The sequence below is a fragment of the Chionomys nivalis genome, chromosome 8, assembly GCF_950005125.1.
Source record: "Chionomys nivalis chromosome 8, mChiNiv1.1, whole genome shotgun sequence".
Taxonomy (NCBI): Eukaryota; Metazoa; Chordata; class Mammalia; order Rodentia; family Cricetidae; genus Chionomys; species Chionomys nivalis.
The window spans coordinates 87,173,744-87,226,120 of record NC_080093.1 but is presented as its reverse complement, the minus strand read 5'-3'; the positions used below and the strand labels follow the sequence as shown (position 1 = coordinate 87,226,120).

Sequence of the window (52,377 nt, the reverse complement as noted above, 5' to 3'; positions counted from 1 at the left end):
GCTTTTTGTTGAAGGTCAGAACTGTTAACACGGAGAAGCCCTGTCTCCACCCCCCTTCCCCGCCCCCCGCCGCTCTCCCCCCAAAACGTGCACGTTCTTGCAGAGGACCTGCGTTAACCCACCACTCCAGGGTGGCTCACAACCGTCCCTCATTCCAGTCTCAGGGTGACTAATGTTGTCTTCTGTCCTACTGTGAACCGCAATATACTACAAGGTAGAGTATTGGTCACCCTTGGTATAATATGATATATACTCTGCTTTATACACAAATTACAAGAACTGGGTCTCTGAAAAAGGTTAAGTATATTGGCTGCTTTTCCACAGGACTCAGACAGGTTCAATTCTCAGAAGCCACATGACTCACAAGCACCTTAACTCCAGTTCCAGGGTATCTGGCTCCCTCTTCTGGCCCCATTGGGCACTGCATGCACTTGGCAAAAACACATGTACACCTCAAATAGAAATTTACAAGGAATATACTTTTGCAGGGCTTGGAGACACAGGTGTTTAATGCCCTACTAGGGAGGCATAGAGTTCAAGGCCAGCCTGTAAGCCAGGAAGCAAGGGTTACACAGAGACCCTGTCTCAAAAAAAATACCCACCAATGATTTTAAATGATGGGGTGATCACCTAGAAATTTAAAATCACTTGAACACTATTTAAATAATTGTACATCCTAACAAATTAAAAACTTATAAGTGGAGATTATATTATAAAAAAGATAGGGGTTTTTTTTTTTGGTTTTAGAAGCAATCTCTTAAATTTTTATGATTTACTTGTATGTGTGTAACTATGTATCCAGTGAGGACAGTGAGAGGTGTACCTGCTCCCAAATAATGAACAAACTATAAAGGTTGGCCTCAGTTTATACCTTTCACTAGCTTTTATAACTTATTTTCTGTTGTGCTGCCCATGCTGTGTTTTCCACCTTTCTTCCTCTCTGTCTCTCTCTTCCTAGCTGTTGTCCATTTGGCTCTTTATTAAGCCAGTCAGTGATACGTCATCACACAGCATAAAGGAATATACCACAAGTGTCAGCTCCCTGATGTAGTTGCCAGGAATCAAATTCTGACTCCCTGAAAGAACAATTTGTGTTTTTACCAACTAAGCCATTTCTCTCGCCTCAGATTTTCTTAAATTTGTGGGGCGTTTGGCTATATATATATATACACATATACATATATATATATATGTCTATGCCCCTCCTACACAATGCCCAAAGAGATGAGAAGAGGGTGTTAAATCTTCAATAACTCGGCCGGGCGGTGGTGGCGCACGCCTTTAATCCCAGCACTCGGGAGGCAGAGGCAGGTGGACTTCTGTTCAAGACCAGCCTGGTCTACAAGAGTTCCAGGACAGGAACGAAAAACTACGGAGAAACCCTGTCTCGAAAAATTAAAAAAAAAAAATCTTCAGGAACTTAATTGACAATGTGGGTGCTGAGAATCGAAGCCAGCTTTTAACCTGATCCAGCTGCAGAACATAGGTTCATAAATTCTTAAATAACTGATAAAAGTAATTTAGTGACACAAGGAGCTCCTTACATTTCAGTGCAGTATGGTATGTGAACAAGGCAGCTTCATATTCATACACTGAATAAATCATGTGATGAGGTGTATTTTAAAAGACCAGAATTTACTCTCGTATCGCCATGTCAAAAGATGTCAACCAGGATTTTTTAAAGATTGGGTTCTCTTAAACCAAGCAAACTGGGAAAAAACTTCCTATACCTGTTAATACTACAATGTACTCCAAGTTGATCTACACACACTCCTGATACAACCTTAAATTCATTTTTTGCCCCCCACGAAGAACTGACAGATTTATTCAGTTTGAGTACACAAAAATCAGAATAAAAAGATTTTTTTTTAAAAATATTTATTATGTATACAATATTCTGTCTGTGTGTATGCCTGCAGGCCAGAAGAGGGCACCAGACCCCTTTACAGATGGTTGTGAGCCACCATGTGGTTGCTGGGAATTGAACTCAGGACCTTTGGAAGAGCAGGCAATGCTCTTAACCTCTGAGCCATATCTCCAGCCCTAAAAAGATTTATTAATGACAGTATAGTGGTACTGGTTTTGGTCAAAGAACAGAGCCCCAAAAGAAACCGTATATGACCATTTAATAAGAATAAACAGCCATGATGCAAATACTTATATGCAAAGGTCTCTCAGCTCACATATCCCAAAATTAAACGAATCAAAGATCTCTAATCTCTAGAGATAATTTTAGACTAGACAAAGCAGAAACAATTAGACAATTAAAATTTTATGGGTTTGCCAGTCATGTTATATATGTACAAGATTATAAGTCTGGCACAGCCTTAGCTGCTTAGCAAGTTTTTTTGTCTTAATTTTATTCCTTAGAGAATTTTGTCCTTATAGTACCAGTAAGTCTGATTACCAACATTATCTTGAAAAGTTAACCAAGAATATACTGGTACATCACAAACCTGATGGGCTCCAAAACAGGAAAACTCTGATGAGAGGCTCTAAATGTAATCTAGCATCGCCCAATCTTTACCAGTACAAGCCAGTTTTAAACAGGCAAGCCGTGCACTTGCCTGGTGTATCTGTGTACACAGATCTGATCTCTAGTATCACGTGGATGCACAAGGAGTTAAAATGGACAGTTGTTTATATTAGTATAGACTCACCATTCTTAGCAGGTTTTTTTGGTGAGTAACCTGGAGTATAGAATTCACTAAACTTCATGTTCAGAAAGATTTGATTCAAAAAAATCATACAATCTGTGGGTACAGAAAGTATATTTTTTAGTACAGGACTGAAAAATCTAATAGACTTAAATAAGGTAGCCTAATCCAGTGTCATGTCCCATTTTTCTCAAGGGCTAAAGAGTAATCACAACTTGGTTCTCAACCTGTGGGCCGTGACCCCTCGTGACAATTCACGACTAGCATAATTACAGTTATGAAGTAGTAACGAGAATCATTTTATGGTTGGGGTCACTACAACATAAACTATTAAAGGACTGCAGCGTTAGGAAGGTTGAGCACCGCTGCTGTAAAGAATATTGTTCAGAACCAAGGATGATGACACATGCCTATAATTCCGTTATTGGCCAGATATGGAGGTAGAAAGACCCTGTTTAAGGACAAAAAAGGTGACATACACCTATCATGCCTGGTGGATCATTCTTTCAGGGTCGCTATCGGCCATTACATAGCAAATCTGAGCCACAAGACCTCTCGAGTCAAAAAAGAAAAGTTATGTTTAAAAGCTCCAAGTTCTATTCCCTTTCAAATGGCATTTGCGTTTCAATTATGTCATTATGCCTACCTAACTGAAACGACTTATACCCAAGTGGAATGATGTCGGGTCTCGTGGCACAGACTTGTACTCCTAGTACTCTTGGAGGCTGAAGCAGGATGACCAAGTTCATAAAATGGACTATACCGCAGAGCTCAGTCTCAAAAAACGGGGTGAGGTAAGAGTAGTAACACTCAAGTTTCAACTAGACTCAATTACAAATGCAAATAATTTCTACTTGTCTTTAACATATTTTTACTTATTCTTTTATCTATTCCATCCTTACCTGAATTGCAACAAACTGAATAAAATCTGCTACTGCTGGTTATCCTCCCTATCCTATTGGAATAAAAACTTCCGCCTCGATTTAACTGCGTACTATGCAGCTCACGTCATCTTTACCGAATACAGCCTGAAATTCCTCATATTTAAAATGGTTTTTAAAAGGACTGGGTCGAGAGCACCAATAAACATCATACCACATACGCCACAACTAATGTCTCAATAGACTTAGAGCACGACGGATGCTTTCTCTATCCTTCAGTTCGGACACAACAGGGACGCCGAGTCGGCCGACAAGTTCACGGACACAGTCTCCCAGCGGAAGCGCGGCTCCGCCGGAATTGCAGAAGCAGCAGAAAGCGCAAACTTCCCCCGCACGGCCGCGCCCTGGGACGGAGAAAGGGCAGGCAGGCTCGGAGCCCGGTGCCGCCATCGGCGACAGGGACAGAAGAGCCCCAGAGCGAAGGCCTCGGCCAGCCCAGAGCCCCAGGGGAGCGCGTGGGCCCCGCCGCCCTCCGTCCCGACGGAGTCACAGTCGCCAGTCGCACGGCGAGGCGCATCCGGCCTCCCAGCGAGCGCCGTAAGCCCACGGGATCCACAGCCGCCACCTCCGTCCTGTAGGGAAAATGGCGCCCATCACCCCATTTCCCTCCCGGGCAATCAGAAGGACCGGCCTCCCTCCCTCGCTACAAGATGGCGCCTCCCGCTGGGGCCCCGGACTCGGCATAACTCCCTCGTCGGCCGGGTGGAGTGGTCGGGGACGGGCGGTTCCCCCAGCCACTCAGACACGGAAGCTCTGCCGCTGCCCTCGGCGGCAGCCACTCCGGCGCGGGACGGAAGACCGGGCTGCGATGACGCACGGAGCGTGGGCGTGGTCGGTGGCGCCTTCCTGCCCGTCACGACGTTTGGGCCAATAGAGAGCAAGAGTCTCCCGGTGAGTGACGTAATGACAGCCCAATGGAGGCTAGGGGCGGGCTCCAGAATTGCTATGCGGGTTGCGGGGCCTGGGGGCCGGGCGGCTGTTTCCTGTCCTGGTGCATGGTGGTCGGACGAAGGAATTGTTGGAAAATTTTCTCGGAGGTTCGTATATAAATGTGTTTTTACCCAGTGTGCATTATTCTCCGCCCGGCCGCCGCCCTCAGCGCGACGGCGCGGGCCCACTCGGGCCCCGGCTCTCCCTCCAGCTCTGCTCCCGCCGGGCCTGAGGCCTGGCCGAGCCCACGGCCGCCTTCGGAGCGCAGCCTGGGCAAAAGCGGAGTTTATTAATAACCCAAGGCCGCCACTCTGGGGCGGCGGAGCTCGTCTCGCTGAGGACGCCACCTCCCCCCCCTCACGCCGCGCCACGCCTGCTCCCCTCCGGGGGCCACTAAGGGGAGGGAGAGCGAGAGGGGAGGGTGGAGCTCTCGGGAGCCGGGCGGCTTAGCTCGGTCTGACCTTCCGAGCGGAGTGCGTCCCCAGGCGCGCCGTGGCGGAGCTCGTCTGGCTGGGCCTCCGGGCCTCAGTTCACCGCAAGGACCAGCAGGGACGCGGGCCCCGCGGCTGGGGACACCGCCCGCACATCGTACCCGGGTTTCTTCCTTTTCTGATCGTGGGCATAGTTGTTCTTTTTCACAATTTTTCTTTAAAGGCGTCTGAGACCTAACATCGAATATTCAAAAATAGCCATTTGTCATTTCCGTTTGCTTTCCTTTTGGCCAAAGAAAAAAATGGTTTATAGTAGGACTTTTGTTCACTCTTTTATTAATTTTTTTCCCTTTCATTACACGTAATGAATAGAAAAGAATACCACTGCCCACCTATTATTTGTTTAGAATCAAGCTTTGCCTTCCCTTTTGAAATATCCAAATCAGCTGGCATAGTCCGTTGGAAATGCTAAAAATTGCAAGTTTCATTGTATTCAGTTTGGTTCTTAATTTTCCTAGGAATGATGTGTTCTGTAGTAGGCAAAAACCTGTGTAACACTTTCTTTATTCTAAGTATATGTTAAATTCATTGCGAAATGTTGAGACTACAAATCATCAAGAAGCATAAATTTAATCCTGACGTTTTGACTGTTTGGAGGTTTAATCAACTCTACAAATACTCTTTCCTTTTATTTTGAATAATTTTATCTGGACTTAGTGGCTTTGTATATAATCCCAACATTCAGGGAGTCTTGAGACTGGAGTAGTACCCTAATTCAAGGCTACCCATTATGGCATAGTTACAGCTAAGTACACACTGTAAGGTACTATCTCAAATGAATTATGAAGTTTTTGACAGAATTCACATACCTTCAAATTCACCTTCCAAAATATAATCAAAACTGGCCTAGAAGTTAAACTTTGTAATCTTCACTCCCAAAACTCAGATAGGAAAAATTACAAATTCAAGGCCTTCCTTGACTACAGATTGAGTTTAAGGCCAACCTGAGCAGCCTAGCCCTATCTCAAAAAAGTAAAAAGCGGGTTGGGATTGTAGCACAGTGGTGGAATACTTAACCTGCGAGGTAGAAGGCCTTAACCTTAGCCCCTGAGACTGCAGATGAAGTCACCATGCCAATACTTGAGAGTAGAGACAGGATGGTCAGGAGTTTGAGGTCATTCTTGGCTACATATTGAGTTCAAGTATAGCCAGCCATGGTTACACTAGAGCTTGTCTCAGGGAGGAAAAAAGAAAAAACAAAAAGCCAACTGCTAGCCTTGAAAGGTGGTGCATTCCTTTACCCAGCAGCACTCAGGAGGCAGATGGATCTCTGAGTTCAAAGTCAGGGCTACTCAGAGAAACCCTGTGTCAGAAAGAAAATTATTATAAATAACTTGTCTGGCCTGAAGGACAAGGAGGCCAGAAGAAGGTGTCAGGTCCCCTGGAGCTGGAGTTACAGTAATCGTCTGCCTCCACATGGACGCTGGGCGCCAAACCCAGGTCCTCTGGAATACCAGCCAATGATCTTAACCACAAAGCCATCTTTCCAGCCCTCTAAATAGACATTTCTATTTTCTCTGTGCATGTGTGTGTGCCACACTGTACATGTGGAGGTTAGAGGACATTTGGATGGAGTCTGTTCTCTCCCTCCATCAATTGGGTCCCAGGGAGTTAACTCTCTGAGGCTTGGCAGCAGGCACCTTTCCCATAAGCCATTGTGCTGGCCCTCCAGTCACAGGGTTTTATGGCTCAGGTGTAATGTCCTAGTCATGGAACTGTGTCCACAGCTAGGTGGTACCCATATATAATCTCAGCAAGTGGGCAACAGAAGAATGCTGCAGGTTCAAGGCCAGCCTGGGCTTTATAATGAGTTCCAGGCTAGTTAGCAGGGCTGCATAGAAAAACCCTTACTCCAGAAAGGGGGAAAGAATGAGGTTGCTTGTACCATTTGCACATTTACACTGCTAACTGCAGGTATAGGGGTTCTGAGTTCTTCATCTTTGCAACTTTTTTTTTTTCTTTTTTGATTTTCGAGACAGGGTTTCTCCATAGCTCTTTTAGTTCCTGTCCTGGAACTAGCTCTTGTAGACCAGGCTGGCCTCGAACTCACAGAGTTCTTGGGAGCTTCTGCCTCCCAAGTGCTGGGATTAAAGGCGTGCACCACCACAGCCGGACTTATCTTTGCAACTTTTGTTTTGGGGCTTTTTGTTTTTGAGATGTTTCATTTAGTCCTAGCTATTCTGTTTTGTAGGCTAGGCAGATATCCTCCTGCCTCTGCCTCCCAAGTGCTAGGATTAATGCCCAGCCTTCTTTGCCCGTTCTTATTACTACAGTCTTTTGTTATGTTCTCTTCTGAGACAAATCATGCTATGTGGTCCATGGTGCACTTAAACTTAGCGTCTGCCTGACCATCTGTATGCCACCACACGCACAATGACATTCTGTTTTATCACCACCAACCTATTGAGTATGGAGTAGTGACATCTCTGTGGGTTTGGTTTGAATTTCTCCAATTGCTAGTGAAGTTGATCATTTGTTGATCTTAGAAGAAATGTCTGTATCCTTTCCCTATTTAAAAATTGGGTTAGGGCTAGAGAGATGGCTCAGAAATTAAAGGCTAAGGCTCACAACCAAGAAGTTAGATTATGTGGTGAGTTATGAAGCTTGATTATGTACTTTTTTTAAAGTTTATTATGTGTGTGTGTGTGAGAGAGAGAGAGAAAGAGAGAGAGAGAATGAATTTGGGTGCTCATGTTTGTTAAAGGACAATGTGATAATCAGTTTTCTCCCCACTGCGTGAGGCCTGGACTTGAACTCAGGTTGTTAGACTTGGCTACAGCTCAATGGTAGAGCACTTATGTGCTTATCCTGGACGGATCCTCTGCAGTGGAGTGGGGGGGACAGTGGTGATGGGATGGAATATTGAAAGTCTCTTCTCCTACATTATCTTAGTCCTTACTATTCCTGGGAAGAAATTTTGATTTTATACACATGCTTGCTTTCTTATTACATACCAGGCATACTCTGCAGCCACTTGCTTTTTTCTTCTATTTACTTTGGACACATTTCTCACCATTTTATGAAGATCTCGCTTTTTAACTGCTGGCTAGAGATCAAGCCCGCAGTCCTGCAGATGGTAGCCAGGAGCTCTAGAGCAGAGCTGTGCCATGAGAGGTGGTTTCCTTTTACTCTCTCATACTTCATTATTGGTAGCATATTTAACATGTCTTTTTGATGAACTTTTAGATTGTTGATAAATAGGTATGGGATCATTTAACTAATATATATATATATATATATATATATATATATATCTGTCTATTGCTGAGTTCCCTCTCTGGAATGTATGTCAATTCCATAGGAGCAATAATCTTAACTGCTTTCAACACTACCTTTCATGAAAGAATTCTCAAAATGTAAATATGTTCTGTTGAGTGTTATTTGAGGAAGGTCATGCATTTGTTGCAGTGCCTGGGTGGACGTCAGAGGAAAACTTGAGGGGATCTTTCTCCGTCCCCTTTGTAGGTCCCAGAGATCCGATTCAGGTCATCAGGTCATTAGTGGTTGGATATCTTTGTGTTTGTTTATTCTGTGGTTGGATGTGATATCGCATGCCTTTAGTTCTGACACTTGAGAGACGGAGGGGGATATCTGAGTTCAGGCCAGCCGGGGTTGCATAGTGAGGCTGTATCTCAAAAAAGCGGAACAAACAAAAAGATTCGTTGTTTTAATTGTGTGTATATCTATGGGTCTGTGTATGAGTGTTGTCCAGGACTGCCCGTGGAGGCCAGAGGCGTCAGATCCTCTGGAGCTATAATCACAAGCAGTTGTGAGCTGCCTGATGTGGGTGCTGACAATTGAACTTGGGTCTTTTCCAAGAGCAGTTTGTACTTTTCTTAATGGCTGAGCCTTCTCTTTGGCCTTCATATATCTTTTTAATAATTAGTACCAAGTTGTCCGATTACAGTGTGAATTTTTTAAACCTCCACACTGTAATTCAATGTCCAGTTTTCATCATGTCTAGCTCTGAAATGAGCCCCCCCCTCTTTTTTTTTTAATGTTTTTTTTTGAGACAGGATTTCTCTGTAGCTTTGGAGCCTGTCCTGGAACTAGCTTTTGTAGACCAGGCTGGCCTTAAACTCACAGAGATCCACCTGCCTCTGCCTCTTTAGTGCTGGGATTAAAGGCGTGCACCATCACCGTCCGGCCCCCCTTTATTTTAAAGACAGGATTTTCCTGGAACCAGCTCTGTCTACAGGGCTGACTTTGAACTCACAGAGTTCCACCTGCCTCTGACTCCCCCTAGTGCTGAGATTAAAAGTGTATGCCACCACCACCTAGCTAAGAATGGTTTTTTGTTTGTTTGTTTGTTTGTTTGTTTTTGGTTTTTCAAGACAGGGTTTCTCTGTAGCTTTGGTGCCTGTCCTGGAACTAGCTCTTGTAGACCAGGCTGGCCTCGAACTCCCAGAGATCCACCTACCTCTGCCTCCCGAGTGCCTAAGAATGTTGTTTTTATTTTGTTTTTGTTTTTTTTTTTTGTTTGTTTTTTTTTTTGGTTTTTCGAGACAGGGTTTCTCTGTGGTTTTGGAGCCTGTCCTGGAACTAGCTCTGTAGACCAGGCTGGTCTCGAACTCACAGAGATCCGCCTGCCTCTGCCTCCCGAGTGCTGGGATTAAAGACGTGCGCCACCATCGCCCGGCTCTAAGAATGTTTTTTTAAAGATTTATTTTTATGTGCATTGGTGCTTTGCATGTATGTATATGTCTGTGTTTGAACTAAGTTACAGACAGTTGTGAACTGCCACGTGGTTGCTGGGAGCTTAGCCTGGGTTCTCTGGAAGAACAACCAGTGCTCTCTTAGTCCACTGAGCCATCTTTCCAGCTCCCCCTAGAATATTTTTAAGGAATCTTTTTAACTTTTTCTTTTTAACTTTTTTTTTTTCTGAGTTAATAGAGTGTTTGCCTAACATGGATGAGGCCCTGGTTTTATTTATCCAATATGGTGTTGCATACCTGTAATTCCAGCACTGAAGAGGTAGAAGCCTGTGAACCAGAAGTTCAGTCAAGGTCATTGGCTGTGTAACAAGCTCAAGACCAGCATAGGCTCTATGAGATACTGTCTAAAGAAAACATGGGGTAGGGGACAGGATGCAGGACAGACTATAGTCTCAGCTCTTGGAAGTCAGGCAAGGACTATACAACCAGGAGTGTCTTCTTGGATCCTGACAGCACGGGGTAGCTATGAAATGTTGTACAGGCTGATCTCTGTGAGCCAGGGCTGCTACACAGAGAAACCTTTGTACTTTTTTGTTCAACAGTTTTAATCCTGGAAACTTTATTTATTTATTTTTTGTTTGTTTTTTGAAACAGTGTGTGTGTGTGTGTGTGTGTGTGAGAGAGAGAGAGAGAGAGAGAGAGAGAGAGAGAGAGAGGCAGGCCATAGCACTTATGTGAAGGTCAGGGGAATTGATTCTCTCCTGTCTATCTATCATACGGGTCTTAGGAATTAAACTCAAGTTGTGGGGTTGGATGGCAGATACCCAATAGTGATCATACTGGTCCTTGATTTTTTGTTTGTTTTGTTTTTGTTTTTTGAGACAGGTTTCTCTGTGTAACAGCTGTGACTGTCCTGGAACTCTGTAGACCAGGCTGGCTTTGAACTCACCTGCCTCTGCCTCCTGAGTGCTGAATTAAAGGTGTGCACCCCCATCCCTGCCTGGCCTCAGTGATTGTTTTAATGAGAAAACAATATATGCCTGGTACATAATAAGAAATGATAAATGGTGTGGAAGCAAAGGATTTGTCTTGTTTGGTGCTAGGAATTGAACCCAAAGTAGTGTGGATAGTAAGCACTTAGTCATGTGAACGCAATACCCTGTGCTCTTTGCTAGAAAAGTAACAGCCCACCTCCCCAAACTTTTATGTCAGTGAAGAATAGTTGTTATGAGTAAATTTTGGCCTAATAAAAATTTACAGAAGTGAAAAATGCTGTAGAGTATAATTTTAGAGATCATTTCAGTAGTTTATTAGAAACTGGGCCGGTTATGCTGCAGGTGAGTGCACTCTCCCACTGATCCATCGTCTCTCTAGCTCAGCTTCAAGGCAGTGGTGGCGCACCCCTTTAATCCCAGCCTCCGGAGACAGAGGCAGGTGGATGTTTGAAATCAAGACCAGGCTGGTCTATAAAGTAGTTCCAGGACAGTCAGGGGCTACACAGAGGAATTCTCCCTGTCTCAGAGAAGCAAAAAAGAAAGAAAAGTGGGCTAGGGAATCTAGCTCAATGGAAGAGCAGTTGTCTTAGCATGTCTAAGACCTGGAAAAGCTTCAGCACCATACACACAAAAAAGATGCCTTGATATAGTTTACTCAGAAAAAAAAAGAAAGAAAAACCTCAGTGAATACAGTGTTATCTCTAATAACACCACTAAAATATAAATGTGAAAATGGACAACAAGCAGTAGAGACTAAAAAGAGAAGGGATTTGCTGGGCGGTGGTGGTGCAAACCTTTAATCCCACCACTTGGGAGGCAGGGGCAGGGGCAGGCGGATCTCTGTGAGTTCGAGGCACGCCTGGTCTACATGAGCTAGTTCCAGGACAGGCTCCAAAGCCACAGAAGAAAAAGGAAGAGAGAAGGGATTTGATTTGTTAAGTGATTGAGAATCATCTTTCTCTCTTCCTCTCTTCCTCCTTCCTTCCCTCTTTTCCTCTCTCCCTTCCTCCCTTCTTTTTTCTTTAAGACAGTTTCTCTGTAGCTCTGGTTGTCCTAGAACTTGCTCTGTAGACCAGGCTGGCCTCAAACTCAGAGATCTACCTGCCTCTGCCTTCTGGGTGCTGGGGAAAATTAAGCACTCTTAATGGATGAGCCACCTCTATAGCCCTGAAAAAGAAATTTTTTTTGTTTGTTTGGTTGGTTTTTTGAGACAGGGTTTCTTTGTGCCTGCCCCTGGCACTAGGTCTATAGACCATCCTGGCCTCAAAGTCACAGAGATCTTTTTGCCTTTGTCTCCCAAGGGATTAAAGGTGTGTACCACCACACCCAACTTTGAAAAAGAAAAGTTTAGAAGGGTAAAAATCATGGCAGTTCATGACTACACTGTTGTAGTTATAAGAAAACAGTTTAGTCACAGGGGCCTTGAGTGGTTTTACCGTGACTATCTGTGCTGGAAATAGACAAGTGCAGATGACAAACCTGTCAGAGCATAAAGAGGAATTGGCAGCCTTAGTGGGGTGTGTGTAATGGGAGGTGTTTATTCTGAGAATAAATGAAATCAAAGAAATGCAAGATAATCTACTCCCAGGAGACTGCCCAGCTGTTATTCGGGCTTTTTCTTGAATCTTAGGCTGAGGGACAGGGCTGGGGTTGTGCTCTTGCCTAGCATTTTGTATAAGATTCTTCACCAGCACCACAAAAGGCTTCATTAAAAAGACAAGGGAGGGGGCTGGAGAGATGGATCAGCAGTTAAGAGCACTGCATGCTCTTCCAGAGGTCCTGAGTTCAATTCCCAGCAACCACATGGTGGCTCACAACCATCTGTAATGGGGTCTGGTGCCCTCTTCTGGCCTGCAGGCATACATACAGACAGAATATTGTATACATAATAAATAAATAAAAATTTAAAAAAAAAAAGACAAGGGATAGTCTAATTTATTCTCCCCCCCCCCCTTTTGTGGTTTTACTTAAGCATGAAGAATTCAATTTAACATGTGAATTGTCTGTTCGTTTCTTCTGCTGTTCAGCCTGTTAAAACTGGTGACCAGCCCAGCCACTCTTTGCAGGATGGCTTTGAGGAGGGAACGGTGTCAGAGGTTTCAGCACAGTAAAGTTGGTTGCATATCAGGAACCAGCACGTGCTTGTGGCTCCCACAACCAGTGTTGGGCATCAGGGTTCGGGCCTTGAATCTTCAACACATGCTCCCACCAGTAACCTCTGGGGCTTTTGACCTATGGATCTGACTGGTGCTGGATAAAATTCATCTTGGGCTTCATCAGAATTCATTCAAAATAGGGAGTAAGAGATAGCAGCCACCTCTAGAGGCAAAGTCTCATTATGTAGGCCAGGCTGATCTTTAGCTTGCAGTGATTCCCCTACCTCTGCCTTTTTTTTTTTTTTTTTTTTTGGCTTTCTTTTTTAAAAACTTTTTTTTTTTAATATTTATTTTATTGTGCTTTTGGTATTTTGCCTGTATGAGGGTGTCAGATCTTTGTGAGCTGCCATGTGGGCGCTGGGAATTGAATCAGAGTCCCCTGGAATAGCAACCAATGCTCTTAACTGCTGAGCCATCTTTCCAACCCTGATGACTTCCTTCTTTATTCTCTGTTCTCTCGTGTTCTTTCTATGTTCTTTCTGCTGTATATTTTGTCAATAGCTCATATATTCCAAGTTTTTCAGGCAATATAGGAATTACAACATGGTTACATTCGGTTTTTCAAGTGAATGAGTACAATGAATAGAAGACAAACAGTAAAGACAGCATGTCTTCCATCTCCCTTGCATGGTTAAGCATTTTACTTACTACAGGTGAAAAACAAATTAACCCAAGATACCTCTGCCTCTTAATGGCTAGGATTGCAGGCTTCATCAGTGTTTTTGCATATATAGTAGGTCTTTCCTTGTTGCTGTGTAGTTTTCTTTCCGGGATTCATTGTCTCTTGTTTACCCACTCTTTTATGAATGGACGTTTAAATCCTTTCTAAATCTCTCCAGCCTCCATATAAATATTCTTATAGAAGTCTTTTATGGGGCTGGAGAGTTGGCTCAGCAGTTAAGAGCACTGGCTGCTCTTCCAGAGGACCCAGATTCAATTCCAGCACCCATGTGACAGTTCACAGCTGTCTGTAACTCTAGTTCCAGGGAATCTGACATCCTCACACTGATATACATACAGGCAAAACAACAATGCATATGAAATAAATAAATCTTTTAAAAAGGAAGTCTTTGGTAGGTAGTTTTTATTTCTTTTGGGTAGATTCTAGGAATAATTTCAGTTTCATTTTAAAGATCACTGTATCTACAGAGGATTTACAAAAAATTAAGGGTACACACTAGCAAATAATGAGAAATCATTAAGTATGCTTCCTCACCGTGTGTGTGTGTGTGTGTGTGTGTGTGTGTGTGTTTAGTGGGCCCTGAACAATGAGTTACACCCTCAGTCTTCAGGAAGTGTTCTTGGCTTGAAAACGAACAGTAGTTGTGACAAGGAGAGTGTAATAGCTGGGATAGGCGTGGTATTCGGCTTGCTTTGTTTACACTTTCTGGGATACAGGTAAATGGATGGATGCTGATGCTAAGGAATTGAGGTAGTTATAGCATTCTCACAAGGCCCCTGAGCTACTTGAGGAGGAGAGGTTGAGAAGTGTAGCAAACGGGAGAAATGAAGTGCAATCTGGCACTGTAATTTTTTTTTTATTTTTTTTTATTTTTCGAGACAGGGTTTCTCTGTAACTTTTTGGTTCCTGTCCTGGAACTAGCTCTTCTAGACCAGGCTGGCCTCGAACTCACAGAGATCCGCCTGCCTCTGCCTCCCGAGTGCTGGGATTAAAGGCGTGCGCCACCACCACCCGGCTGGCACTGTAATTTTGAGGTGGTGTGGTTTATGTTATTGTTTTGAGATAGGGTCTCACTGTGTAGCCCTTGCTGGCCTAGAACTGTATAGATCAGACTAGCCTCAGATTCCCAGAGACCCTACCTCTGGAGTGCTGTGGTTAAAGGTGTGCACTTAACATCTACTGATAAGTTTCTCAGAACTGCAGAAAACAAGTCTGGGCATATTTGCCAAACTGTGCTATGTAGATGTTCCCTTTAGCTATGCCATTAGTATGTCTTGCTGGAGTTTTAAGAGACGTTAGTTTTAATAGCCCTACCCTGCATATTAAGTGAAATTTTATCTTCTGTTAAGCACCATTCATATCTTTAACTTTTGTGTGTGTGTGTGATTCACAAGGATTATTTGCAGCTTTTTTTCAAATAAAGGGTTTTTTTGTTTTTTTCGCTTTTTGAGATAGGGTCTCACTACGTGGCTCTGGCTGTTGTAGAATTCACTGTGTGCCAGGCTGCCTCTGCCTTCTGAGTGTTGGAATTACAGACGTGTTGCCATGTCCGGCCAAGGTTTTACATTTGAATATTTAGTGTGCTCACTGGTGTGTGTGTGTAGGTGACCTATAGAAGCCAGCTCTCTCTTTCCTCTAAGGGAACTCTGGGAATGCAACTCAGGTCATCAAACTTGAAAGTGAGTGCCTTTACCATCTTAGATTTATTTTATGTGCATCTTTTCTTGTTCTCAAATGTTCATATTTTTCTTCAAGGTAGAAAATGTTGTTAGCGCAAATAAATCGGGATTCTCAGGGAATGACAGAATTTCCTGGAGGAGGAATGGAGGCTCAGCATGTTACCCTATGTCTGACAGAGGCAGTAACCGTGGCAGGTAAGCAGTCTTGCTAGAAAGGATCAGGGAAGTATGGAAGTTGCAATTAATGAACTTTTTTTTAATTTTTGAAAAGAATCCCATGCATGTATCCAGTGTGTCTTGATGATACCTAGACCCCCTCACTCGCTGACATCTTCATTTGGCCAGATCATTTTTTTGTAAATTCTATAAAAAGATTCTACTTGAGTCTCTTTTAAGAATTAAGCGGGGGCTGGAGAGATGGCTCAGTGGATAAGAGCATTGTCTGCTCTTCCAAAGGTCCTGAGTTCGGTTCCCAGCAGCCACATGGGAACCATCTGTAAGGAGGTCTAGTGCCCTCTTCTGGCCTGTAGGCAAACACACAGACAGAATACTGTATACATAATAAAAAAAAAATTAAAAAAAAAAAGAATTAAGCAACTTGCTTTTTGCCTTGTTTTTCATTTTATAGAAAATAATTTAATGTCATTAGCATGCATATGTGTTGCTCTCTGAAAAATAATTTTGTTTTTTCATAGATGGTGACAATTTAGAGAATATGGAAGGTGTGAGTTTGCAAGCTGTGACACTTGCAGACGGCTCTACTGCTTACATACAGCACAGCTCTAAAGGTGTGTGCGTCCTGTGTGGCCGGTTAACGCTGATGACTCGGAGCCCTCACCCACTAGACTTCCATCCCAGCCTCCTAAGGATGCTGCATTGCATATGATGCTAGAAGTTGGTCCAGCCTAACTGAAGTTTGGCTTTGATCATTTTGGGCTACCCTTTGAGATAGCTGAAAAATATTTGGGGGAACTAAAAGGGAAGGGGATGAAGAGTAAGACATTTTTTACTTTTTAGTCTAGGTTGTAAAGAATATATTTGGTTTTCTTTTCTTTTTTTTTTTTTTTTTCTTTTTTCTTTTTGGTTTTTCGAGACAGGGTTTCTCTGTGGCTTTGGAGCCTGTCCTGGAACTAGCTCTTATAGACCAGGCTGGTCTCGAACTCACAGAGATCCGCCTGCCTCTGCCTTCCGAGTGCTGGGATTAAAGGCGTGCGCCACCACCGCCCTGCTTATATTTGGTTTTCTTAAAATGACATTGTCTCTGAATTGACATTTAGTTTGCTTCAGGAAATAACCCAGTTCTAAAACTCCTTTTTTGTATGGAAAACTGCCATGTGTACGTGACAAAGGTATACACAGCTCCCAGGGGTGAGAGTGTCAACTGAATTCACATACACTGACGTGTCTGTTCAGCTTCTCCGTGCTCAGGGTCTTTGGTACTAAACGGCTCTGAGAAGAACACAGAGGTTTAATGCATGTAGCTTACTGTGATGAGCCACTCTTCCTCTTGAATTTATCTGATTGGAAATTGGAGGGAGGAAGGATGGCTGAGGGAGGATTTTCTGCTTTCTGTAGGATCACTGGATGTGATATTGAATTGCCTCAGAACATTGAGGGAAGAACCAAGATGAACATGAGCTTAAGTAGTGTATGTTTTTATAGTTGATATCATTTTGAAATTGTATAAAGTTTTAATTTTTTTGCTGCTAATCTATGGGCTTGAATATTTTATTCTAGATGGGAGACTCATTGATGGCCAGGTCATTCAGTTGGAAGATGGTTCTGCTGCCTATGTTCAACATGTTCCTATACCTAAAAGTAGTAAGTATTTAAGACACAACAACCAGGCATGGTAGCACATGCTTTTAATTCCAGCACTCAGAGTGGGCGGGCAGGTCTATGTAGTACAGGGTATCCAGGGTTACACAATGAGACCATTTCTTAAATAAATAAACAAATAAATAAATAAGCAAGCACACAAAAACCTGCCCTGACTCTCAGACTTCAGAATTTGCTGCCTCCAGCTTGTCTTACTACCTAAATTTGGTCTGATGTCTAGTCTTTTTCAGAAGAAAGGTCAATAGATACCAGACTGAGGATCAAACTTAACCAAGACTCCACTAAAAGATAATGACAGAGACATTGCTGTGCTGAACCCGGGAGATTGGTAGACAACAATCCTAAGGAAATATGGCTATGTTGGAGCCGAATCCCACGTCACTCATTTTCTTTTATTCTCCTTCTTTCAATTCTCCTCATCCCTGGAGTATATTCTTAAAACAAGTCTCAAAATGCCCTTTTCCTTGAAATAGTTTCTCAAAGCAGTTTTACTGAGATTACTAAATGTCCAGTGACTCCTAGAGCAGGTAGATGTGTTGGTCTGACTCTGTTGCTGCTGTGTGAGTTAGCTGGAACACGCTGAAAATGGGGGGCTAAATGTAAGCATTGCTCTTGAGCAGGGGACAGTTTGCGGCTGGAGGATGGGCAAGCCGTGCAGCTAGAAGACGGAACGACTGCGTTTATCCACCATACTTCTAAAGGTACGATAGTTCCATGGGTGCGTGGGGAACAGAACTATCTTTGACTGTGAGTGTTGTCCTTGGGAAACAACTGTTTATTCCTTTAAGTACAAAGCAGCTGGTCGGGGTGTTATTTAAGGAAGAACCGTGTGGCAGTTTGAGCTGTCCAGGAACAGCTTATCACAGCAGAGAGCAGACTGGAGCCAGCTGTTTGACTACCAGGAACTGACATGAGTCCAAAGTTTGGTTTCTCTATTTGTGCTCAAAATGAGTATGTTATTCTTTTAGGTAAATATTGAGCCCCTCCCCCTGTTTTTAAATGTTCCTAAGGAAAGTGACTTTAATGTCCCAAACCTCAGGTTCCTATCTATACAGTAGAGGTGGTGAATTCTGCCTCACAATACTTCTGTACTGATTAAATGAGTATAAGACATATAGTCAATATAGATACGGGAGCCTATGCCTGTAATCCGAGCATTTGGGAAACAGCAACAGGAAGATCACTGTACCTTTAAACATAGTGTTGCTTCCATAGTGGGTACCAGGACAGCCTAGGCTACAGACAAAACAAAAGTAAATAAATTGCATAGTACAGTGCTCATCGTAACTACTCAAACAAACAAAAATAAAGTTCATTTCTCTTTTGCTTTAAATATAAAATGATCCTTCTGTGTGTGTCTGTATGTGTGTCACAATCTAGTCCCTTGATTTGAAGAGTCTTTCACTTCAGCTCTGCTCCTTTGCCCTTTGTAAACCACATTTCTTTCTGATGGAGAAGACTTTGAGAACTCTCCCTTTTTTTTTTTTTTTATTCTTTTTTAATTAAAATTTCCAACTGCTCCCCGTTTCCCATTTCCCTCCCCCTCCTCCCACATATTGCCCCCTCCCCCCGCTCCCCTCCACCTATCCCCACTCCACTTCTCCTCCCCCTAGTCCACTCCCCCTCCCTCTCGATACTGAAGAGCAGTCCAAATTCCCTGCTCTACAGGAAGACCAAGGTCCTCCCACTTCTCTCCCATTTTTTATGTAGGCACTTAGTGCTGTGAACTTGCTCTTTAGAATCACCTTCACTGTGTCCCATAAGTTTGGATATGTTGTGTTTTCATTCTCATTCAGTTCTAAAAAGTTTTTCATTTTCTTCTTGATATGTCTTGACCCGTTTTTCATTCAGTAGTGAGTTGCTCGATTTTCATAAATTTATATACTTTCTACTGTTTCTGTTGTTGATAATCCAACTTTAATCCATGATTGTCAGATAGAACGCAGGGAGTTATTTCAATTTTCTTATGTGTGTTGAGACTTGCTTGTGTTCAAGTGTGTGATCAATTTTGCAGAAAGTTTCATGGCTGCTGTGAAGAAAGTGTATTCGTAAGTGTTTCAGTAGAATGAATGTTCTGTTCGGTCTGTTTGACTTAGAACATTTAACGCCAGCATTTCTCTGTGGGTTCAATATGTGTCATAGTGTTTCTTTTATGAACTTAGGTACCTGTGTGTTTGGTGCAGAAGTGTTTACAATTGCAATATCGTCTTGATGGATTTTTCCTTTATGAGTATGTGTCCTTCTATACTTCCCTATCTTTTCCGGTTAGTTTTGGTTTAGAGTCTACTTTGTTATTAAATGACGGCTACACCTGCTTGCTTTTTAGTCTAATTGCTTGGAATATCCATCCATCCATCCATTTACCCTGAGATAATGTTTGTTTGACTTTGATGGTGAAGTATATTTCTTGGATGTAGTGGAAAGATGGATCCTGTTTTCTTTCTTTCTCTTTCTTTCTTTCTTGCTTTCTTTTTCTTTCTTCCTTTCCTGGTTTAGTTTTGAATTTTTTTGAGACAAGATTTCTCTCTGTAGCTCTGGCTGTCCTGGGAAACTTAGAGACCAACCTGCCTCTGCCTTCTACATCACTAAGCCCAGCTTGGGGTTTTTTTGTTTGTCTGTTTGTTTTTGTATTTTTTTCTTAATCCTGTTTTCTAATCTAGTCTGTTAATTGTGCCTTTTTATTGACTTGAGACCATAAATGCTGAGAATCATCAATGAGCAGTGTTAATTGGTTGCTATTATTTTGTTCTGGTGTGGGCTTCCCCCTTCTTTTCCTTCTCTCTTCTAAGGTTATTTATTTCTTGTGTTTTCTTTGGTGCGGTTAACCTTTTCTGGCTGACCTTTTCTTTCTTGTGCCTTCTGTAAAACTGGGTTGGTAGATGGATATTACTTTATTTTTATTTTATTGTGGATTTTTTTTTTCTCCAATTGTGATTGGTAGTGTTGCTGGGTATAGTAGTTCTGGGCACCTGTGGTCTCACAGAGTTTGTAGAGCATCTCCCCAGCCCTTCTGACTTCTAGAGTCTCCATTAGTTTGGGTGTTACTCTAATAGGCCTGTCTTTATATTTGACTTGGTCTTTTTCCCTTGCAGCTTTTAATATTCTTTGTTCTGTATGTTTAGTGTTTTATTATGTGACATAGGGAATTTCTTTTCTTGTCCTATTTGGTGTTCACTGCTTTTTTTTGTTTGTTTGTTTTGGTTTTTTGGAACAGGGTTTCTCTGTAGCTTTGGGGCCTATCCTGGAATTAGCTCTTTCTTATAGACCAGGCTGGCCTCCAACTAACAAAAATCCACCTGCCTCTACCTCCTGAGTGCTGGGATTAAAGGCGTGCACCACCACTGCCCGACATTCAGTGTGCTTCTTATACCTTTATAGGTACATCCTTCTTTAGATTGGGGAAGTTTTTTCTTTTTCTTTTTCTCCCTTTGAGACAGTTTCTCTGTGTAGCCCTGGCTGTCCTGAAACTGGCTCTGTAGACCAGGCTGGCCTTGAACTCAGAGATTAGCCTTCCTCTGCCTTCCAAGTGCTGGGATTAAAGGCTTTACCACCACTGCCCAACTCTATGATTTATTAAAAATAAATTCTATTTGTGTTTTCATATCTTGAACTGTTTTTATTATTTCATTCAGCTGTTTGTGTTTTCAGAGTCTTCATTAAGGCATTTATTCATATCTTCTTTAAGGTCCTTGAACACATTCATAATTGCTATTTTGATGTCTTTGGTTTTTTTGTTGTTTGTTTTTTTGTTTGTTTTTTTTTCTTTTTTTTTAAAGATTTATTTATTATGTATACAGTGTTCTGTCTGTATGTATGCTTGCTGGCCAGAGGGGCACCAGATCTCATTACAGATGGTTGTGAGCCACCATGTGGTTGCTGGGAATTGAACTCAGGACCTCTGGAAGAGCAGGCAGTGCTCTTAACCTCTGAGCCATCTCTCCAGCCCTGTTTGTTTGTTTTCAAGACATGATTTCTCTGTGTAACCCTGGCTGTCCTGGAATTCACTCTGTAGGCCAGGCTGGCTTTGAATTCACAGAGATCCTCCTGCCTCTGCCTCCCAAGTACTCTGATTAAAGGCATGTGCCACCATCTCTTAGCCAAAGTCTTTGTGTGTGCTTCAGTTAAATTGCATTTCTTGGGGTCTGTTGCAATAGGTGTTATTGGCTTCTGGCTGTTTGTATTTTTGTGCTGGATCTAGGCATCTGGAGCTATGATATTTGAGGTGTTTTTGGTATGGACATCTGGTCTTGTCTTTGTTAGGTGGGTGTTCCATTCTTTGGTAGCTGTTGTACTCTCTGGGTCCTATGCAAGTGTGGTAGCAATGGGGTCCTAGTGGAGAGTGCTTCTGTGGGTGGACCAGTGCCACAAAGGATTGGAGATAGGCTAGGAAGAAAGGCTGATACAGCCCTGAGAAAGAGCAATGGGGACTAGGGCCTGCACCAAGAGGCAGAGTTCCTAGAGAGTAAAGGTAGAGTGGGAGGAGGGGCTCCTGCACATAGGAGAAAGAATACGTCTAAAGTAATAAGAATGAAAGAGCTAGGGAGGCCTAGATCTGCACCAGGAGGCAGAATCCCCAGGGAAGGGAGATGGTGGGGAGGAGGGACTCCTGTAGGCAGTCTGCAGTAGGGGGAAGAGTAAGAGATCAGAATGGGGGACAGGAAGGACAGTAAAATCACCTACCTACATCTTAGCCCAGTCTTGGCCACTGTGGGTCCATGGTAGAAAGCATTTTTGTGGATTAGTGACTGACACAGGGAAAGCTGAGAGGTTGTTGGACTACTGTTTTTAATGTAATGCCTCTCTTTCCCATCCCCCAGATAGTTATGACCAGAGCTCACTTCAGGCAGTTCAACTGGAAGATGGCACAACAGCTTACATCCACCATGCAGTGCAAGTCCCACAGTCTGATACCATCTTGGCAATTCAGGCTGATGGGACAGTGGCAGGGCTGCACACTGGGGATGCCACAATTGATCCAGATACCATTAGTGCTTTGGAGCAGTATGCAGCAAAGGTATGGCATTTTGCAACTTCAGTACCATCCTGGCCACGGTGTATTTAGTTGTTGAGTGTTTGCTATGGCATGCACAAAACCCTAAGTCAGCACTAGCACTGGTGGCACTCACCTACAGTTCCAGCACTTGAAAGGTCGAGTGGAGGGTTATTGTCATCCTCAACTACCTAACAAGTTGAAGGCCAGCCTGGGATAGTGAGACCTTGTCTCAAACACAAAACAGACAATAAAACACCACCAAAAAGAAGAAGCAGTACTGGGGAGAAGACTCAGCAGTTAAGAGCACTGCCTGCTTTTCCAGGGGACCTGGGTTCAATTCCCAGCACCCACATGACAGCTAACTATCTGTAACTCCCAAGATCTGATACCCTCAAAGAGACATACTTTTAGGCAAAACACAATGCACATAAAATAAAAATAAATAAATTATTAAAAAAAGAAGCGGGCTAGAGAGATGGCTCAGAGGTTAAGAGCACTGTCTGCTCCTCCTGAGGTCCTGAGTTCAATTCCCAGCAACCACATGGTCGCTCACAACCATCTATGAAATCTGGTACCCTCTTCTGGCCTGCAGACATACAGACAGTATACTGTATACATAATAAATAAAATATTTTAAAATAAAATAAAGCAAAAGCAGCAGCTAGCAATTTAAAACAAAAAAATATGTGTCAGTACTAAAGAATTCAACATTTATTTTCAAATAAGTGAATGCCAGGAATATAGTGCATGCTTATAGATGATCACAGGTTCAAAGACAAACTTGGGCTACATAGTGAGATTCTGTCTCAACGACAGTTAAGTACAGGAAGAGGGCTGGTGAGATGGCTCAGGTAAGAACACTTGTGGCCAGGCAGTGGTGGCTCACGCCTTTAATCCCAGTACTCGGGAGGCAGAGGCAGGCAGATCTCTGTGAGTTCGAGGCCAGCCTGGTCTACAGAATGAGTTTCAGGACAAGCTCCAAAGCTACACAGAAAAACCATGTCTTGAAAAACTGAAAGAAAAAAAAAAGAAGACTTGTGCTAGGCAGTGATCATGCACGTCTTTAATCCCAGCACTTGGGAGGTAGAGGTAGGCAAGTTTGAGACCAGTGTGGTCTACACAGTAGGTTCCAGGATAGCCAGTGCTCCACAGAGGAACTTTGTCTCAAAAGTCAGCAACAAAAAACAAACAAACAAACAAACCAAAAACCATTTACTGCTCTTGGATGTGACTCCGGTTTGACTCCTAAAACCCATCCAAAATTCCAATTTTAGGGGCTCTAAAATCCTCTTCTGATCTCCACAAGCACCAGACACTGCAATTCAGTTGGTATACTAATACATGAAGGTAACATACCCATAAAATAACCTTTAATCCCAGCACTCGGGAGGCAGAGGCAGGCGGATCTCTGTGAGTTCGAGACCAGCCTGGTCTACAGAGCTAGTTCCAGGACAGGCTCCAAAGCCACAGAGAAACCCTGTCTCGAAAAAACCAAAATAAATAAATAAATAAATAAATAAATAAATAAATAAAAATTTAAAGAAAATAAATAATTGAGGAAGAGTAATAATGATGTAAGCTTTAAAAAATAAATAAATAGTTGATAATTCGCAGAAAAGAAGTCATGGAGGCCGGGCAGTGGTGGCGCACGCCTTTCATCCCAGCTCTTGGGAGACAGAGACAAGAGGATCTCTGTGAGTTTCGAGGGCAGCCTGGTCTACCAGAGCTAGTTCCAGGGCAGGCTCCAAAGCTACAGAGAAACCCTGTCTTGATACACACAAAAAAAAAAAGAAAAAAGAAAAAAGAAAAGGACATAATAGAGTAGAAATCAGAAGTGAAATTGTAGATTAGAGAAAAGTGAAGGAGGGCTGGACGGATGACTCAGCAGTTAAGAGCACTGACTGCTTTTCCAGAGGATCCGGTTCAATTCCCAGCACACACATAGTAACTCACAACTGCCTGTAGTTCCAGGGGACCCAAAACACCAGTGCACATAAAACATAAACAAGTTTAAGACAGGCTGTGGTGGGGCACACCTTTAATCCTAGCACTCAGGAGGCAGAGGCAGGCAGATCTCTGCGAGTTCAAGGCCAAGAGCTAGTTCCAGGACAGTTTAGGAGAAATCTCTGCTTGGGATCCAGCCTAAACCATTATCAAAATATAAAACCTGGGGCTGGAGGTATGACTCCTTTGTACATTGCTTGTCTAATGTGTGTGAGGTCTTAGGTTCAATCCCCAGCACTGCAAATAAATAAATTAAGCCTTTTAAAGCTTTCTTTCATTCTTTTAGGTGTCCCTTGATGGGAGTGAAAGTGTAACAAGTACAGGACTGATTGGAGAAAACGAGCAAGACAAAAAGATGCAGGTATGTAGAGCTGAGTCGTGTTAAAGGTTTTTTAATTATTATTTAAATTGGTTGTGTGTGTGCGCGCATGCGTGCATGCATGCATGCATGTACTTGCACATGTAGATGTCTGTGTGCAGGTACCTATGAGCACTAGTGCCTGTGTAGCTTAGGGGTATGTGGTTTCTTTGGAGTTGAAGTTAAAGGTGGTTATGAACTGCCTGACATGCTGGGAATTGAACTTGGCTCCTCTGGTCGTTATTTGCAATTTTTATGGTTTAGAATTTTGGGGGTTTGTTTTGTTTTGTTGGCAGTACCAAGAATTGGACTTAGGGCTCATACTTGCTAGGCAAGATCTAATCCTTGGTGTCATAATTTCTGAAATTATCATCTTTCAAAGAAATACCTTAAAGGAAGTGCTGTTGTTTAAATTTTTATGGTGTGGCATCCAGAAAAATGACTCTGCTGAATCTAAGTGGAGATTAGGATCACATGGATTCTCTCTCTTAAGAGGGATTTAAATGACCTGACACCCTTTGTCATTGCTTGACTTTGTCTTAAGATTCCATTTCCTTAAAAAAAAGAAAGTATGGTTGTTGAGATGGATCCCTTGAGTATGTCAGAAAACAGCAAGGTACAATGGAATGGAAGTTTTATTTACTTTGGGTATTTTGGGGTAGATTCTCACTATATAACTCAGCCTTTATCTCATGATCCTCCTGCCTCAGCGTCCTAAATTCTGGGATGTCAGGCATGTGTCACAACAGTGACATGCATCCTGGAGGTTTTCTAGGTGGAAATGGATCTTGAGCTCCAGCTGGGCCCTGAGAGGGCCCCTTTTGGCTGTTCCAGAGCACTGACTTCAGCCTTGGATGGAGTGAGTCTTTGGAGTTTGAAAGGCTAGGCGCTAGCAAAATGATACTAATGTATAGCTAGCAAACATGGTTTTACGGTTTTTATAATCGGATTTTTCTTTGAGTTGCCAGCTCACAAAATAAATACGACATCTACGTTCTACCACGTGGTGTTCCTTCTTCCATCTTGCACCTCCCATTTCTTCTCCGTGTCTTCCTGGAGAATCCATGAGTCTAGATTCTTCCTCCCAGTTTCTCTTTCTGTTTATTGTGAAAACAATAATTTCATCTACTGTATTTCTGTATAGGTACATAAGTTGTATTTTTTTTCTAGATTGTCTTACAAGGACATGCTACAAGAGTAACTCCTAAATCTCAACAGAGTGGAGAAAAGGCATTTCGGTGTAAATACGATGGATGTGGAAAACTCTATACAACGGCTCATCATCTCAAGGTACATGAGAGAGAAGTAGCTAGTCACAAGCACACTATGGCCTGCACTGACTAGTAGCATGTTAGACATCCCTGTTCTCTCGCATTCAAAAACTATTGACACACACTCACACTAAGACACACAAGAACATGGACAGACTCAGCAAATGTCTGTTCTCTGTATCCCTAATTCCCTCATATTTCCTGGCAGAAACTATATATTAAATTCAATATAATTAGTACATTTCATTTATGGAACTTACATAATTTTCTTTTCTTTCTTTCTTTCTTTCTTTCTTTCTTTCTTTCTTTCTTTCTTTCTTTCTTTCTTTCTTTCTTTCTTTCTTTCTTTCTTTTCATTTTTGAGATAGGGTTTCTCTATACAGCCCTGGCTGTCCTTGAACTCACCATGTAGATCAGGCTGGCCTCGAACTCACAGAGATCCGTCTACCTCTGCTTCCAGAGTCTGTTTCATCACTACAGTGGCAGTGATTCAGTGCAGTCTGGCAGCAGTTGGTGTTAACCTGCGGTTGGTGATGTGGCTCAGTGATAGAGCAGTTATCTGTTATGTCCAGGCTCTGGGTTCAGTCCTCAGCATGGAGGGAGGAAAAGACTATCCCACTTCACAAATATTGACCCAGCATTCTCATCCTTACTTATTTTTCTCTAAGAATTCAGCATCTTGCCTGTGGGAGTGCACCTTTATTCCCAACCCTTGTGTGGCAGAGGCAGGTGGATCTCTGTGAGTTCAAGGCTAGCAAGGTTTATATAGTGAGTTCCAGGATTGCTAGGCTTTTACACAGAGAAACCCTGTCCCCACAATGAAACAAAAAAAGAACCCAGGGTCTTACATTGCTAGGCCAGTGTTCTACCATTGTCCTATGTCTCCAGCCCCTGGTTTTTGAGACAGCGTCTCACTGTGTAGCTCAGATTGACCTTCGCTCTGTCCGTCCTCCTCCACCCTCTAGTTTCTGGGGCTGTAGGCATATTACACCACACCCAGCAATAGTAATTCGCTGGAGGGCTATTTTTAAGGTGTATGCTACTACTGTCAGGGCCCGTGAGAAGTCCCCTAAAAGACCACTAGTCACATTTGCAGTCAACAAGAGTGTTTATTAAAAAACCCAAACTGCCAACGTGTTGGGTGGCAAATGGCGGCGACAGGAGAGGCTCTTGGGCCCCTTTAAAGCTGGGTTAGGGGAATCCCAGTGAGGAGAGATTAGTCTGGGGGCTGATGGTGGGTGTCCCTAGTGGTTAAGGACTTTCCAGCAACAGGGTAGGAAAGTCTATCTTTAGCTACCAAGAGTCTATGGGGCATCTGCTGAGCTAGCAGAAGCCTGTGGGGTGCCTGCTGATTGGTTGCTCTTGAGTTGTGGTTTTCCTGAAAATTACTTGCTCAACTAAGGCCTAGTCTCTGGGAGGGCTGCTAGCAGAATCTGTCACGGTTCTGGTCTGGCTCCCTGGCCCTCTCATTACACCAAGCCTCAATATTTTTATTTATTTATTTATTTTGTTTTTTCGAGACAGGGTTTCCCTGTAGCTTTGGTGCTTGTCCTGGAACTAGCTCTTGTAGACCAGGCTGGCCTCGAACTCCCAGAGATCCGCCTGCCTCTGCCTCCTGAGTGCTGGGATTAAAGGCATACGCCACCACCGCCCGGCTTTATTTTAATTGCAACAAAACACAAAAAACTATGCCATGATTTTTAACAAACAGTTCAGATTTAGTGAGTAACTTACCTTGTATAAGGAAGTATATATTTGGAACAGTGGCCTTAGAGCAGTGATCTTGTACTTATTAATGTGACTTTAGCATGTAAAGTGACCTCTTGGTACCTAATTTTCCCTATCTGTAAAGCTGTTTGCCTGGCAATGGTGGCACATACCTTTAAACCCAGCACTCAGAAGGCAGAGCCAGGCAGACTTCTATGACTTTGAGGCCAACTTGGTCTATAAATAAAGTTCCAGGACAACCAGAACCCTGTCTTAAAAAACAAAAACAAAAACTGGTTATCTCAGGCTGGGAATGTCACTCGCTCACTAGAGTACTTGCTGGGTCCTGGGTTTATTCTCCAGCCCCACATAAACTGGTCATGGTGGCACATGCTCTTAGTCAATGCTCGAGGGGTGGAGACAGGTGCCTCAGAAGATTAAGGTCACCCTCACTGCAAATACAGGATGAGACTGATGAGACCCTGTCTATAACTTATCATTGTCTTACAGAAATGATGTGAAGCCGGGCGATGGTGGCGCACGCCTTTAATCCCAGCACTCGGGAGGCAGAGGCAGGCGGATCTCTGTGAGTTCGAGACCAGCCTGGTCTACAGAGCTAGTTCCAGGACAGGCTCCAAAGCCACAGAGAAACCCTGTCTCGAAAAACCAAAAAAAAAAAAAAAAAAAAAAGAAATGATGTGAAAACTGTTCATATAAGTCAGTAAAAAGAATGAGTCCATTAAAGTTTCGGTGCATGTTAGGCATTAGCATAAGTACTCACATAAGTACTCATATTTTATTTCACTTTACAGAGAGGATCTTGAAGCTTAGAAAGGCAGGCACAGAGTTGGAGATTGTAGCTCAGTTAATAGAGTGTAGCTAGAATTTTCTTTGGACTGCCAACCAGCTCACAAATAAAGGCACAGAGACTTATTAATTATGAATGCTCGCCTTAGCTTAGGCTTGTCCCACTAGCTCTTTTTTTTTTTTTTTTTTTTTTTTTTTTTTTTTTTTGGTTTTTCGAGACAGGGTTTCTCTGTGGTTTTGGAGCCTGTCCTGGAACTAGCTCTTGTAGACCAGGCTGGTCTCGAACTCACAGAGATCCACCTGCCTCTGCCTCCCAAGTGCTGGGATTAAAGTCCCACTAGCTCTTTTAACTTAGTTTAACCTGTTTCTATTCATCTATGTTTTGCCTTGGGGCTTTTTTTTTTTTTTTTTAAGATTTATTTATTCATTATATATACAGTGTTCTGCAGGTCTGAAGAGGGCACCAGATCTTACTACAGATGGGTGTGAGCCACCATGTGGTTGCTGAGAATTGAACGCAGGACCTCTGGAACAGCAGGCAGTGCTCTTAACCGCTGAGCCATCTCTCCAGCCCCTCCCTTGGGTTACCTTTCTTTTATGTCCTACTTTTCTGCTTCCTCTGTATCTGGCTACTCGCTGGCCCTGGAATCTTCCTGTTGTATCCTGTTTTTCTTCTTCAAGCCTCAATTTCTCTTCCTGTTTACTCTCCCTGCCTGGAAGTTCTGCCTATACCTCCTCCCTTGGTATTGGCCATTCACCTTTTAGTTAGACCAATCAGATGCCCTAAGCAGGCAAGGTAAAACAGCGACACACCTTTACATAATAAACAAGTATAGCACATCTTTGCACTCAACAGAAGGGTGCTTGGACTAGCATGAATAAGATCTATCTCTAGCACCCATAAACTGGGCATGGTGGTGCGTACCTTTGATCCCAGTACTCAGAAAGATCAAGAGCACAGGTCATCCTCGTATACTTAGAGTAGACAAGTAGAGTGAGACCATTGTGGAATGCATGAGACCCCAACTCAGATAGAGAGAATGGATACGTAAGTAGGTGGGGGGAGACAGAGACAGAGAGAAAAATGGGTACCCAAGACCACTCCTCTAGGCTGTAGTGTAGCCTTGCTTTCGATTTCAGATTCATGACTTTCTAGCACAGGTTACATTCCGCTGTTGCCTTTGAGAAGCCTGATGCTCTCTTCCTCATTCTCATCATGCATGTGTGTCATAGGAGTTCCTGTGACCACTCCAAAAGCACTCAAATGATACCGTTTCTCATTTAAGAGTCATTGTTTCTATGTAACATATGGGTGTGCATTGAAAATTACTGGGTATAGTTTTTGTGGAAAAGGCTTTTTTTATTTTTTTGTTTTGTTTTGTTTTTTAAAGTATACAATAGGAATAGTGATATAGCTCAGTGATAGCTGTTGCATCTCATATCCGAGGTCCAGAGTTCAGTGCCCACTACTGTAAAAGAGAAGGAGGGAAACGCATAAAACAAAGTAGAGGGAAAGTAAGATTGAACTTGAGAACATCTTACTCATAGAACACGTAAAGGGAACAGAATCTTGTTTGTGTTTTAATAACAGGTCCATGAGCGCTCACACACAGGAGACCGGCCTTATCAGTGTGAGCATTCAGGCTGTGGGAAAGCATTTGCGACAGGTAAAAACATAAATTTTCTTTGCTTCTTAGTTCAATGGGGCATTGCCCAGGGCAAGCCAGAGGCAGAACCCCTTCTGTTTTCTGAAACCACAGAAGCACATGATCAGTTTTTTACTTTTATGCTTTTTAAAATATTTGCGTATATGTGTTCCTGCATGAATTTATGTGTACCATGTATGTGCAGGTGTCTCTATAAGCCAAAAGAGGTGATTAGATCCCCTGGAACTGGAGTTAGAGGCAGTTGTGAGCCACATGATGCAGGTGCTGGGAACCCAAACCTCTGTCCTCTGCTCCAGCAGTATGTACGCAGTCTGAACTGCTGAGCCGTCTGTCCAACCCTCCATCGTCTTTCCTAACTGCCTCTTGTCCTGCTCGCTCTGGACCTCCTCTGTGTTACCATTTTTCTCCATAGATCTCGCTCTGACTACATATTTGCTGTTACTCATTCCATCCTCTATTTTCTTCTACCAGGAAAAATAAGAGCCGTGTGTTAAAAGCCAAATATGCCCGTAGACAATTTTAATCCCAGCACCGAGGAGGCAGAGGCAGGCAGATCTCTGAGTTTGAGCCCAGACTGGTCTATCTAATGTGTTCCAGGCCAGCCAAAGCTACATAGTAAGACCCTGCCCATCCCTCCCCCACCCCCACTCCACCATAAAATGCTGACTTAAGATGTAATTAGTACAGGTCTAGAGAGCCACAGAACTGAGCCGTCTGTCATGGAGGTGCTGGGACTCCAGCCCATATCTTCTACAAGAACAAGTGCCCTGAATCACTGAGCCGGCTCTCAAGCCCCATCCTTTTTTAACATTAGGGTTTTGTTGATTAGTTTATTAGCTTTTGTTCTTTAATTTGTTTGTTTGTTTGTTTGTTTGTTTATTATGCAGTGTCCTGTATGCCTACAGGCCAGAAGAGGGCAGCAGATCTCATTATAGATGATTGTGAGCCACCATGTGGTTGCTGAGAATTGAACTCAGGACCTCTGGGAGAGCAGCCAGTGCTCTTAACTGCTAAACGATCTTTCCAGCCCCTAGTTTGTCTGTGTTTTGAGGCGTCATCTCATGTGGTATCCCAGACTTGCCTCAGATTGATGACAGTCCTCCTGTGTCAGCTTCCCACATTCTGGGAATTACAGGTGTGAGCTACCACCCTAACTTGTCCCATGTATTTTTAATAGTCATATATATAGCTAGTATTTTTAATAGTCATAGTATATAGCTAGTATTTTATCCTGGTTATTTGCTGTATATTTCCGTAAGTTAATATCCTAATATTTGCTTAGAAGAGTATTGTATTGATAAATTTCTTTTTCTCTTCTTTTTTATTTTTTTGAGACCATATTTCTTTGAGTAACCCTGGTTGTCCAGGAACTCACTCTGTTGACCAGGCTGACCTAAAACTCACATAGATCCTCCTGCTTCTGCCTCCTGAGTGCTAGTATTAAAGGTGTGTGCCCCATTGCCTGGCACTAAATTTCTTTTAATTTTTTTTTTAAAGGTTATGGATTAAAAAGTCATTTCAGAACTCATACTGGAGAAAAGCCATATCGGTGTTCAGAAGATAATTGTACAAAATCTTTCAAAACTTCAGGAGATCTACAGAAGCACATCAGAACCCACACAGGTACCAGTACAAACAGAGTAGCACAGCTAGACCAGGAATTACTTTTTTGACTGTAGCACAGGCTGATGTTGGATTTGTGATGCTTCTGCATCAGTTTCTTCAGTTCTGGAATTACAAGCTAGTACTATTAGACTAAACCAGGTATTCTTAATCTGTGGGGATGAGGATGGTGTCTGTGAAAAAAATTGGAAACTCCTAAAATTCCATCCAGTTTGCTGTTTGTACATGTGTACCTCTTTCCAAGGTGGCGCCCCAGAAATGCGATGGTAGCCCTAGATCACAGCCCTTTCAGCTTTCAGAAATTATCTGAACAACAAGCTTATTTTCCTGGATTGCACATTTGATAAGTAGCTGAATTGAAAACAGACCCTAAGGTACAGAATTTCTCTCCTGCTGCTAAAGGAAATATCCGATGTCAAGTATGGTAGTTCCAGTAGGTGGAGGCAGAGGCAGGTGGGTCTCTGAGTTACAGAGTAGTCTGGTCTACAGAACTAGTTCCAGAATAGCCAGGGCTACACAGAGAAACCCTGCCTGGAAAAACCAAAAAAGAAAAAACAATTCTCTCTAATAAATAATATAAATAAATAAATATACATATGTAGATATTTTGATGTGTTTTGTGGGAGGTACTAGATTAAAGAAATAGCAAATTATTTTCTTTTAATTGCTATTAAACAAATATGGGAGCATCCACTATGCTGTGTACGTGGAGGTTAGAAGACAGCCTACAGAAGTTGGCTCTCACTTTCTGCTGTGTAGTTCTCAGGGATAGAAGTCAAGCTGTTAGTAAAGTTGGTAGCACGTGTTTTAGCTACCACCTACCGAGCCATCTCACTACCCCAGAAATTATTTTTCTTTGTGGTATTATAGAATAAATAAGAAATAAGCATTAGAAAATCCTATAATTTGAACTTAATTCTTTTTTTTAATTAAGTTGTATTATACTATATATATTATATATATATATGTATGTATGCACCATAGCACACGATGCGGGCTGAATCGTTTTCAGGAATTGATTATTCTTCTATCCTTTAGGTTCCAGGGATGCAACTCAGGCAGTTTGTTTTGGCAACAAGCATTTATACCCATGGAGACATCTTGCTGAACCTTAGTCCTTACTCTATCTTTCTTTTATCTTTTCTCTGACGTTTTGATCTATGCTTTCCTCAGCTCAGTTTTCAGTATGCCCACTTGATGGTTATAGCTTGGAAAGTCACAGTCACTGATGAGTGTTGCATGCCATTCAGTTTTCTTGGACAAGTTTGGAGTAGAAGAAGCATGCTCCAGAGACACAACAGAGCTTAGAAGGCAAATTCAGGGCAAGCAGACTGCGGCAAGGCACTGGGCAGAACCACATGATGAGACATTTCCATTCTCTGTGTATTTTATTTCCTGCACCGTTTAATTAATTTCCTTTTGTATTTTCAGGTGAAAGGCCCTTTAAGTGTCCTATTGAAGGCTGTGGTCGGTCCTTTACAACATCAAATATCAGAAAAGTGCACATCAGGACGCACACAGGAGAACGACCATACTACTGCACAGAACCAGGATGTGGGAGGGCATTTGCTAGCGCAACTAATTATAAAAACCATGTGAGGATACACACAGGTAATGATTGGTGATGTCTTGGCCCTATCTTTCAAGGCTTCCAACTAGTCTCTTCCTCCCATGATGTGTGCCGGTCGATCTATGAGCTAAAATTAACCCGACCAGCTCGATATAATAGATTTATAGTTTTAATAAACGGAAAACTAGGGGGTCCAGCGAACACCAGGAACACAGAGGAATGTGTCCTCAGGGGGACACATTCTAAAGAAAATGTGATTGGCGGAACTTCCCCATCACTCCCAGTTCACGTAGTGAGAAGAGATTAGCAGCTTCAAAATTTCTTTAATTAGCCAACATAGGTGGTGGTACATGCCTTTTTTCCCAGTACTGGGAAGGCAGAGCCAGAGGCAAGCATGTAACTGAACTGTCTCAGTGCTTGAGTGCTTGCATGTATAACGGTCTGTTTTTGATCCAGGCACTACACAAATAAGGAAGAAGGCTGATCAGGTAAGTCGGTACAGCCAACAGTAGGAACTCAGAAGCTTGTGAAGGAGGAATGCTGGTGCACACTCCAGCTCTTGATAGAGGGAGAGAGCAGGATCAGAAGTTCAGCGTCATCTTTGGCTATATAATGAGTGTGAGGCCAGCCTAAGCTACATGGACACTTAAAAACAAAGACACATACCCAACCCCCCCTGAAAAAAAGAAAAAGCTTCCAGCCCAGTCTGTTTTCTTTTTGACTGTTTGGTGCCACCTAGTGTTGGTGTTCCTGCTTCAGCCTAGACAGCTGGAAGCTGGACTGCTGCGCCAAGTGGTAATTGGCAGCCATTTCCTGTTAGGCGTCATCTGCCAGTGCTCTCAACCTCTGAGCCATCTCTCCAGTCTGTGAATATAATTTTTAAAAGCTTACAAAAATAGGCTGGAGAGATGGCTTAGTAATTAAAAGCACTGCTGCTTTCCAGAACCCACATGAGAGCTTAAAACCATCTATAATTCCACTTTTAAAGAAAATTATGCCCTCTCTGGTCACCTTGGGCACTGCACACAATTGGTACATGGACGTGTGTGTGTGTGTGTGTGTGTCTGTGTCTGTGTCTGTGTGTGTCTGTGTGTGTGTGTCTGTGTGTGTGTATGAAAAACACAATAGATGAGCAAGAAAAATAAAAATACCCATACACATAAAATTAAATAAATAGCTTGGCTTGGTGGTACATGCCTTTAATAACAACACTCAGGAGGCAGAGGCGGGTGGATCTCTGAATTAGAGGCTAGTCTGGTTCTAGCAAGTTCTAGCGACAGCCAGGGCTATATAGAAAGACCCTGTCTCACACAAACAAACAAAACCTTTGTTGTCTTTGTTTGTTTTTAATTTATAAAGGGCTGAAGATATGGCTCAGCAGTTAAGAGCTAGTACTGCTCCTGCAGAGGATCTGAGTTTGGTTTCTAGCACACATGGTGTCATGTCAGGTGGCTTACACCTGCCTGTAACTCTTATGTTTTGGGTTGTGAGCCTAACCTCTAAAGGCCGAGCCATCTCTCTAACCTGACAGCCTAGCACAAGGAGATCTGATGCCTCTCTTGACTGCTTTGGGTACCTGTGCGCACACACACACACAGACACATATATACACTTATTTTCTTAATTTATAAGAAGAGTTAAGGACTAGTTTGTAATCCTTCCTGGCACCTAGCCCAAAACCGAAAGCATCAGTCAAATGCTACAGTACAGATTCTGTAACGGGGTGCAGAAACACCTCACTTGAGCTGGGCAGTGGTGGCGCACGCCTTTAATCCCAGCACTCGGGAGGCAGAGGCAGGCAGATCTCTGTGAGTTCAAGACCAGCCTGGTCTACAAGAGCTAGTGCCAGGAAAGGCTCCAAAACCACAGAGAAACCCTGTCTCGAAAAACCAAAAAAAAAGAGAAAAACAAAAAAAAACACCTCACTTGATAAACACTTGCCATGCAAGCATGAGGATCTGAATCTGAGTTCTGATCCCCTGCACCCGCAGAAAAGCTGAACATCACAATATACCTGTATTAGACAAAGACAGAAGTTCAGCCAATCTGGTCAAATCATTGAGTTCCAGGTTCAGTAAGAAATGGAGTCAGGCCTGGTGGTACATATATCACACTGCACCCACACTGACTTGGAATTTGCTATATAGACCAGGCTGGCCTAGAACTCACAGAGATCCACCTGCCTCTGCCTCCTAAGTGCTGGGACTATGGTTGTGTGTGGGACTATGGCTGTTTTTGAGCTGAGTCAAACCATAGGGAATTTTTTTCTAGTGTGCTATTTCATTTCAAGATGAAATGGGACACCCCTCACAAATACCTCCCCGGTGCTGGGAATTGAACTCTGGGTCAAGTGCTCTAACAATGAGTTATAGTGACAGATAACTTGGCTGTTTATTTTAGAAGTCCCACTTTGCAGTTGTGGAGTAAGTATCTCTGTAAAAATGACCTTTTTGTGTATCTTCTTCTTCTCTTAGGAGAAAAGCCATATGTCTGTACAGTTCCTGGTTGTGACAAAAGGTTTACAGAATATTCCAGTTTGTATAAACACCATGTCGTTCATACTCACTCGAAACCATACAACTGTAACCACTGTGGGAAGACATACAAACAGATCTCCACACTGGCTATGCACAAACGGACAGCTCACAACGACACAGAGCCCATTGAGGAGGAGCAGGAAGCCTTCTTCGAGCCTCCCCCAGGTGAGAACTTTGACAGTTGTATGTTTTGAGTTTGAGAATCAGTTATGAGCATATGAGCCATGCTTCTGTTTGATTTGTGTGATCACACACCGGATTCACAGCTGTGGCGAGTGCTGCGGAAGGACATGGGGGCTCCAGGTTGTGGAAGGGGGACTTAGTATCTCCCAAGAGGAGAGAAGCTTCCTGAAGAAGTGTTCTTGGAAAGATTCTGAGGGTGCATGGGGTTAAGGGAGCAAAGAAGCAAGGCCTGGGGGAACGGGAAGGGAACAGATCTAAGGCAAGGGGACTTGCAGACAGATGGCAAAGGAAAAGGCTAAGTACTTGGTGAGAGGAAAGCAAGTTGGAGACTTTGGAAGAAGCCTGACCAGTATGGCAGTTCTGCCTGGGAAGAGCAGAGACTTCTTTTCTCATTCTCAACACTGGAGTGAAATGTTCAGAAACATTTAAGTTTAAAAAGTTATATGGGACTGGGCAGTGATGACGTACACCTTTAATCCCAGCACTCGGGAGACAGAGGCAGGCAGATCTCTTGAGTTCAAGGCCAGCCTGGTCTATAGCATGAGTTCCAGTGCAGCCAGAGATACACAGAGAAACCTTGTCTCAAAAAATAAAACAAAAGTTGTTGATAGAGAAACTTCATCACTTAAATGTCTCCATATTGCTTTCTAGCCAAAATCCCATGTACATAGTTCAGTATTTTGACACCCAGGGGTATGTACAATTTATTCCTCTCATTCCCTTCTTACACACACACACAAACACACGTCTAGCAGAGTTTTACTCTGTTACTAGGCTAGCCTGCTATAGCCTCCCACATGCTGGGCTTATATGCATGAGCCACCACTCCTAGCTAATGGGAGGATCAATGGAAGTTGTAAGTCTTGGAAACATTGTACAGCATGCTGACTAATGTTAATAATAACATACTTTATACTTGAAAGAAGCAAGAAAGATGTAACCGCTAATTCCTCTTAATTAAAAAAAAAAAAACAGGCCGGGCGGTGGTGGCGCACGCCTTTAATCCCAGCACTCGGGAGGCAGAGGCAGGCGGATCTCTGTGAGTTCAGGACCAGCCTGGTCTACAAGAGCTAGTTCCAGGATAGGCTCCAAAACCACAGAGAAACCCTGTCTCGAAAAACCAAAAAAAAAAAAAAAAACAGGCTTTGTGGGATGGGGAGATGACTCAGCTGTTGAAAGTGCTGTGCAGGTGTGAGGACCAGAGTTAGGGCCCAGAACCCACACACGTGCTGTGGAGTCCTGCCTGTGATTCCAGTGCCTAGAAGGTAGGACAGGCTCCCTGAGCTGCTGAGATGTATATACTATAGGTAGGTAGATAGAGACTAGCTATGTCAGTGAACTCTAGCTTCAATTGAGAGATTCTACCTTCATAAATAAAGTGGAGAGCTCTCAAGGAAGAGTTCATGTCAGCCTCCAGCCTCCATGCATGCACACCACCCACATACACCTGGGAAGAAAGCAAGCTTTAGTAATGTTAAATGTAGGACAAGTGGTGGTGGCACACGCCTTTAATCCCAGCACTTGGGAAGCAGAGGCAGGTGAATCTCTATGAGTTTGAGGCCTGCCTGATCTCCAGAGTGAGTTCCAGTACAACCAGGGCTATACAGAGAAACCCTGTCTCGGAACAAACAAACAAAAACAACTATGATTGCTTTTCTAAAAATACAGATTTGTGCTCCTTTTCCTCACATGATCCCCTGGGTAACACTTGGAATAAAATAATAAACAACTGAAAAGAAAAGGCGCAAAGTAATGTACGTGAGACCATTACACCTCAGTGTCGCCATCTGCACACACACTAGATAGATTTGCACACTAAAATCCTTCACATACTAGTATTCTTAGGTTAGTACTTCAGAGTATGCAGTTTCTCTTTGAAGAGGGACTTTCTTTTTTGCTCCATGAGAGCTGGCCAGTACTGAGAGAAGGGAAGGTCAGTAATCCTGATTGCCCAGTCTAGCAGTTCTGAATGTTAAATCATCCTTTGCTTTCTGATTCTTTTTGGGGAGTGGGGGGTGGTGGTTATTGAGACAGGATTTCTGCCTGGTTCTTTTGCTGATTCTTTGTGAAAAAAGAACTGGATTGGAGTTCCTGTTCTGTTACTTATTAAATGATTAACCTCAGCCGAGATAACATGCCATTGCATAGTCTTTACACAGTGATGTCATTGTGTACCAATAGCTTGCTGTCAATCACGTGTGTAAAAGACTAAGATAGTAGATTGTGTGTACAAGCCATTCTGGTTTTGTGGTTAAGGTTTATAGAGACTTTTATTACCTTCATGAATCTTAAGTGACTTCAGAAACTTGGTATAGACCTGCCCTTCTGGGAGCGGCAAGTCTATCTTTGTGTATAATTCCTCCCTTTGTGTCCCAGTATGCTGTGCACAGTGGCACATAATCATTCCATCTAAGTGTAAAGGAGAGGCTTCCTCAAATCAGAACACTTAAAGTTCATGGATAGGGCTCACTTTGACTTGGCCTCGCAGAAGTGAAGACAGAAGAATTAAGAAGAGGTCTTGGAAACTATTTTCATGGTTTAAAATATAAAAGTAGGCGTTGGTTTTTTGGGGTTTTTTTTGTTTTTTGTTTTTAGACAAAGTTTTATATGACCCGGATTGGCCTTGAACTATTTTTTTTTTTTTTTTTTTTGGTTTTTCGAGACAGGGTTTCTCTGTGGTTTTGGAGCCTGTCCTGGAACTAGCTCTTGTAGACCAGGCTGGTCTCGAACTCCCAGAGATCCGCCTGCCTCTGCCTCCCGAGTGCTGGGATTAGGGCGTGCCTTGAACTATCTTTTTTTTTTTTTTTTTTTTTTTTGGTTTTTCGAGACAGGGTTTCTCTGTGGTTTTGGAGCCTGTCCTGGAACTAGCTCTTGTAGACCAGGCTGGTCTCGAACTCACAGAGATCTGCCTGCCTCTGCCTCCCAAGTGCTGGGATTAAAGGCGTGCGCCACCACCGCCCGGCCCCTTGAACTATCTTGAATGACAGGCAGGGACTGCCATGCCTGGCTCTCTATTCGGTTTTTTTGTTTCATACATAGTTAGAATCTCTAATGTTGTCTAAATAAATTGGTTTGTTGGTCAAATAAATTATTCATTTATTTTCAACAGGTCAAGGTGATGATGTTCTTAAAGGGTCCCAGATCACATATGTTACAGGTGTAGAAGGAGAGGACATTGTATCTACACAGGTAGCCACAGTAACCCAGTCTGGGTTGAGTCAGCAAGTTACACTTATATCCCAGGATGGGACTCAACATGTAAGTATCTACTAAAAGCCAAGAAAGTTAAGTATTTCTCTGCACCTGGGATTGAAAGGCGGGCTGAGTCCCAGTGGAGGAAATCCTTAAGTAGGAAAGCATGAAGTTTGGATTTCTGCCTATAGGCCAGCGATTCTCAACCTTTTTAATGCTACGGCCCTTTAATGCAACTCCTCATGTTGTAGTGACCCCCAACTACACTTGTTTTTGTTGCTACTTCATAACTGTAATTTTGTTGTTGTTTTGAATCATAATGTAAGTATCTATGTTTTCTGGTGGTGTTAGGAGATCCCTGTAAGACGGTTATTTGATTGCCCAAGGAGTCAAGAACCACGACTCTAGGCATGGTAGATCTCCATAGTCTGCTGAAAAAGGTAGTATGAAGGGCTGGAGAGATGACTTAGTGGTTGAGAGCATTGCCTGCTCTTCCAAAGGTCCTAAGTTCAATTCCCAGCAACCACATGGTGGCTCATAACCATCTGTAATGAGATCTGGTGCCCTCTTCTGTCCTTCAGGCATACACAGAGACAGAACATTGTATCCATAATAAATAAATATTTTTTTAAAAAAAAAGGTAGTACATAATAATAATAGTATATGTAGAATCCAAATAGTGTTGGCTGCTGTGGCTCAAACTGAAATAGCAAAGATCAGAATCACAAGGAGACTGTGAGCTTCAAAACTAGTGGGTCTGAGCTGAAGAGATGGCTCAGAGCACTGGCTTCTCTTCCAGGGGTCCTAAATTCAGTTCTCAGAACGTACATGCAGACTCACAACTGCCTATACTGGAATCTGATGCTGTCTTCTGATGTGCAGACATATATATATAGACAAAGTACTCAAATATACAAAATGCATAAGTAAATAAATCCTTTTAAAAAAAAAGAGAGAAAAGTTCTGGGTGGATACAGTGCATGCCTTTAATCCCAACACCTAGGAACCCAGTGCTAGTTCCAAGACAGCCAGGGGGAAATATGAGTAATGAGATGGGTGTGCTCTGAGAGCCAAACCTGCCATGGTTTTGTGGGAGCCAATAGCCTAAAAGAATTATGCTTTGATGTGATTAGGGGCACTTTTTGGGGTGTGGGGGTGTTGAGGCAGGGTTTCTCTGTAGCTTTGGAGCCTGGCTGTCCTGGAACTCCATCACCGCCTGGCTTGATGTGATTTTTTTTTTTTAACCAAACAAGTCTTTTTTTTTTAATATTTATTTATTTATTATGTATACAATATTTTGTCTACATGTATTCCTGCAGGCCAGAAGAGGGCACCAGACCTTATTACAGATGGTTGTGAGCCACCATGTGGTTGCTGGGAATTGAACTCAGGACCTTTGGAATAGCAGGCAATGCTCTTAACCACTGAGCCATCTCTCCAGCCCCTTGATGTGATTTTTAAGCTCCTGCTAGAGTTGTCTTAGTTTGGTGAAAGAAAACACAAGCAGATGGACTATAGGGGCTCTTTATTCTCCTGTGTTCTGTCTTCTATGGAGAGCTCTCTTCCTGCCCTTCTGTATTAGAATTTGCCTCCTGCAGTCTGTATACCCTTTGCTTTTTGTTTTGTTTTGCTTATTTGTTTTGGGAAATGGTTTGGTTTGGTGGCTTGACACAGGGTTTCACTATGCAGCCCTCGCTGGCTTAGAACTCTGTATAGATCAGGACTTGAATTTACAGAAATCCCCCTATCTCACCCCCTGATCCAAGGTCTGAGGTTATAGTTGTGTGCCACCATGCCCCATCTTTCTTTGTTTTTGATAGCTTTTGTTTTTATTTATTTATTTTTATAACTTTTGTTTTTAAAACAGGGTTTCATGTAACTCAGGTTGGCCTGGAATTCTTTATGTAGGCTGACCTGGATCTGCCAGTCTTCCTGCTTTTCATCTTCCAAGTGTTGAGATTACAATTGTGCACACCACTCCTGTCCTGGTTTTATAACTGTTAACTTGTTGATACTAGCTAGGAGGCAGAACATTCAGGACTGAGAAATGCCAAAGCATTCATACCGTCCCATGCTCCCATGTCTCCTACCTTTGTTGTGTGGTTCCACAGAGGACTCTGTCCACTAACAGGCAAGATTGACCACATTTGCTTAACCCGGTATTTGTTTATCTTCTGTCCTGACACTTTCTAAAACAGGTAGTTAATCACATGCAGCGTCTGTCTGATGTTGTCTGACCTAGCTTTGCTCCTCTCAGGAGCAGGTTCTTCTACAGCAACTTCAAAACAGCCTCCAGTGAGGTATGATGATGTAAGTTTCTCTTTTGGACAGCCAGTAACAGTGTTGAGTAGCTCTAGGGTCTATAGGGCACCCACCTCTGTACTGTTCATTCATGGCTCTCTCAAATCCTTTAGAGTACGGCAATCTATCCCAAAACTGTCATCCTCATCCCAACGTTTTTCTCTCTAAACTTAGTCTCTCCATTTCTTTTTTTATTTTATTTTTATTTAGGAATTTTATTTCATTCTCTGAGTCATTCAGATATTTTTGGGTTTCTATTCCATGAAGACTTTTTTAGTTTTTCAAGACAGGTTTTCTGTGTGGGTCCTGGCTATCCTGGAACTTGGTTTGTAGACCAGGCTGGCCTTGAACTCACCGAGACTGGCCTGCCTCTGCCTTCTGAGTTCTGGGATTAAAGGTGTGCACCACTACCTCCTGGCCCATGAACACTTTTTTTTTTTTTAAGGTAATTTGACTAGCGCAAAAAGGTGATGGGTGTCACAGTCTAGAAAGAGAGGCCTTTCTAACGTAGTCAGTTGGTAATTTCTCATGATTGGGGTATATATGTGAAGGATATATGAACTACTTTGACAGCCTGGGAGAGAATAAATGATTGGCCCTCAAGAAATCTTAGAATGATCTTCTTATAGAAGGTCCTTCAGTGGGGATTGAAGGATTTTCATGAGTTTGCCAGGCAAAGCCATGAAAATGTGACAAGGTGTGCCCCCTTCTGGGGGCTACAGATGAGTGGCTTGGGTGTCAGATGCAGATTTGAGGTGATAGAAAATGGGGTTAAGAACATTTGTAAAGAAGTTGAAAAGTGGGGCTGGAGAGATGACTCAGTGGTTGAGAGCACTGACTGCTCTTTCCCAAAGATCCAGGTTCAATTCCTAGTACCCATATGGCAGCTCACAACTGTCTATAACTCCAGTTCCAGGGGACTCTGACACCCGCATACAGATATACATGCAGACAAAACACCAATGAGAATGAAATTTTTTTAAAAAAAAAAAAGAAAAGAAAAGAAAAAAGTCAAGAGGTAAAAGTGCGTGCAGGAATCCTAGACTCTAGGGAACAGAGGTTTGAGCAGGATGTCAGGTGTCAAGGTGGAGATGGCCGGAGCAGGAAGAGTTGGGCCGAATACCTGTAAGAATATTAGATTATGGCAGAAGTAAGGGTCTAAACTGGGCATAGTGGCTCATAAACATAATCCCAGTAAGCAGAAAGCTGAGGCAGGAGGATTACTGCAGTGTTCCAGGCAGTGGAACAAAACCTTGTCTAAAAAAACTAAACAAAAACAAACAAACAAAAAAACGTTGACTTGTCTGATGAGTTAAGGAGTTTATTTCATTGTAAAAAGTTTCTTTGCGCCGGGCGGTGGTGGCGCACGCCTTTAATCCCAGCACTTGGGAGGCAGAGGCAGGTGGATCTCTGTGAGTTCGAGACCAGCCTGGTCTACAAGAGCTAGTTCCAGGACAGGCTCCAAAACCACAGAGAAACCCTGTCTCGAAAAAAACCAAAAAAAAAAAAAAAAAGTTTCTTTGCTGGGGCTGGAGAGATGGCTCAGTGGTTAAGAGCATTGCCTGCTCTTCCAAAGGTCCTGAGTTCAATTCTCAGCAACCACATGGTGGCTCACAACCATCTGTAATGAGGTCTGGTGCCCTCTTCTGGCCTGCAGGCATACACAGAGACAGAACATTGTATATACATAGTAAATATTTAAAAAAAAAAAAAAGTTTCTTTGCTCCCACAGAGTAAGGATTAGGCTCTTTCCATAGTTAAGATTGCCAAATGTAACAAGAGATATTGACTGACTTGTAAAATACACTGTTTGCAGGTCAACATATCTCAAGCTGACATGCAGGCCATTGGCAACACCATCACCATGGTAACACAGGATGGCACACCCATCACGGTCCCTACTCATGATGCAGTCATCTCCTCAGCAGGAACACACTCTGTTGCTATGGTCACCGCCGAGGGCACAGAAGGGCAGCAGGTAACTACTTTTGTTCACTGTTAAGTCAACACATACATCACTGTCAAAACCTGCACAGAAGCTGTGCTGTGTGCTATTTAGGCATATGAACTTCAAGCTATTTCCCAGTTTTATAACATCTTTTAGTCAATTAGTCCTTGAAGCTGATTTTTTTTCTCTATCTGTAAAATAGTAGTGATATTTACATCAGCCTCATAAAGTTCACAGTAGGCTGAAAGAAATGAGGGACTGGAGAGAGAGCTCAGTGGTTAAAAGAGAGCGCCTACTACTCTTCCAGAGGACCCAAATTCAGTTCCCAGTTCCCATATTAGGCTTTTTTTTTTTCAAGACAGGGTTTCTCTGTGTAACCCAGGCTGTCTTGGAACTAGCTGTATAAACCAGGTTGGCTTCGAACTCACAGAGATCTGCCTGCCTTCTCTTCCCAAATGCTGGTATTAAAGGCGTGTGCCACCATCCCCAGCCACATTAAGGGTCTTACTACTGCCTGTAACTTCATCTGGCCTCCAAGGGTACCCCCCCACACACATAGCATATATACTTCCATAGACATAAACACATTAAAATTAAAATTTAAAAACACCCATGTTTTCACAATGCCAAGCCGTGATGGCACACGCCTTTAATCCCGGAACTTGGGAGGCAGAGACAGGTGGATCTCTGTGAGTTCAAGGCCAGCCTGGTCTACAGAGCAAGTTCTAGGACAGACTCTAAAGGTATTCAGAGAAACCCTGTCTCAAAAAAACAACAAGAAGACAAAACAAGCAAAAAAAAAAAAAAAAAAACACAACTAGGCATACAAGTGCATGCCTTTAGTCCTAGCATTTGGGAGGCAAAAGCAAGCAGATCTTTGAATTTGAGTCTTACCTGGTGTTCGGATCAGTTTCTAGGCCAGCCAAAGCTACATAGTGAAACTCTGTCTCAAAAATAAATAGCTGGGCCGGGCGGTGGTGGCGCACGCCTTTAATCCCAGCACTCGGGAGGCAGAGGCAGGCGGATCTCTGGGAGGTCGAGGCCAGCCTGGTCTACAAGAACTAGTTCCGGGACGGGCACCAAAGCTACAGAGAAACCCTGTCTCGAAAAACCAAAAAAAAAAAAAAAAAAGGAGCCGGGTGGTGGTGGCACCACCTTTAATCCCTTCACTTGTGAGGCAGAGGCAGGCGGATCTCTGTGAGTTTGATGCCAGCCTGGTCTATAAGAGCTAGTTCTGGGACAGCTAGGGCTGTTGTTACACAGAGATACCCTGTCTCAAAAAACCAAAAGGAAAAAAATAAAAAAGCAAACAAAAACATCACCAGAACAAAGCTAAAGAAGTGACTTGGTAGTTAAGAACACGGGCTGTTCTTCAAGAGAACATGGTTCAAGTCCAAACACCCACATGGCAGCTCATAAACATCTGTAACTCCAGTCCCAAGGGATCTGATGCCCTCTTCTGGCCTCTTCCAGCACCTGGCACACAAGTGGTACACAGATGTACATACAGGTAAAACACCCATACAAATAAATAAACAAGAGGCTTCAGGAGATACTGCAAGGGTCATGAGTCTCAGGTATCTAAGGAGATGTTGCTGTTGGTCGGTCATGTCACCAGTCCTTCCAGGTCCTCAGTTAAGTGGAAGTCTAATTGTAAATACAAAAGGAGAAAATAATCCAGTCCACACACTGGAATAAATAGACATCAGCATCCTTAGGACAGCAGAACCTAGGGACAGCCTCATCCCCCTCGCCAGTGAAGTTAGACATGGCAGACCCATTTCTCCAGTACTCTCTACCCGTTTGGCCATCGACTTACTTCACGGTCGTAGGTGAATCCCTTCTGAGGGAGACTTAATTCCCTCAAATGAAAGAGTCCATCCTAGGCAGTGCATAAAGTCTGTTCCAGCAGTAAGTGCTTACACATCTTTGGTCCTTCACACAAAGTAGACTTAACCTAATGAGTCATAGATAAATTTTTTTCATGTGTGTTTTATTCATTTTGTTTCACTTAAAAGGTTGCAATTGTGGCTCAAGATCTGGCAGCATTCCATACAGCCTCTTCAGAAATGGGACACCAACAACATAGCCATCATTTAGTAACTACAGAAACCAGACCTCTGACCTTAGTGGCAACATCCAATGGCACCCAGATTGCAGTTCAGGTGAGTGCAGGTATAGGTGGAGACTGCTCATTCATTTCCCAGCTGCCCAGACCCGAGTAATCACACAGAAACTATATTAACTATAACACTGCTTGGCCAATGGGGTAGATGTATTTCTTATATCTTAACCCATTTCTGTTAATCTGTATATTGCCATTAGATTGTGGGTTATCAGTAAAGTTCTGTCTTCTTTCTCCTTCAGCAGCTATATGGAGTCTCCTTGACTCTGCCTATTCTCTCTCTATATCTCTTTTTGGATTTCCTGCCTGGCTATATTCTGCCCTAAACTTATTTATTAGCCAATGGTAATAAAACATATTCACAGCGTATAGAGGGAAATCCCACATCATCTAGGTTAGGTAGACAGCAGCAGTACATAGTTCTCAGCCTGGGACTCTGGGTCTTATGTGTGACTTTTCTGTGTTTATGCTGTGCACAAAATCATCTGGGTGCCTAACTTGCTTTAAGACAATTAATATAATGGGGTAATCTGAAAATGACCAGAAACCACGCAATGGAGGCATGTACCTTTAGTCCCAGCACCCAAGAAGCATAGGCAAGCTGATCTCTGTGAGTTCAAGGCCAACTTGGTTTATATAGCTCCAGAACAACCAGGGCTATAGAGAGAGACCCTTTCTCAGACACCCTTACCCCCACCCCTGTGTGGCTTAATTGGTGGAGTGCTTGTTTGGAATTCATCTATCCCCAGGACCACATAAACTGGGCATGGTAGCCCAGGCCTGATCTGAGCACTCAAGAAGTGGAGGCAGGAAGATCAGAAGTTGAATGAAGGCCATTGGCCTAAGCTATATGAGACCTTAATCAAAACATAGACTAACAGTGTTCTTTACTACCTTCGCTTTGCATGTTCTTGGGGAATTCATAGCAAGAGAAAACTTGTCAGGCGTGTGTCCTTGTGTGTACCCAGATAGCCATGTTCATTGTTAAGATGGAATCTAGCAAGGTGGGGTTTTAATAAAACACGTTGGAGCTACTCCTTGGAGGTGAACTTGCTGTGAACAGACCCTCAGTGATTTCTCCAACAGTGCCCATACAGCCCCAACTGAGCATGTCACAAGATGTGAAAGGAGCATTCTTTTTGCAAGAGTCCCTGTTGCCAGCAGAGAGCACAAACCCTACATGCCAGGTGCACACACCCTCTAGATGGGGAGTGCTTTCTCCTTATGTTTACTTGATAAACAGGGAAATGCCAGCCATTGGTTAGTTTTCTTCAGCGCATGTATGCAGAAGCTAGCTGCTGAGCAAGCTTTCCATTAGCTGTGTGACTTGGCATTTGAAGAACTTAAAGTAAATAAGAACTAAATAAATAATTGTTCTCATGTGTAGAAGTTTTGATTTTATGCTTTAGTGATCAAGTTAACTAATATTTTAGCAACCCTAACCATCAGAATTACCGAGAGAAATTACATCTCTACCATTTAACAATTCTCTGGTGTTACCCAGATCAGGGCTTTGGATTATTGATGTCTGATGTATGTTCTGGTTTCAGCTTGGAGAACAGCCATCTCTGGAAGAAGCCATCAGGATAGCATCTAGGATCCAACAAGGAGAAACACCAGGGTTGGATGATTAATACGGGAACCACAGAGCAGTAAAGCAGGAGGACGGAGCCTTTCATCTTCTGGCTACAGAAATCCCTGAGGCCCGGCCCAGCAGAGCAGACGTTCCAATCCGGAAGCACTGTACACGTTTTTATGCAAGAGTGGAGAACATTTTCTTCTTGACACTTTTGTGTACATAGCCCCTGGAATAAATTCCCAAAGTGATTGATTGTGTACAAGGAAGTATGAAATGAGGGCACCACAGCAATTCTTCCGTCACTCTTATTGCACAGCAGACGTCAGGACCCACCCACAAGACCATCCAGGTCTATACAGAGTCAAGATGAGATTTTAACTTACTGTGAAAAAAAAAATAAAGGCTGTATCTAATGTGCCGAAGGTTCTACATGTCAAACAATCATAACTTCAAAGCCATCACAGAAAATAAAGGACGCAAGCCTTCAGATGTTCCTTCAGTAGTGTCTGGATTCTTTGTCCACTCCACACCCATTTTCATTTCAAGAATCGAAGACCTCATTTATAGTGTCCCACCCTGTTAAATAACACTTCTTCAAACTAAAATACTAATTATTTTGGCATTACATTGGATTGTGTATGAAATTAAAAAGTTTGGTTGTTTTAAAGTAAAACATTAAATCCAGTGTTTTAAGGTAGGCATGGTAGCCTGTGCCTGTAATCCCAGTGTTGAGGAAGTTGAGTCAGGATTACCATAAACTTGAGAGTGACCTGGGCTGTGTGGTGAATTCCAGACTGTTCTGGACTACAGAGTAAATACTTCCTCAAAAACAAAGAAAACAGTGCTGGGCTTGTTAAGGTTCTACTCAGGCTTCTCAGTTTTTCTACTGTTTTTTTATGATAATCAACATGAGAATTTCCCACAGGTCTATCCTAGACTAGAGTCCTATGGCCGGGGATGGATTTACTGAAAGAAACTGGGTTAGTGAGTTGTGTAAAATTATTTATTTTTGCTCTTAAGCTTTTGTTTCAAAGCTTATTTAACCTAAAGTTTATTATTATTGATTTTGAATACAGCAGTTTTTAAAACAATGCTTTTTGTTTGCTTTATTAAATTGGTCTGGTGTTGGGGAATGTTGCACAAGCATCCACAGTGTAACAGCATGACCCTGTATCCACAGGCCAAGAGTGTATCCTGGACAGGCAGAGAATAAATACTTCCCTGTGTATTACTGTCTACTCAACAGTCTTGGGAAAACTTATGATTTATTTTCTCCAAATTACTCAGGCCTGACAATCCTATAAGGCAGGGCAGGTCAAGATTGGACAGCTCTGGCCTTCTACCCCCTTGTCTGGTATGGTTTTTATACTGTACTTCAGTATAAAGTATATATATAAGTATACAGTATAGTATATTTATACTATACTGTAGCCTGGAATGACAAAGTCACTGTAGCAGGGGGCATCAAGATGGCTTTTGTTTGATAACTTCTGCTTGCTCAATAACAAGAGTTGAAAGCCTTTTTAAAAAATATTTATTTGAGGGGCCAGAGAAATGATCCCGCAATTAAGAGCACTGACTGCTCTTCCAGAGGACCCAGGTTCAATTTCCAACACCCACATGGTAACTCACAACTGTCTGTAAAGTTCCAGGGCTTCTGACACCCTCACATGGACGTACATGCAGACAAAACACCAATGAATAAAAAAAGAAAAATCACAAAAATTTTTATTTTGTATGGGTATTTTGTTTACATGTATGTGTACTGTATGTGTGCAGTACCCATGGAGATCTGAAGAGGGCATCAGATCCCTTGAAACTGGAGTTACAGATGGTTGTGGACTAATGTGGGTGCTGGGAGCTGAACTCAGATCCTCTGCCAGAGTAGCTAGAGCTCTTTACAGCGAAACCATCTCTCCCTGTGGTTTTTGTTCTGTTCTGTTTTGTCTTTTTGAGACAGGGTCTCATCACTCTATAGCCCTGCTTGACTTGAAACTTGAAGCCATCTTCCATCTGTGCTAGGACTGCAGGCAAAATTCACCATATCATTGTCTAATGTTGAGAGTTTAAAAGGAGAAGGTGCAGCCAGGTGGTGGTGGCACACCCCTTTGATTCCAGCACTCGGGAGGCAGAGGCAGGTGAATCTCTGTGAGTTCGAGGCAAGCCTGGTCTACAAGAACTAGTTCCAGGGCAGGCTCCAAAAGCTGCAGAGAAACCCTGTCTTGAAAAATTAAAAACAAATAAATAGAGAAGTCTGAAAGGTGTCCTCCAGCCAATACTCGTGAACTACCTCTCACCGAGCTTGGGGTGTCAGAGCCCTACTGTGGCTCCCATGGTTATTTTTCGTGTAGGGCTGTATACTTGGAAGGGAAATGCTGTTTGATTTAATGTGTTTCCTTTGACCAAATTCTCTGATCTCCTGAGGCCAGGGTCTTGACTAGTCTTTTAGAGGAGCCCTCCGGGGCTGGTTGATTATCTTTCATGTCAGTGTGCTAGTTGTCCCCTATCCAGCCTTCATTCACAGCGGTGTTGTGTACACATCCATAGAGTACCCATCTGAGGTGTGGAGGGCAGACTGGAGAAAATATGAGGTTTCAGGGTAGGCCAGCATGAAAATCTGAGCCTTTATATCCACCTATGCTCAGACTCTAGGGTGCTTCACGCCAGCCCAGACCCCATGCCAGCAGGGTAGGGCAGCACTTACCTAGAGAGTTCTGGTAAGCCCTATTATCCGGAGGTTTAAAACAAGAAAGAAAAGGCCTTCCTGTTGGTACCCAGAGAAAATGGGACACAGGATGCCATTCTTTGTCCCCAGCCCATCTAGTGTCTAGCAAGCTAGCGTGCTCCCTCAAGGTATAGTCCAGCTGCTGTGGGTCTCAGCAAAAGTAGTGCAAAGGAGTCCTCCCAAAAATCAACCTACCAAAGGCTCTTGAAAACAAGTCCATGTCAGCAAACAGCAGGTTGACTATCAGCCGGTGTGATAAGATCCAGCCAGCCGTTCAGTCCAGGAAAAACAGCCAGCTCTACCCTGAAGTGGCTTGAATCCCCAATAAAACCAGTTGCAAGCCCCAGGAAGATAGCCCAGAGGGTAAAAGCACTTACTGTGAAACCTGACCTCAATCACACAAACCCTGGAAGCTGGAAGGAGAGAACTAACTCTGCAAAGTTGTCCTCTGACAGGCACACACCACACACACACACACATGCGTGTGCACACAAACACTTGTGATTCTTTGTTGTTTTATATGAATGGGTTATGTGCACTGCGTGTGTGCTTGGTGCCTCCAGAAGCCAGAGAGGGCACTGGATCCCCTGGAACTGGAGTTACAGACAGACGGTTGTAAGCTGTCATGTGGTCCTGGGAATTGAACCCAGGTCTCTGGAAGAGCAACCACTGCTCTTAACCACTGAGCGTCTCTCTCGTCCCCATAGTGCTTTCTTTTTTTTTCTTTTTATTTTTTTACTTTGCATTATTTTAGGTTTTGGTTTAGTTTGGTTTGGATTTTTGTTTGTTTGTTGGTTTGGTTTGGTTTCTCAAGACAGGGTTTCCCTGTGTAGCCTTAGTTGTCTGTCCTGGAACTTGCTCTGTAGACCAGGCTGACCTCCAACTCAAAGTTCTGCCCTTCTCTGCCTCCAGAGTGCTAGAATTAAAGGTGTGTACCACCACTGCCTGGCAAACTTTGTACTGTTTTAATTATGTGTATGTGTATGTGTGTGTCTGAGTGCGAGTTTGTATTGTTTTAAATTGTGTGTGTATGTCTATCATGAGTTTGTGCACATGAGTGTAGTGCATGCCCTAGCAGAAAAGAAGACATTGGATTTCCCCCCCTCTGGAGTGGGTGCTAGGAACTGAACTTGGGGCCTTTAGAAGACACAATCACTGAGCCATAGCTCCAGCCCACCTTTGAAGTTCTTACAAACTTATCTATGAAGTTCCATGCAACAATGGGACATGCACTTGGTACCATGCCAGGGAACACAGTGACGGGCTGGTGAAGTGCAGGCAATAAAATAATTCAACAAGACAAGAACACAAAGCACTAGGTTTATTAGATGTACTGCACGGCAGCCCCAGCAGGTAAGACAGTAGAGGGAAATTGCACAAAACTTTCCCCCCTTTGGGAGGGGTCGTGTCTGTGTGGTCAGCCAGGCAGTATTCGATGTGGTGGGGTCCAGGGTTGTAGTTCTTTGAGACACCTGTGTGGTGCTCATGTCCGGATGATCGGGCAGCACCTCGTTATTTGTTGATGAACGGGACCTACAGTATGGATTGTTTCTCCTTGGGGCGGGCTTATTGTGCATAGCGAAGGTCAGGAGGGCTCAAAGCCTGCTCATCTGCTAGAATAGTGTCAGGGTCCCCGAAGACAGACTGCAGCCAGGCCTTGTTAAAGAGTAACTCCTTTGGATCCTGCTTGGAGGCAGCAGGGGCCTTACTCTCAAGCCCAGCCTGATCTGAGGCCGAAGCAGTCTTGTGGAGAGATGCATAGCTTAGCACTTAGATTAGTTGCTTCACCAGAGTGGCATCCACACTCCCCACACAGATTAGTGCAGGGTCAAATCACCTCAGAGGACAGAGGTGATCTTCTAGCTAGTTCAGGCCTAAGTAGGAATATTGGAGGAAAAGGAATACTGCTTAGTGGTGGCATTCTGTCATGTGACAGAACGTAGTCTGGAGGGGTTCTATTGAGGTGTCTATTGAGGGATCATCAGAAGGTCCCCAGAGGTGGAGGCAGACATAGATGCCAATGGTAATGTAGCTAAACCTGAAACAATACCATCGGAGCTAGTTTCAGAAGCCTCTCAGGGGGCTCAGAGGTTGGGAGCACTGACTTCCCTTCCTGAGGACCTGGGTTCAATTCCCAGCACTCACATGGCAGCTCACAGCTGTCTATAACAGTTCCAGGGGACCCAACACCCTCACACAGACATGGATGCAGACAGAACACTAATGCACATAAAATGAAAAAAAAATGAAATTAAAAACAATAAACCTCTTTGGAGGATCAGGTGTAGAATAAATGTCGCAAAATGGATTGGGGCCTTTTTTGGCTGCAGCCAAGAACACTGAGAGTGAGACCTGTAGAGATGGCGCAGGGAGCAAGAACGTGTGTGCCTGCAGCCAGAAGACAGTGCATTGGCTGGACCTAGAGTTCCGGGGTCATGAGACACCATTTTATTACTGGGAACTGAACAAATGGCTCTGAAAACCCAGCCAGAAAAGCACCCTCTCAACCGCTAAGCCATCTAGCCTCACACTCTGCTTTCTTCCTTTCTTTTTATTTATTTAATTTTTCTTTTTTGAGATGAGTCTCATTATGTAACCCTGGCTGGCTTGCAAGCAAGCTGGCCCAGACTCACAGAAATCTGCCTGCCTCTGTCTCCTTGGGATTAAAGGCATGAACTACCATGCCAGGCTCACGTTTTTCTTTCTTACTGGTTCCCTTTTTCTCAAGTTCTAACATAGAGCAACATGACAAACAAATTTAC

The 52,377-nt window shown here is 43.2% G+C and overlaps 1 protein-coding gene across 3 annotated transcripts; it reads left to right on the top strand.

The window, feature by feature from the left end:
• The first annotated feature begins 4,566 nt into the window (after positions 1-4,566).
• On the top strand, positions 4,567-47,389 carry Znf143 (zinc finger protein 143). 3 transcript variants are annotated; one of them, XM_057779551.1, is made up of 16 exons: positions 4,567-4,635; positions 15,263-15,381; positions 15,882-15,974; positions 16,924-17,007; positions 17,643-17,726; positions 21,843-22,039; positions 24,309-24,383; positions 25,551-25,670; positions 29,757-29,832; positions 31,330-31,455; positions 32,887-33,066; positions 35,500-35,727; positions 38,855-39,003; positions 43,055-43,216; positions 45,205-45,351; positions 46,862-47,389. In XM_057779551.1, the coding sequence occupies exons 2-16, from the start codon at positions 15,270-15,272 to the stop codon at positions 46,943-46,945; spliced, it is 1,917 nt and encodes a 638-aa protein (XP_057635534.1). In that variant the 5' UTR covers positions 4,567-4,635; positions 15,263-15,269; the 3' UTR covers positions 46,946-47,389. The 3 variants fall into 3 exon arrangements, with proteins under 3 accessions (XP_057635534.1, XP_057635533.1, XP_057635532.1); XM_057779550.1 differs by having other exon boundaries at positions 4,569-4,635; positions 15,267-15,381; positions 17,646-17,726; XM_057779549.1 differs by having other exon boundaries at positions 4,569-4,635; positions 15,267-15,381.
• The last annotated feature ends 4,988 nt before the right edge of the window (positions 47,390-52,377 follow it).

Bases quoted from the DNA above. Each gene is read 5' to 3' on its own strand.
- Znf143 (XM_057779549.1), top strand. From the start codon at position 4,594: ATGGTGGTCGGACGAAGGAATTGTTGGAAAATTTTCTCGGAG. The intron at 15,975-16,923 runs GTGTGTGCGTCC...ATTTTATTCTAG, and splicing joins CATACAGCACAGCTCTAAAG to ATGGGAGACTCATTGATGGC. The intron at 24,384-25,550 runs GTATGTAGAGCT...TTTTTTTTCTAG, and splicing joins AGCAAGACAAAAAGATGCAG to ATTGTCTTACAAGGACATGC.